Source organism: Euprymna scolopes, chromosome 46 (assembly GCF_053919585.1).
Source record: "Euprymna scolopes isolate OS-2025 chromosome 46, ASM5391958v1, whole genome shotgun sequence".
Lineage (NCBI taxonomy): Eukaryota > Metazoa > Mollusca > Cephalopoda > Sepiida > Sepiolidae > Euprymna > Euprymna scolopes.
The window spans coordinates 81383798-81455886 of NC_136527.1; the positions used below are offsets into that span (position 1 = coordinate 81383798).

The 72089-nt window shown below is 34.2% G+C and overlaps 1 long non-coding RNA gene across 1 annotated transcript; it reads right to left on the reverse strand.

The window, feature by feature from the left end:
- Nucleotides 1-39001: 39001 nt before the first annotated feature.
- On the reverse strand, nt 39002-56350 carry LOC145271438 (uncharacterized). The gene is made up of 2 exons (XR_013865875.1): nt 56039-56350; nt 39002-43947 (listed from the first exon to the last, which is right to left on the reverse strand). It is a non-coding gene; the product is annotated as an uncharacterized LOC145271438 (long non-coding RNA).
- Between the last annotated feature and the right edge of the window lie 15739 nt (nt 56351-72089).

Sequence of the window (72089 nt, forward strand, 5' to 3'; positions counted from 1 at the left end):
GGAAAACGACATTCTTTTGAAGTTTGTTGATATTTTTCTTCTAACAAATCAAGTTTAGTGAAACACATGAGAACTCACACTGGGAATTTGACTTCCTACTTGACGCGATCTTCAAGTGTCTACAGTGAAACACATGAGAACTCACACTTGGAATTTGAATTCCTACTTGACGCGATCTTCAAGTGTCTACAGTGAAACACATGAGAACTCACACTTGGAATTTGAATTCCTACTTGACGCGATCTTCAAGTGTCTACAGTGAAACACATGAGAACTCACACTTGGAATTTGAATTCCTACTTGACGCGATCTTCAAGTGTCTACAGTGAAACACATGAGAACTCACACTGGGAATTTGAATTCCTACTTGACGCGATCTTCAAGTGTCTACAGTGAAACACATGAGAACTCACACTGGGAATTTGAATTCCTACTTGACGCGATCTTCAAGTGTCTACAGTGAAACACATGAGAACTCACACTGGGAATTTGAATTCCTACTTGACGCGATCTTCAAGTGTCTACAGTGAAACACATGAGAACTCACACTGGGAATTTGAATTCCTACTTGACGCGATCTTCCAGTGTCTACAGTCTCTCTGAAGAGCATGAGGATGCTTTTCCCTAGAAGTAAACCGTGACGATTAAAAATCACATTTCGTATTCGCTGCCCAAATAAGATCTCACCAATTCCTCTTTTGAAATCCAGTAAGTAATATGTACTAAACCATACAAAATGGCTAATTGGAACTTTAATGGAATATCTATGTATCTCATATAAAGTCCAAGTGTTAGCCCCAAGTTGTGGGCCCCTTCATTTCTGAGAACTTCGACTAAAGTAAAATAAAACAAAAAGGGACACGCCACATTCTTGTTCTAATAAATCATCATTAATGGATCATAGAAGAACTCACACTGGGAAAAAGCCACATGTTTGTGAAGTTTGTGGATATTCTTCTTCTAAAAAATCAAATTTTGTGAGCCATATGAGAACGCACACTGGGGAAAAGCCATATTCTTGTCAAGTGTGTGAATATACTTGTTCTGAAAAAGCAACATTAGTGAAGCATATAAGAACTCACACTGGGGAAAAACCACATTCTTGTCAAGTTTGTGGACATTCTTTTTCTGAAAAATCAACATTAGTACATCATATACGAACTCACACTGGGGAAAAGCCACATGTTTGTGAAGTTTGTGGATATTCTTCTTCTAAAAAATCAAATTTTGTGAACCATATGAGAACACACACCGGGGAAAAGCCATATTCTTGTGATGTGTGTGGATATTCTTGTTCTGATAAATCAACGTTAGTGAAACATATAAGAAGTCACACTGGGGAAAAACCGCATTCTTGTCAAGTGTGTGGATATTCTTTTTCTGAAAAATCAACATTAGTAAAACATATGAGAACTCACACTGGGGAAAAACCACACTCTTGTGACGTGTGTGTATATTCTTGTTCTCGAAAGCCAGACTTAGTCAAGCATATGAGAACTCATACTGGGGAAAAGCCATATTCTTGTCAAGTTTGTGATTATGCTTGCGCTACAAAATCACAATTAGCGAAACATATGAAAACTCACACTGAGGAAAAGCCATATACTTGTCAATTGTGTGGATATGTTTGTTTTGTAAAATCAACGTTACTGAAACATGTGAGAACTCATACTGGGGAAAAGCCACATTCTTGTGATGTGTGTGGATATTCTTGTTCTGCAAAATCAACGTTAGTGATCCATATGAGAACTCACACTGGGGAAAAGCCATATTCTTGTGAAGTTTGCGGGTATTCTTGTTCTCAAAAATCAAATTTAGTTAGCCATATGAGAACTCACATCCTGGCATGAGCACACTTTTCCCTAGAAGTAATCCCTGACCATATATTTCAAATCACATAATATTCGCAGCCTAAATAAGATATCCTTCTTACAGCTAACCCATATTAGCTTTTACGAGGAATGGTGCACCTTCTCCAAGTGATATTACCTCAAGTAATAGCATGAAGCTGTATACTCCACCAGACTAGATAAATTCTTGTCCTGGAATTCAGTAAAACCAAAAGACTAAAACAAAAGATATACTACAACATATGAAAATGGTTTATGTAGGAGAGGAAGATTATGTTGTCAATTTCTTTACTAACTCAGTGTTTGAGAGATAAAGAACTTTAATGGAACATTCGAATATCTATGTATCTCATATAAGTGTTAGCCCAGGTAGTGGGATCTTTATTTCTGAGAACTTCGACTGAAGTAAAATAATAAAAAAAGGGAAAACCCCATTAAAACAGAGGGAAACTGAGTGCAAAAGAGAAATATGAAAACGATTTCTCAGTTGAAATGTATAAAATCGCAGGTGAATGTTCGGTGTCTGGTAGGATTCCTCACCCTGACTTAAACAAAATGATACGAAAAATAAAGAGAAGAAAAGCCCACATTTTTGTCAATGTCTTTGGCCTTAAAAGAGCTAAACAGGAAAAGATAACAAAATATCAGGAGCTAAAAATGACTTAAAAAGAAATGAATATACTGGCTTAAAAGAGCCATGATAATATAAATAAAAATCATAATGAACTCAAGTGTTTGGCCTTAAAAGAGCTAAACAGGAAAAGATAACAAATTACCAGGAGCTAAAAATGACTTAAAAAGAAATGAATATAGTGGATTAAAAGAGCCATCAAATATAAATAAAAATCATAATGAACTTAATGTTTGGCCTTAAAAGAGCTAAACAGAAAAGATAACAAAATATCAGGAGCTAAAAATGACTATACTGGCTTAAAAAGGTCATCAAATATAAAAAAAAATCATAATGAACTCAAGTTTTTGGCCTTAAAAGAGCTAAACAGGAAAAGATAACAAAATATCAGGAGCTAAAAATGACTTAAGAAATGAATATACTGGCTTAAAAGAGCCATCAAATATAAATAAAAATCATAATGAACTCAAGTGTTTGGCCTTAAAAGAGCTGAACAGAAAAGAACAAAATATCAGGAACTAAAAACGACTTAAAAAAAATGAATATACTGGCTTAAAAGAGTCATCAAATATAAATTAAAATCATAATGAACTCAAGTGTTTGGCCTTAAAAGAGCTGAACAGAAAAGATAACAAAATATCAGGAGCTAAAAATGACTTAAAAAGAAATGAATATACTGGCTTAAAAGAGCCAACAAATATAAATAAAAATCATAATGAACTCAAGTGTTTGGCCTTAAAAGAGCTAAACAGGAAAATATAACAAATTATCAGGAGCTAAAAATGACTTAAAAAGAAATGAATATACTGGCTTTAAAGAGCCATCAAATATAAATAAAAATCATAATGAACTTAATGTTTGGCCTTAAAAGAGCTAAACAGAAAAGATAACAAAATATCAGGAGCTAAAATGACTTAAGAAATGAATATAGTGGATTAAAAGAGCCAACAAATATAAATAAAAATCATAATGAACTCAAGTGTTTGGCCTTAAAAGAGCTAAACAGGAAAATATAACAAATTATCAGGAGCTAAAAATGACTTAAAAAGAAATGAATATACTGGCTTAAAAGAGCCATCAAATATAAATTAAAATCATAATGAACTCAAGTGTTTGGCCTTAAAAGAGCTGAACAGAAAAGATAACAAAATATCAGGAGCTAAAAATGACTTAAAAAGAAATGAATATACTGGCTTAAAAGAGTCATCAATTATAAATAAAAATCATAATGAACTCAAGTGTTTGGCCTTAAAAGAGCTGAACAGAAAAGATAACAAAATATCAGGAGCTAAAAATGACTTAAAAAGAAATGAATATACTGGCTTAAAAGAGTCATCAATTATAAATAAAAATCATAATGAACTCAAGTGTTTGGCCTTAAAAGAGCTAAACAGAAAAGATAACAAAATATCAGGAGCTAAAATGACTTAAGAAATGAATATAGTGGATTAAAAGAGCCAACAAATATAAATAAAAATCATAATGAACTCAAGTGTTTGGCCTTAAAAGAGCTGAACAGAAAAGAACAAAATATCAGGAGCTAAAAATGACTTAAAAAGAAATGAATATACTGGCTTAAAAAAGACATCAAATATAAATTAAAATCATAATGAACTCAAGTGTTTGGCCTTAAAAGAGCTGAACAGAAAAGATAACAAAATATCAGGAGCTAAAAATGACTTAAAAAGAAATAAATATACTGGCTTAAAAGAGCCATCAAATATAAATAAAAATCATAATGAACTTAAGTGTTTGGCCTTAAAAGAGCTGAACAGAAAAGAACAAAATATCAGGAGCTAAAAATGACTTTAAAAGAAATGAATATACTGGCTTAAGAGAGCCAACAAATATAAATAAAAATCATAATGAACTCAAGTGTTTGGCCTTAAAAGAGTTGAACAGAAAAGAACAAAATATCAGGAGCTAAAAATGACTTAAAAAGAAATGAATATACTGGCTTAAAAGAGTCATCAAATATAAATTAAAATCTTAATGAACTCAAGTGTTTGGCCTTAAAAGAGCTGAATAGAAAAGATAACAAAATATCAGGAACTAAAAATGACTTAAAAAGAAATTAATATACTGGCTTAAAAGAGCCATCAAATATAAATAAAAATCATAATGAAATCAAGTGTTTGGCCTTAAAAGAGCTGAACAGAAAAGATAACAAAATATCAGGAGCTAAAAATGACTTAAAAAGAAATGAATATACTGGCTTAAAAGAGTCATCAAATATAAATTAAAATCATAATGAACTCAAGTGTTTGGCCTTAAAAGAGCTGAACAGAAAAGATAACAAAATATCAGGAACTAAAAATGACTTAAAAAGAAATGAATATACTGGCTTAAAAGAGCCAACCAATTTAAATAAAAATCATAATGAACTCAAGTGTTTGGCCTTAAAAGAGCTAAACAGAAAAGATAACAAAATATCAGGAACTAAAAATGACTTAAAAAGAAATTAATATACTGGCTTAAAAGAGCCAACCAATTTAAATAAAAATCATAATGAACTCAAGTGTTTGGCCTTAAAAGAGCTAAACAGAAAAGATAACAAAATATCAGGAACTAAAAATGACTTAAAAAGAAATTAATATACTGGCTTAAAAGAGCCAACCAATTTAAATAAAAATCATAATGAACTCAAGTGTTTGGCCTTAAAAGAGCTAAACAGAAAAGATAACAAAATATCAGGAACTAAAAATGACTTAAAAAGAAATTAATATACTGGCTTAAAAGAGCCATCAAATATAAATAAAAATCATAATGAAATCAAGTGTTTGGCCTTAAAAGAGCTGAACAGAAAAGAACAAAATATCAGGAGCTAAAAATGACTTAAAAAGAAATGAATATACTGGCTTAAAAGAGTCATCAAATATAAATTAAAATCATAATGAACTCAAGTGTTTGGCCTTAAAAGAGCTGAACAGAAAAGATAACAAAATATCAGGAACTAAAAATGACTTAAAAAGAAATGAATATACTGGCTTAAAAGAGCCAACCAATTTAAATAAAAATCATAATGAACTCAAGTGTTTGGCCTTAAAAGAGCTAAACAGAAAAGATAACAAAATATCAGGAACTAAAAATGACTTAAAAAGAAATTAATATACTGGCTTAAAAGAGCCATCAAATATAAATAAAAATCATAATGAACTCAAGTGTTTGGCCTTAAAAGAGCTGAACAGAAAAGATAACAAAATATCAGGAACTAAAAATGACTTAAGAAATGAATATAGTGGATTAAAAGAGCCATCAAATATAAAAAAAATCATAATGAACTCAAGTGTTTGGCCTTAAAAGAGTTAAACAGGAAAAGATAACAAAATACCAGGAGCTAAAAATGACTTAAGAAATGAATATAGTGGATTAAAAGAGCCAACAAATATAAATAAAAATCATAATGAACTTAATGTTTGGCCTTAAAAGAGCTGAACAGAAAAGATAACAAAATATCAGGAGCTAAAAATGACTTAAAAAGAAATGAATATACTGGCTTAAAAAAGCCATCAAATATAAATTAAAATCATAATGAACTCAAGTGTTTGGCCTTAAAAGAGCTAAACAGAAAAGATAACAAAATATCAGGAGCTAAAAATGACTTAAAAAGAAATGAATATAGTGGATTAAAAGAGCCAACAAATATAAAAAAAAATCATAATGAACTCAAGTGTTTGGCCTTAAAAGAGCTGAACAGGAAAAGATAACAAAATACCAGGAGCTAAAAATGACTTAAAAAGAAATAAATATACTGGCTTAAGAGAGCCATCAAATATAAATAAAAATCATAATGAACTTAATGTTTGGCCTTAAAAGAGCTGAACAGAAAAGATAACAAAATATCAGGAGCTAAAAATGACTTAAAAAGAAATGAATATACTGGCTTAAAAGAGTCATCAAATATAAATTAAAATCATAATTAACTCAAGTGTTTGGCCTTAAAAGAGCTAAACAGAAAAGATAACAAAATATCAGGAACTAAAAATGACTTAAAAAGAAATTAATATACTGGCTTAAAAGAGCCATCAAATATAAATAAAAATCATAATGAAATCAAGTGTTTGGCCTTAAAAGAGCTGAACAGAAAAGATAACAAAATATCAGGAGCTAAAAATGACTTAAAAAGAAATGAATATACTTGCTTAAAAGAGTCATCAAATATAAATTAAAATCATAATGAACTCAAGTGTTTGGCCTTAAAAGAGCTGAACAGAAAAGATAACAAAATATCAGGAGCTAAAAATGACTTAAAAAGAAATAAATAAACTGGCTTAAAAGAGTCATCAAATATAAATTAAAATCATAATAAACTCAAGTGTTTGGCCTTAAAAGAGCTGAACAGAAAAGATAACAAAATATCAGGAGCTAAAAATGACTTAAAAAGAAATGAATATACTGGCTTAAAAGAGTCATCAATTATAAATAAAAATCATAATGAACTCAAGTGTTTGGCCTTAAAAGAGCTGAACAGAAAAGATAACAAAATATCAGGAACTAAAAATGACTTAAAAAGAAATGAATATATTGGCTTAAAAGAGCCAACCAATTTAAATAAAAATCATAATGAACTCAAGTGTTTGGCCTTAAAAGAGCTAAACAGAAAAGATAACAAAATATCAGGAACTAAAAATGACTTAAAAAGAAATTAATATACTGGCTTAAAAGAGCCATCAAATATAAATAAAAATCATAATGAAATCAAGTGTTTGGCCTTAAAAGAGCTGAACAGAAAAGATAACAAAATATCAGGAGCTAAAAATGACTTAAAAAGAAATGAATATACTGGCTTAAAAGAGCCATAAAATATAAATTAAAATCATAATGAACTCAAGTGTTTGGCCTTAAAAGAGCTGAACAGAAAAGATAACAAAATATCAGGAACTAAAAATGACTTAAGAAATGAATATAGTGGATTAAAAGAGCCATGAAATATAAAAAAAATCATAATGAACTCAAGTGTTTGGCCTTAAAAGAGTTAAACAGGAAAAGATAACAAAATACCAGGAGCTAAAAATGACTTAAGAAATGAATATAGTGGATTAAAAGAGCCAACAAATATAAATAAAAATCATAATGAACTCAAGTGTTTGGCCTTAAAAGAGCTGAACAGAAAAGAACAAAATATCAGGAGCTAAAAATGACTTAAAAAGAAATGAATATACTGGCTTTAAAAAGCAATCAAATATAAATTAAAATCATAATTAACTCAAGTGTTTGGCCTTAAAAGAGCTGAACAGAAAAGATAACAAAATATCAGGAACTAAAAATGACTTAAGAAATGAATATAGTGGATTAAAAGAGCCATCAAATATAAAAAAAATCATAATGAACTCAAGTGTTTGGCCTTAAAAGAGCTGAACAGGAAAAGATAACAAAATACCAGGAGCTAAAAATGACTTAAGAAATGAATATAGTGGATTAAAAGAGCCAACAAATATAAATAAAAATCATAATGAACTCAAGTGTTTGGCCTTAAAAGAGCTGAACAGAAAAGAACAAAATATCAGGAGCTAAAAATGACTTAAAAAGAAATGAATATACTGGCTTAAAAAAGCCATCAAATATAAATTAAAATCATAATGAACTCAAGTGTTTGGCCTTAAAAGAGCTGAACAGAAAAGATAACAAAATATCAGGAGCTAAAAATGACTTAAAAAGAAATGAATATAGTGGATTAAAAGAGCCATCAAATATAAATAAAAATCATAATGAACTCAAGTGTTTGGCCTTAAAAGAGCTGAACAGAAAAGATAACAAAATATCAGGAGCTAAAAATGACTTAAAAAGAAATGAATATAGTGGATTAAAAGAGCCATCAAATATAAATAAAAATCATAATGAACTCAAGTGTTTGGCCTTAAAAAAGCTGAACAGAAAAGATAACAAAATATCAGGAGCTAAAAATGACTTAAAAAGAAATTAATATACTGGCTTAAAAGAGCCATCAAATATAAATAAAAATCATAATGAACTCAAGTTTTTGGCCTTAAAAGAGCTGAACAAAAAAGATAACAAAATATCAGGAGCTAAAAATGACTTAAAAAGAAATGAATATAGTGGATTAAAAGAGCCATCAAATATAAAAAAAATCATAATGAACTCAAGTGTTTGGCCTTAAAAGAGCTAAACAGAAAAGATAACAAAATATCAGGAGCTAAAAATGACTTAAAAAGAAATGAATATACTGGCTTAAAAGAGTCATCAAATATAAATTAAAATCATAATGAACTCAAGTGTTTGGCCTTAAAAGAGCTGAACAGAAAAGATAACAAAATATCAGGAACTAAAAATGACTTAAAAAGAAATGAATATATTGGCTTAAAAGAGCCAACCAATTTAAATAAAAATCATAATGAACTCAAGTGTTTGGCCTTAAAAGAGCTAAACAGAAAAGATAACAAAATATCAGGAACTAAAAATGACTTAAAAAGAAATTAATATACTGGCTTAAAAGAGCCATCAAATATAAATAAAAATCATAATGAACTCAAGTGTTTGGCCTTAAAAGAGCTGAACAGGAAAAGATAACAAAATACCAGGAGCTAAAAATGACTTAAGAAATGAATATAGTGGATTAAAAGAGCCAACAAATATAAATAAAAATCATAATGAACTCAAGTGTTTGGCCTTAAAAGAGCTGAACAGAATAGAACAAAATATCAGGAGCTAAAAATGACTTAAAAAGAAATGAATATACTGGCTTAAAAAAGCCATCAAATATAAATTAAAATCATAATGAACTCAAGTGTTTGGCCTTAAAAGAGCTGAACAGAAAAGATAACAAAATATCAGGAGCTAAAAATGACTTAAAAAGAAATGAATATAGTGGATTAAAAGAGCCAACAAATATAAAAAAAAATCATAATGAACTCAAGTGTTTGGCCTTAAAAGAGCTGAACAGGAAAAGATAACAAAATACCAGGAGCTAAAAATGACTTAAAAAGAAATAAATATACTGGCTTAAGAGAGCCATCAAATATAAATAAAAATCATAATGAACTTAATGTTTGGCCTTAAAAGAGCTGAACAGAAAAGATAACAAAATATCAGGAGCTAAAAATGACTTAAAAAGAAATTAATATACTGGCTTAAAAGAGCCAACCAATTTAAATAAAAATCATAATGAACTCAAGTGTTTGGCCTTAAAAGAGCTAAACAGAAAAGATAACAAAATATCAGGAACTAAAAATGACTTAAAAAGAAATTAATATACTGGCTTAAAAGAGCCAACCAATTTAAATAAAAATCATAATGAACTCAAGTGTTTGGCCTTAAAAGAGCTAAACAGAAAAGATAACAAAATATCAGGAGCTAAAAATGACTTAAAAAGAAATTAATATACTGGCTTAAAAGAGCCATCAAATATAAATAAAAATCATAATGAACTCAAGTGTTTGGCCTTAAAAGAGCTGAACAGAAAAGATAACAAAATATCAGGAGCTAAAAATGACTTAAAAAGAAATTAATATACTGGCTTAAAAGAGCCATCAAATATAAATAAAAATCATAATGAACTCAAGTGTTTGGCCTTAAAAGAGCTGAACAGAAAAGATAACAAAATATCAGGAGCTAAAAATGACTTAAAAAGAAATTAATATACTGGCTTAAAAGAGCCATCAAATATAAATAAAAATCATAATGAACTCAAGTGTTTGGCCTTAAAAGAGCTGAACAGAAAAGATAACAAAATATCAGGAGCTAAAATGACTTAAGAAATGAGTATAGTGGATTAAAAGAGCCAACAAATATAAATAAAAATCATAATGAACTCAAGTGTTTGGCCTTAAAGGAGCTAAACAGAAAAGATAACAAAATATCAGGAGCTAAAATTACTTAAGAAATGAATATAGTGGATTAAAAGAGCCAACAAATATAAATAAAAATCATAATGAACTCAAGTGTTTGGCCTTAAAAGAGCTAAACAGAAAAGATAACAAAATATCAGGAGCTAAAATGACTTAAGAAATGAATATAGTGGATTTAAAGAGCCAACAAATATAAATAAAAATCATAATGAACTCAAGTGTTTGGCCTTTAAAGAGCTAAACAGAAAAGATAACAAAATATCAGGAGCTAAAAATGACTTAAAAAGAAATGAATATACTGGCTTAAGAGAGCCAACAAATATAAATAAAAATCATAATGAACTCAAGTGTTTGGCCTTAAAAGAGCTGAACAGAAAAGAACAAAATATCAGGAGCTAAAAATGACTTAAAAAGAAATGAATATACTGGCTTAAAAAAGACATCAAATATAAATTAAAATCATAATGAACTCAAGTGTTTGGCCTTAAAAGAGCTGAACAGAAAAGATAACAAAATATCAGGAGCTAAAAACGACTTAAAAAGAAATTAATATACTGGCTTAAAAGAGCCATCAAATATAAATAAAAATCATAATGAAATCAAGTGTTTGGCCTTAAAAGAGCTGAACAGAAAAGATAACAAAATATCAGGAACTAAAAATGACTTAAAAAGAAATTAATATACTGGCTTAAAAGAGTCATCAAATATAAATTAAAATCATAATGAACTCAAGTGTTTGGCCTTAAAAGAGCTGAACAGAAAAGATAACAAAATATCAGGAGCTAAAAATGACTTAAAAAGAAATGAATATACTGGCTTAAAAGAGTCATCAAATATAAATTAAAATCATAATGAACTCAAGTGTTTGGCCTTAAAAGAGCTAAACAGGAAAAGATAACAAAATATCAGGAACTAAAAATGACTTAAAAAGAAATTAATATACTGGCTTAAAAGAGCCATCAAATATAAATAAAAATCATAATGAAATCAAGTGTTTGGCCTTAAAAGAGCTGAACAGAAAAGATAACAAAATATCAGGAGCTAAAAATGACTTAAAAAGAAATGAATATACTGGCTTAAAAGAGTCATCAAATATAAATTAAAATCATAATGAACTCAAGTGTTTGGCCTTAAAAGAGCTGAACAGAAAAGATAACAAAATATCAGGAGCTAAAAATGACTTAAAAAGAAATGAATATACTGGCTTAAAAGAGCCATCAAATATAAATAAAAATCATAATGAAATCAAGTGTTTGGCCTTAAAAGAGCTGAACAGAAAAGATAACAAAATATCAGGAACTAAATATGACTTAAAATGACATGAATATACTGGCTTAAAAGAGCCATCAAATATAAATAAAAATCATAATGAACTCAAGTGTTTGGCCTTAAAAGAGCTGAACAGGAAAAGATAACAAAATATCAGGAGCTAAAAATGACTTAAAAACGTCATGGTTATAAAAAGAAATAAATATACTTAAAAGAGCCATCAAATATAAATAAAAATCATAATGAAATCAAGTGTTTGCTCATGGGCGAATCCATTTGATCTTTTAAAACAAATCAAAGAAAACAATAAAAAAGGAAAAGCTACATTTTTTAAGTGTTAAATATTCCTGTGTTTTTAAGTCAAATTAACTTCATTAATAAGACAGTATTACATAGAACACCCTGCAACCTCTCTCACACAGAAGAGACGTTGCGAGCCTGTCTTTGTTTTATCATTATTTCCATGGCAAGTGCTCGCCTGAGCTCAAATCCCTGGTCCTTCCTCGCAAAACTTTCATGATAAACACCCGTTCAGCTGAAACCACTGTCAATAATTTTCCCACTCTTTATCTGTGCCTAAATCAAAACGTAGATTCCATGAACAAAGCTTCTTTCTTAGAAGGGCACGCCTGTGAAAATGTCTTCCGTTTGACTGTTTCTCACCTTACAACTTGGATGTCTACAAGTCCAACATAAACAAATTCCTGATGAACCGCTCCCTTAAATAAGACACTTTATCAAATCTCCAATACTAATGATTACTGCGATACTATCCCATTGATTACTGTACATGCAATAACCCTTATCCCCGAGTGGCTTCCGGGTCTTGATAAGTGGTGATTACTATGTAAAAAAAGAAATGGAAAGTCATAGTATTACACAATATAATATCAAGTTTACTGATAAATATGAAAAGAATACACAATTAGTAAACGACATATCCTTGCAAAATATGTGCATAATTTTATTCTAAGAATTCGCATTTATTCATAAAAGAACTTCAAGCTATACAGCATTACTGTGGTGTTTTGTCGTAGAACGGAAGACAGAGCAAAACCTCTTTACTAGGCTTTACCGAACTAATTTCACAGCCAATAATAAACGTAAGAGCAAATAGTAAACGCAAGAGCAAATAACATGTAGCAGCAGTAAACGCAAGAACTGTTAGGAACGAAATGTTGAAGAAGAAAAACTCATCCCTTTTAAAAAGGAAAAGGAACGTGTACAAAATCACGTGCCATAGAAACTTTTACTTTAACGGAAATATAACAATTACAAAGAACACACTTGACAGGAATATTATGTTACTATTTTTCTCGTACAACTCTATTAAAGGCATAATCATTTGAAATGAGGAAATCATTTGAAATGAGGAAATCATTTGAAGGAAATCAATACTGCACAGTTTTTTAAGGTTTGTACAATATTACAATGTCTAGCTTAATGACTTTGTCTATTATGTATCTGCCTGCCTGTATAAATTTGTCATAGAACACTTCAACCTTTGTATTTGTATGGTATCGGTAGTGCTTCATATTCCCAGATGAAAAGAATGATTTTAAACGACAAAAAATATCCAGAGCAACTAATAAAAAATCTTAATAAAAACAAAGTATTAAAACCTAAAGAATGATTGCAAACAATCAAATGAACATCCAGAATAACTAATAAAAAATCTTAACCCGGAAACAATCTGTGGAAGGCCACTCTGTAATGATATAATTCGTTACCAAAACGCAAAAGAACCCTTGGATATTAATGCAAATCATAATGATATCAAGTGTACTCTCCATAAATTAAAATATTATCTAGTAATATATTTGGTGAAAAAGTTGCAGATATATTCAAACAACTGTGATTAAAGGGGAATGTTAGAACCTTTTAAATGTCCCGCTTGAAACGTATAAGATAATACGGTATTGCTTGACATCCGCTAGTTTGCCTCACCATAAGTCTAAGTTATGAAAACAAGGGCGAAATGCCAGAGCCAAGAATAAACCCTGGAATGTAAAAGTTGAATCGATTCTGGTATCGCAAAATTTCGACATAGACTGCCTATCAGTCTTCTGACTGAAGAAACTCATATTCAATAGCAAAAACGAGTAAGACACTACGCTATTGAACAATACAGATGAATATACTGTCTCACTACCAAACATTGTTTCATTTTGTAAGTCCCAGACAGCAGCGATTGAGAAGAATGTTACTGAATAAATTATAACAGTTGAAGTTTAGTTCATAAAAATAAACAAAGGACGTGTGAATGCAAGTTAATCGACATAAAATTGTTACAAATATTTTTTAATGGCTGGTTGTGTTATCATATATTCACCTAATAGTCAGTGTAAATCAGTCAGAGTTAGCAAAGTTAGAGTGTGGATTGACCAGAGAGTGATCAGCAGACGTGGATAGAGATTTTGCCTTTGTGAACCTTAAAGCAGTTGGACAAACTAGAATCTGACTAAGAAATGTTTTAGAGTGGCCATCCCAGAGCCTGGATCCGAATCCCATTGAAAATTTGTGGAGGATTTTTAAATTGAGGATAATGGAGAGGAAGCCTAAGAATCTCGCTCAATTAGAGGATTATTGTCAGGAGGAATGGACTAAATTTACTGCTGAAGAATGATACAAGTTAGTGGAAAACTATAATAAACGAATACAGCAAATAATTGAGGCTAAAAGCCATACAATCAATCATTAGAATTACAGTGCCAATAAATTTGAACAATAGAATTTTAAAATATAGTTTGTAATTATTTTATTATTCATTATTTTTTAAATTCGATTGTTGAGTTGGAAAGAGCAGTTCAAAATATATATTATACGTTTGTGATTTTGAAGGATTTTAATACAAAATAAGGTTTTTATTGAACCGTGCCAATAAATATGATCATGACTGTACGTACATAGAAAACGGATCGAAAAATGCTGACATAGTGATATGAGACCAATGTCTTTTGTATGACATGAAAAGAAACTAGAATCTTTAAAAGATCTCTCGGTTTGAATCTTTAAGGTAGAAGGTGAACGTTTGGCATCTGATAGGATGCTTCGTCCTCAGCTTGAATAAACTGATAAAAAAATTTAAAGCGAAAAATCTTATTCATGTGAAATGCAATTTAAAAAGTCATTTACACATTTAACTGATAGAACTTGAATTACTACTAGATACTATTCTCTATTTTTTAATATTTCTCTTTGATTGAGTTTGTCTGAAAGAAACATGATTTAAAATAGTGTTCACTACTGACTGACTATTCACGATTACATAATAATCTCAGTCGATATAAGATTTATCCTATGTAACAACACGAAGCTGGATACTCCACCAGATTAGATAAATTCGTGCCTTGGAGTTTGTTAAGACAAAGTGAACACAAGAAGTGTGAGCTTTTTAAAACTATGGGAACCTATACTGGTTACAAACAAAGAAATTAAAACTGATTTGTTTTCTGGTATTTTTACATCAACTATAAATTTGTGGTTTTACATATTTCAGTTTTAATATCATTTTTCGTCTGCTTTTATTTTTAATTTCATGAAATAATTTTCCATTTTTCATTTTCTAATTAATAACAAACTAACCATGTTATTTTCCTTAAACCATTTTTGCGTTTATCTTTTAGAAAACAAAATAAAGATTTGTTTTTTTAAAAGTGGACCTTGTTTTCTGATATTTTTTTATATCAACAACAAATTTGTGGTTTTATATATTTCAGTTTTAATGTCATTTTAGTTTGCTCTTATAATTTGCAAAGTTTTACTTATATTTTCACTCAGACTATTTTTTAAATTATTTTATGTAGAATAAATTCTATCATAATTAAATTTATTTTTTAATTTCATAAGATAATTTTCAATTTCCTCTTTTCTACTTAAATAACAAGTGAACCACGTTACTTTCCTCAAACTAAATTATACTTTGTTTTTCCCAATTTAAAAAATTGTAAAATTATATTGTATTTTAACAGATTTAATATTTTATATTAATTTGTTTGGACATAATGATTAGACGAACGTCTTCTTTGATTGATTCAAATTGTGGGATGTCAACAAACACACAGCAACACTCTTATGATTTTGAAGACTTGTCATTTAAGGGTTTACTTTTGGGTGTATTTGGGTGTTTTGAACAAATATATTTAAAATTGCTGTCTACAATCCATTCAGTTCTTTTTAAGGTCCTGTGTCTATGTAGGCCCTTTGTACACTAGAAAACTTTAAGGAGGAAGGGGATTGATCCTCATTTTCTCCTGAGTCTACGAGGGGGGCCTAAGCTTAACCACATATTTTGTTAGGTTTCCTGATAATAATTTTCGATTTCTTTACCAGAACGATTGACAATGTTAGGCCGAGCGTTCTGAAAATTGGGATTAGTTCGCACTTTATATCAGAGAATAATTTCGCGAAGAACACCTAAAATTGCTGTTATGATATTAAAACCTACGTTGCCCAGTGTGTTCCGTATAAATTCACTGGTCGCCATTTTGAATATTGATTCTTAAGTAAATCTGGCCTCGTTTTGGAAATTTTCATTTTCATTAATTTGATAGGGGTGTACAAACCTCCATTTCTTTTTGCTATAATAGCGTGTATGAGAGCCTGGAAGATTCTGACTTTGGTATTCAGCCTATAGGGACGTGGTGTCAAGCTACTATGCAGCCACACACGGACACAATGCACAACACTTTCAGTTTGAGACACATACGATTATCGCCCCTTTTTTCCAACAGTTACATATTGCAGCCCACAGGTGGCGATAACGACATCCTTTTCCTTCTCTTTATCCTGCTTTCTAACACATTAACGGAGGTATGAGGAACGTTTCACTTGCACGGACATCTGTTATCTACAATAATGCAATTTCTGCGGGCATAAAACTAAAAACTTGTCTTTTTTCGCTGATGTAGTTGAAAGCACAAAGGTGTGGACTTTTCATCCAATCAGTATTCGAAGAAAGCGAATTTCAAAAATATTTTTCTGCCAATTATCACTGCGAGCTGATGGAACCGAATGAAGGGACACTTTATGCCAAACCCAGACAGTCGAGTCAGAGTAGACCAGCACCGCAATTGCTTGATCTGTCGTTAAACCATTGATATGATTTTTGTGCACTTTGCACTTGAAATTTGTAAATCGTCGTGAATTATCAATATATATATATATATATATATATATATATATATATATATATATATATATATATATATATTGTCTGTATTTTTGAGATGAGGTGTTTTCATTTATTGAGATTGTCGGACTGACTTCCTCATCTTGGTTGTTATAGTCACAACGTTGCGTCCGTTTTGCCATCCGGTCTTCATCGGGTGTTTTGTATCGAACTGGGGAACCGTTCGTTAGAAGTCTCGAACCCACCCCTTTATTATTATTACGGGGGTACCGTTCGGACTCCAGCTAGTAACATTCAAAACAGAGAATCAGCAACTATGTCCCAGAGCCTAGCTGGAGTCTGAACACGGTACCCCCGTAATAATAATAAAGGGTTTGGTTCGAGACGGTTCCCTAGTTCGATACAAAACACCTGATGAAGGCCGGAGGGCAAAACGGGCGAAACGTTGTGACTATAACAACCAAGATGAGGAAGTCAGTCCGACAATCTTATATATATATATATATATATATATATATATATATATATATATATATATATATATATATATATATATATGCATAGATCATCGTATAACGATTAGATCAATCTCTAACTGACGTAAATGAACATTTAAAATTAAAATGTTTAAATTCAACGTTATTTCACCCGCTTAATCGTAGTTGAATGGATTAGGCCTTCGCTAATCGAGCCAGAGATGTCTCATGTTGTCACGGGGCTTGAATCGTTCAACTGGTATTAATCGTCATACCCTGCACTGAAGATTCCTGAAAGAATGAAACACTAGTGTCTGTAGGTATTTAATTATTATAGTAAAAAATAATGACAGCCCTTTAAGAAATTCGTTTCTTATCGTTGAGTACTTTCAGTTGAATTAAAGTCGGTCAATTCAGCTCATGGGCGGCAAAAATAGTTTTCCAAGCCGATTTATAATTTTTTTTTGTAGGTTTCCGACTATTTTTGGATTGCATTTGAAAGATTAGAGACTAAAGTTAATTTCCTAAAGGAAAATATATTTGTACATGTGAAAAAAAAAGTTATGAAAAATATTTTCACGGTGAGCTACCCAATTCAGCTAAAGTTTGAAGTTAAATACATTCATTGTAAAAAATATTTAAAAGATAAATATTAGTTTTCTGAGTCTATTTCAAAGATGGTTAGTAAAGTAAAGTCCTAAGATATTGAATTAAATAAAAATTTAAAAAAAACACCTTGTTTGTGCAGGAAAAAAAAATAATTAGCAGCAGCAGTAGCAATTAACAGAAAACAGCAAAAACAGTCAATTATGTAAAATACTTAATTCTGATTGGTTAAAAGCTCGAAATTTGATTGGTTACTGTAATCCAACTTCAACCAATCAAAAAACAGTCGGCCTGGGTGGCAGCTGATCAATATTTAATGGAAGACCCAAACTTCTCCAGGAGCTTACCAAAGAGAAGAGAAGAGGGGAGACAGCATTTTGACATCACCAACTTGGCAGACGACAAATCTGCATCTAAAGTTTAGGATCAACAAATCCATGAAACGCATCTGAACAACTGCCCCGTCAAACGTGAATTGAATAATATTTCCACGTCAAATAGATGACAAGACTGTTAAATTGTCTTCTTTGAATATTTTCATTGAAAACCAAACTCTAAACTCTTATTCTTCGATATTGTTAACATCTTCACCATAAAAGAATCAAACATATTGACAGTTTAAATACGTCAAAATCTCCTTCATAAACGTTTTCTATTTTCGTTGTTTTGTGTACGTTAATTACTATGCGCTCCAAATCATACCTTGTAAAATGAAACTACAAAACAGTAAAAAAAAAAAAAAAAAAAGGAAAAAATAAATTAAACTTGAATCATAGCCAGAAATTGACGGTTTAAATACTTCAAAATCATTGAAAACCAAACCTGGGTTTTATACCTTCATTTTTTCTTTTCTTAATAAATTGTATATAAAAATGAAATTTACAAAATATATATCTTCATATTTTGTTCATTTTTTAATAAATTGTATGATAAACAAAATATTATTTTACAAAATAAATCGAAATAAAACTAAAGTATTGACAAATAAAATGTATTAAAAAATTAATTTAAAAAATAAATCATCACATTTTATTATTTTTTATAAATTTTATTTAAAAGAAAATAAATTTTACAAAATGAAGGTTTATTCAAAACCTTAAGTATTGACAAAAATAATCTCAACTTGATAGAAAAACAATTCGGCACACTTAAACGGACATTTTTACACAAGGAACAAAATAATGATTACACCGTTTTACAATGACTTAAATCCATTGTTCCTTAGCAGTTGATTTTCTTTTTAAATAATTTCACGTTTAAATCGTGTTTTCCATCTTTTAATTTTGATTGTTTTATATTTTCATATATTTTATTTCTTAATGAATTGAACACACAAAACAAAAGTTGTATCAATTTACTAAAGAAATCCTAACAAACAAAACATTTTTTTCTGTTTTGAACACAAAAGAAAAAAACGAATTTATCCCGATTTTTTTTTAATTCCTGAAATGAAAAGGTAAGTTTTTTTTGTTATTTTTTACTTTTAAACAATTTAAAAATTCAATAACTTTGAAAACAATTTTAAACATTTATTTTTATTGCAATTCAAAAAAAAAAAAAACATGAAAAAATTACGAAAACTCATTGAATTGAACAACTGCTTTTGTATTTTTAGTAAAAAAAAAAGTCTATCACTATAAAGTATGAATGTTGATTTAATCTAAACGTTGAAATCTTCATTGTCTACTGTAGGACATCTAAGAAAAATGCAATTTTATCCAACCTTTTTAAAAAAGTTACTTTTACCTATAAATAATTTTCACTTGTAAAATTTTCGTAATTTTTTAAAAATATTACTATTTTCGATATATTAGTTAAGTACGTAATAATGTTTTTGCTTAAAACGACATGATTTAAAAAATGGATCGAGTCTATCTTAAAGAAGCACCAAAAAGCTACAATAATTATATTATTTAACCTGACATTTACGTTTTTGTATATATATATATATATATATATATATATATATATATATATATATATATATATTACATTTTCACCACAAACAAGGCATATTGCCACTTTAGTGTGGGGAGCTACTATCAGGGGCAACAGCTACTGGGGTACTATGTAGGGATTTGGGCAGCAAGATGTCGGTTCACGTTGCACTTGAACTTCTGCACGTCAGTAGAGTTGGGGAAGCAGGGACCTGGAATAGAATTCCAAAGTCTAGCGGATCTGGGGAAGAAACTACTGGAGTAGAAAGGTCTTTTACATCTAGGGATCTCTACAGTGTGGGGATGGGATTTTGCAGCCTGTCAGGTCTGTCGAGGGTGCTCACGTCGTGGGGGCACAAGTGCTTGCAGATTGTTAGAGCATTCACCATTAAAATACTTGTAGAACAGGCAGAGGGATGCAACGCTTCGTCGATGGGACAGAGGCTGAAGCTTAGATGCCAGTTTAGGGCCTATCAGATTTGCGACTCTCTTTTGAACCTTGTCAAGGAGCGAGAGACTAGCAGCCGATGCACCAGCCCAAATATGACAGCAATACTCCATACATGGGGGAATGGTGGCCTTATAGAGGTACAGGATACTTTCGGGTGTTAGTAGTTTTCTTGCACGGTAGAGAGAGCCCACCTTCCTTGCAGCGGCCCTGGCAATGCCTTCAATGTAATTGTTCCAACTGATGTTTCCTGTGAATTTTAAGCCGAGGAGTTTAAAAGATGTACTCTCAGATAAAGAGTCGTTGGCCATTGATATAGGTGGTAGAGAAGGTTTCTTGTAATTATTGAATGACACTAGTTTAGTCTTGGCAGCATTGAACGTGACCATCCATTTTTGTCCCCATTCCACTACAGATTGGCGGTCATCCTCTAGTGCTTCTGCCATTTCTTTAGATATGTGTTCATTTGTTTTCCTGCCGTGCCTGTTATAGAGTGTGGTGTCATCAGCATATATACCCATCTTAGAGGCAATTTTGTCTGGGAGGTCATTTATGAATATCAGGAACAGTAGAGGTCCAAGGATAGACCCCTAGGGCACTCCTGCATTTATATCATATTGTTTAGATGTACGAATGTCGAGGACAACCTGGATTTTTCTCTTATCTAAGAAGGATTTAATTTATGTTAAGTATTCTACCAGTGATGCCGTATGATCTGATTTTCCTGAGGAGACCCTCATGCCACACCCTGTCAAAAGCCTTAGATATATCTAGAGCTACCGCTCTGCCCTCCCCCGCTTTGTCAAGTGAATGGTATATACGTTCAGAGATTACAGTAAGGATGTCTCCTGTGGAACGGGCTTGTCTAAATCGATATTGTTGGTCAGTCAGTAGTTTAGCATCTGTAAGGTGATGAACTAGAGCATGGTTAATTAAGGTCTCATATATATTGGCAAAACGTGGGAGGAGGCTAATGGGGCGATAATTTAATGGGTCAGTTCTTTCGACAGAATTCTTGAATACTGGTACCACACAAGCAGTTTTCTAACATCCTGGAAAGCAAAATTCATTAAGGCATTTGTTATAGAGTTTGGATAGAACTGGAGTTACTTTGGCTGAGCACTTTTTTAATAGCACAGCTTGGATGAGATCTGGTCCACATGCTTTTGAAGTGTCGAGGTTTTTATGATAGCATGCACCTGAGTAGGGGTGATTTTCAGATCGTCTAGCGTGGCATCTGTCCGCATAGGAAATTCAGGTAGAGGGTGGTTGGAAGGGTGTAGTGTTTAATTTGAGGCAAACCGACTGGCAAGCATGTTAGCCTTTTCGGCTGCTGAGCAAACAACCTCGTGATTGTTGGTTAGTGGGGGAATTGTTGATTGCTTATTGTTTACTACACTGTTATAGATTTTTCAGAAGTCATGAGTTCCTAGTTTTTGTGCTTCAATGCATTTTTTAGTGGTTTCTGTCAATTCTATCTTAGCTGTCGCTATTTCTTTCTTAACGTTACTTCTAGCTTCTATGTACTTCTGTCTGTTTGAACTGGACTCATGTTGGTTAAATCTGCGGTATGCATGCTGCCTTTGAGCAATGGCAGTTGCGCAAATCGAAGGAAACCATTGGGGAGAGTGGGGCTTGCTAAAAAATTTCCGCATGGGAACATGCACTTCGATTGCAGTTTTGAACCATTCAGTGGTCTCGTTTGCGCATTGTTCAGCAGGAAGAGAAAAAATATTTGCCCATGGGGCATCTCTGATAAGATCTCTGATGGCTTCCCAGTCAGCCTTTTTATAATATCTCGTTGTTTTGAGCACTGGTTAAATTAGTTCTAAGCCCACGGATATTTGTGAATGCAAGCCTCAAGGGAGGGGGCAAGTTGGATTTGTTTGACCCTAAGCCTGGTTTAAGCTTATTTTTTAGATTGTACTGTCTTCATATTTTTTTAAAGAGTTTCAGTTTAGGTAAGGGGGAGCTGAACAAGAGGTTATGCAGAGCATCAGACATGCATCACAAGTAGACCATCAGCTGACCTTTCTTCAATTAGGACTGTGGCCTCAGGAAAGCCCACCAGGGATGAGTGCAGGGTCCCTTTCCATGCGCAACATGGCACTACAAACATCCTGATATTATACAACTGTTGATGGAGCAGCCGCTCTAAGCACTACCAAAGAGTTAGGGCCCCTGTACTACTAGTCATAAACAGCAGGCAGTAACTGTCAATCCAGTACCCTCAACCCATCAGAGGAAGGTCAACCCAATCTAATTGCTCATGCATATATGGTACTCAAGCACTCTCAAGTGCCCAGCTTTAGGGGTGGGTGTGTCGGGAGTGGGGAGACGGCGTTCATTGCCCTAGACAAGAAACAAGATCTACCACTGTGTGTTTCTGTCGAATCACTGTGATAGTGTCTCTGACCCTGACTAATAGGCAAAGAAGGAGTATGGAAGCCGGGCGATAGACAGAACCTATCTACTCTTTAAGCAATTTAATAATAAAAAAATTCTCCCACTTTATCTGTGCCTAAATCAAAACGTAGATTCCATGAACAAAGCTTCTTTCTTAGAACTGCACGCCTATGGAACTCTGTTCCGTCTGCCTGCTTCCCACCTGACTACAACTTGGATGTCTTCAAGTCCAACGTTAACAAATTCCTAACGAACTGCCCCTCTAAGTAAACACTTCATCAAATCTCCACACTTACATACTGTACTTGTAATAACCCTTATCCCTGAGTGGCTTCCGGGCCTTGATAAGTAGTGACCACCGTGTAAATAAAAAAAAGGTTTGCAAACTGGTAATTTGTTTGAGTCACCAGCTCTAGGAAGGTTGTCATCCAAGACTGAAGAGGCGTCTCTCCCCTATGGTTTAGTTTCAGAGTTTTCCTTCTCCTAGATGAAGATCTACTGGGTCCGTCAGTACTGAGAGGGTTTGCTCCTCGCCTGGGAGGTGACTTGTTTGTAGTAGACAGTTCCACAGAACAAAATATTCTTACCGTGTCGAGACAGAAAGAACATGTGAAATTGCTCCAGAAAAGGTTTAATATTTATGAAGCAATTCTGGTTTCTGATTGGTTGGTAGCAGAACGTGAATTAATTTGATTCGTCAGTTCTTAGCAGCATCGTTTATAAATAGAATTGTCCGACTGTGTGAGATCATACGCCATTACAACTCTGTTTTGATGGGATGTGTCTCCTAGCGGCTTCGGCTGCAGGGAGACAGGGTAGTACAAGTCAAGGATTCGTCACTTGACACTCAGCCGAACAGGTGAGGGGCCGGGAACCGGCCCAGCACCTGTTGGACTGAGGTACACTGCCTGGATAATACCTAGGAGGTCCACCCTCCCGGGCCTTGCCACCGGGCTTTCCGGTGGGGCCAGTTGATTGCTTGCTGCCTGAGGCGCCCCGACCGGGGAATGCCGACAGGGTTACTCAGACAATTTTTAAAATTGCAGGAGTGCCTCTCCTTTAAGGGAGCCTGCGGAGTTCCCACTTTCCAGGCCTTATGCCAAATATTGCCGATGTGGGCGGCAATTAAATAACTACCCCATTACAACTCCAAAATATTGCAACAGATGATTACTATGATATTTTTCATTGACTACTGTATACTTGTTAATCATTCTCCTCGAATGGCCTCTTGGCCTTGATAAGTGATGACGCCTATGTAAAAATATTTTACAGATAGAATTCATCACTGTATTTCCTCCACAATTTTCTCTCAACTTCGGGCCTGCCTCTCACCAACAGGCTTTTTATTTAAAAAAAAATAACTGACTGCATGTCATTTTCATATGTGTGCAGTAGGCGGTGTGTTCTTGTGCGATTCCATGACACTACACCTTATAAAAGCACAGCTGCGATCTTTAATCTCTCTCTCTCTCAGATCCCACATGAAGGTGAGTTCTATAGCCACAGCGAATTTTAATTAATAATATTTTAACCTCTTCATTTTTATAGAATGTAAAACAAAAACTAAATACTTTTTTGTAAAATATCGAATATGAATTTGAATATTAACATTTAAGAAAGCCAACAACAATATGTTTACTGTACATTTCTTGGTCTTTTGGCTAGGAGCAAAGTGTAGTATCTGTTCTGATACTATACTTCACCTTTTCTGACCTCGATCAGTGGAGCAGGAATCCTTCTAGATTGAGGCAGCTTTTATTTTTGTTATTTGTGTTCTTATTTAGAGTGCTCCTCTTTGGGGAGCTAGATTTTCCCCACATTAAAAACACACCTTATGCCTAACTCTGCTCTCGTGGGGAGGAAAGTAAATAGGAAAAATATTTTTATTGTATCTTTTTTTAATAAATTAGTTGGTGAAATTTTTTTCGAACAGTTAACAACACGTGGGCTTTTATACTCCTTAAGAAACGTAAAAAGCCAAAATATATATTAGCCCCCCCCTCCTCACTAATTGCTGAAAAATTAGAAATTGCAGCTAATTACATGCCTGGTTGATCACTAACTGGCCATGAAGTCAGTGTTCATTTTATGTTTAATTTATATAGGAAAGTGATCTCCTCTAAAACCTAAAATATTTATTATTTTTTAATTACTTCAGTTCGTATATTTTAAGGATGTTGAAATATGAAAGCCTTCAAAAGGTACAAATTGAAGATTTAGGGGAAAACTATGCTCGGTTAGATAGTAAAGATTTACAAAAATATTTTTTTATTTCGATTTTTTGTATAACAGAAATGTATTTTGTTTGTGTGAAGGTAGCGTATTTTTAATAGACAATTTTTAATTGATCTATTTTTTGATGGTACAATTTTTTAGAGCAATGTACCGACAACTCTTTTTTTAATTTCTAGAATTATTAACTACTTGTACAACAGAACTTATGTAATTAGTTTGGTTACAATTGTTTAATGATAGAGAATTGCAGCGTCAGTTTAAAAATGTTTCAGCAGCCAATGGTTAATTATAAAATAAGTTTCCTGCATATTTAACATGTACAAATGTCTAGACCAATACATAATATTGTATGTGATTTCTTTCACTAAAAATTTGAATTTTATTTTAATTGCAAATATATTTATTATGAATTGAAATGTTTTACTTTTTACAAATCTTCAAAAACATTTTTAACAATGAATTCGTTTCGCAACTATGGCAGTCGATTAACACACACGTCAAACTTCTACTCACACTGATGCAGTTGATACACACGCTTCGATCTTCTGAACATACTCCTTTTATTGTCCAAGCGTTCGTCATCAGCCAATCGGCGGCCAGAAAAACAGTCACGTGAGGCCTGACGTCATTACTCAATAATCTTACAAAAACCACAGTCGCCATTTTTAATTTCTGCCCTCCCTGTGATCCTCCCAGCAGGTAAGACAACACACACAGACACGTGGTCGCTTTCTTTCTTCATTCTGTTCTACTTTACAAACAAATTCCCTCCACATGTTCGAATGCTTTTCTAAATAACTTTTTCTTTAACTAAAAGTTACGCAAATCTTTTGAATAGGGTGCTCTTGAATTGACTTCCCTTTAAAAGAGGTTCTTAAAAATGAAAACAAATATATTGTCCAACTAACAGTAATAAAACACAGTCTGAAAGATCTGAGTTTTTTAAAGTTAAGCAGTTTCGAACTGTGTCAGGAGTTATTATTATGGACTCATAAGGAGCTTTCACACGGGTTATCAAAGATATTGAATACAAGCTGTGGTGTCCCCTGGAATCTGAGTGACAACAAGTCTCCCCAGATTTTCTAGTACTCTCCGCGTTCGATAACATTTGCAAATCAATTTGCATTATCGCAACAGCTGCTTTCCATTGATTTCTCATTGGCAGTGGCCATTGGTCTTTACTGGAATTTGAGTGGCAATAAGCCTCGCCAAGGTCCCAGTTCTCTTCGCACTTACACAGTGGAGGTCTTGTAAGTGCTCACTCCTAGATCTTTCCTTCTTCCTTGGCGACTTGACTATTTAGTTTCACTTTTTTGGGGGACAGTGATGTAGTAATGGTGTATGGAGTTAGAGAATGTATATGCATGCTGCTTCAATATTCTTGGTTCCATGCAGCACTTCATGTTTTGTCTGTGTAGAAGTTTGTCTGGTCTACACTTTTGGTTCGTCTGTGTTAAGTCTCCACATTCAAGTGTTTTCCTTAATATTTCAGCTGTTTTCATTATTGTTGTTTGCTGCATTTTTTAGTTCTTCCTCTGATTCCAATTTCTCCCATTCTTTTTTTGTTTGCTGTATTTTTCTAGTTAGTTCTCTGATTCCAATTTCTCCCATTCATTTTTCAAAGTTGTTCGGGTTTGTTCCTAGTGCTCCTACTATTATAGGTATTATTTTGATTTTCTTCATCTTCCATATCCCTTTCAGCTTTCTTGTTAATTATTACGGCATCTGGTATTATTCTGTGGTCAGCTGAAATTATTATTATTATTATTATTATTATTATTATTATTATCTATATATTAATACGATATCATGTGTTTTATTTTTTGTGTCACGCTTACATCCGGGTTACTGTTGTTTAATTGTTACAGACTTCCATTTCTTGTAATAAATAATTTTACCAAGAATCTTCATAAGTTTTGGTTTCGGTTTTGAGTATAGCTGATGGCACTTCAGTAATATATTTTTATAAATAATTTTATCAAATATTCTTAATAAGTTTTGGTTTCATATTTTCACTTTCAATTTAAGCTGATGCACCCAAGTCCTATTGATATATTTTTTATTTTTGAAATCGCAACTTTATAATATATAAAATCGTTAGAACATTAACTCTATAATAATATATACGAAATCTGCAAGAATAAAAATATATTTAAGCATAAATTATGACCGGGCTAGGTCAGGCGTCCCTGCTAACTTAGATAAATACTTTTGCAGTTTTAATAAAAGAGCTACAAAAATATCAGAACGATTCCGGTTATGCTGAACATTTACAGAATGCCAACATCAATATATTACATATGAATAAGTCCCCTGTGATGTAAAGGTGTTTTATTTTGTCTTAAATTTTTTTCGACCCGCCTCAGCGTAGTATAAACACCCCTAACTTTCGGAATAAACACCCCCAACCTCAAAGTCGTTCTTAACATAAAGAAATAGGGGTGTTTATTCTACAACCTGTTCTTAGAATGAGGAGGTTGGGGATGTTTATACAATGCTAGGGCAGTTATCATGTGGCATTGTAATTGACCCAGCTTTATGTTAAGTCAGCAGCAGCAGAACCCGAGGATATGTAGTGTTTGTATTATTTTATTGGCAACGCTCGGCATTATTTGGCTGTTAATGGCATAGTCTGGGAGAAACTGAGCAAACGCTGAGTTACGTCTGGATCAATATCTGCATGAGTACAGTTTTTTTTGTTATATTTTTACAAACTTTTTATGATTTAAATACTTATTGATATTAATTATTTTACAGTTTGTTTGTGTTGTTTTTACTTAAGCAAATATATTTAATTTTTTTACTTAAGCAAATATAATTAAAAAATTTTACTTAAGAAAATATAATTAAAAAAATTTACTTTAGCAAATATAATTAATTTTTTTTACTTTAGCAAATATAATTATTTTTTTTTACTTTAGCAAATATAATTATTTTTTTTTTACTTTAGCAAATATAATTATTTTTTTACTTTAGCAAATATAATTAAATTTTTTTACTTTAGCAACTATAAATAAAACAAATTTACTTTAGAAAATATTCTTAAATTCTTTACATTAGCAAATATAATTAAAAAAATTTTCTTTAGCATATATAATTAAAAATTTTTACTTTAGCAAATTAAATGAAAAAATTTCTACTTTAGCAAATATAATTCAAAAAATTACTTTAGCAAATATAATTAAAAACTTTATTTTAGTAAATATAATTAACATTTTTTTATTTTAGCAAATATAATCATTTTTTACATTTTATTTAGCAAATATTATGAAAAAACAATTTGTTTGTTTGAGCATGAACACAAATTTTACATCATATTAATTTTCAGGGATTAATACCAGAACAAAACTATTGACATTCTTTCAAATTGTAATAGATTTACTATATGAACCAGTCAGACGCATTTTTCTGTGAAAAGATATCTCTTTAGATTCAGGAAGATTGAACTTTCTTTATGATTTACCGCCCCCCTCAAACCACAGTTCTAAAATTTGTAATGTAAGACCAATCGTTTTTCCTTTGTAGAGAAAAAGAAGCATGCTTTCAACACATGATCATGGTGACCAGGTGCAGCGACTGAAACGTTGTAATAATAATACAAATATAAGAATAATAGTTTGATTAATCAAAATAAATTATATTTTGTTTACAAACAAGTCTTACATGGAGAAATACTAATTATATTTTGTTTACAAACAAATATTACATTAAGAAGTATTATATTTTGTTTACAAACAAGTCTTACATGGAGAAGTCCTAATTATATTTTTGTTTTTACAAAATATTACATGAAGAAGTCCTAATTATATTTTGTTTTTTGAACAATAACAATTTGTTCATATTTTTTAAGATTATGTTAAGAAATTAGATAATACTGCATGAAATCTATTTTATATATTTATTTTATATTTTCAGAGTTTGCAGCAATCAACAGAAATCAGTTATCTGATAAGAATGGATCTTCAGTTTCCGTTGATGATATAGGAAAATCATAACATATTTGGAATGTCCATATATAAATTTTGTGAAAATATCAGAAAGCAAAGAAATCATAGACCTGTGAAACATGTGACATCAAATTTGATGCAAAGTAATTCAAAACATTGTTCTTGTTACGTGTATGAATTCCTTTCCATATAGCATTACCATCAATGTAAAAACTGTTGTTTAAGAAAAATACAAATTTTATCAATTAAACAAAATAAAAATCCGCTTAAACTAAAATTAGTAAAATTTACGGTTGATAAAATGAAAATATATTTTACTAACAAAAATTAAAAAATGTTTATGTTTTAGAGTTTGTTTGATTTTTTCGAAATAAACTAAAAATCGAAAAATGCATGAAAAATGATTATGCAAACAATCATAAAAGAAAACTTGAAGTCTAAGGCGAAACAAGAAAAATCTTTCTGTAAAAATCTGGTATATCAAAGACCAACAGTTAAGTGAAATAGAAACAAAGGGAAAAGAAAAACAAAAATTCTTTAATAAATGTAGGCTGTTTTTATTACAGAACAGTCATGTTTTTTGTGGAACATTCAAACACGTACTATACTCTAATAATTTTATAAAATTGTGTGCTTTCTAATTACACTTAAGCTTATTTTTCTATATATGCAAAGTATTATGGAAAAAAACTACATTCTTGTGAAGTATGTGGGGCCTGTTTTAAAAAGAAGTCACACTTATCACGACATATGCGAACACATACAGAAGACAAACAACATTCTTGTGAAGTATGTGGTTCTTCTTTTACATTTAAGTCACATTTGTTGCGACATATGTTTACACATACGGGAGAAAAACCATATTCTTGTGAAGTATGTAGTTCTTCTTTTGCTCGAAAGTCAAATTTGTTGCGACATATGTTGACACATACAGGAGACAAACCACATTCTTGTGAAATATGTGGTGCTTCTTTTGCACGAAAGTCACATTTGTGGCAACATATGTTTACACATACAGGAAACAAACCACATTCTTGTGAAGTATGTGGTTCTTCTTTTACAGAGAAGTCATCTATGTTGCGACATATGCAAACACATACAGGAGAAAAACCACATTGTAAAGTATGTGGTGCTTCTTTTACAGAGAAGTCATCTATGTTGCGACATATATTGACACATACAGGAGACAAACAACATTCTTGTGAAATATGTGGTGCTTCTTTTACACGAAAGTCACATTTGTGGCAACATATGTTTACACATACAGTAGACAAACAATGTTTACACATACAAGAGACAGACAAGGGTCTATAAGCTGGCTAAAGGATGGATCGCTCTACTATGACCAGGAGAAGTTTATAATAGCTGCTCAAAATCAAGGCTTGATGACCAATGCGTTTAAAAAAATGAGTGGTCTCAGCAAAGACAACAAATGCAGGTTCTGCCACACAGAAGTAGAGAGTGTGAGCCACCTGATTTCTAGCTGTAAGGTTCTGCTAGGGGACGGCTACTATATAATGCGACACAATGAAGTATGCAAATATCTCCACTGGACGATCTGCAATAAGTTAAATATCGAATGCAGTAAGAAGTCATGGGAACATATACCCGAAAGAACAGTCGGAAACAAGTCATATACCATCCACTATGACTATGCAATCCCTACAGCCACATACCTAGAAAACGGAGCTATAAAACCCGACATTGTAATATGGGACAAGAAGGAGAAGGAAGCAACCTTGGTGGAAGTTAGTGTCCCGAATGATGCTGGGTTAAACAGAGCTGAGAGGGAAAAGATTACTAAATACCAGGGTCTTATGTATGACATGAAAAGAAACTGGAACCTTAAGAAGATCTCTATCATTCCAGTAATTATAGGAGCAACCGGACTTATGAAAAAGAATTTTACAAACTATCTTACAAATATACCAGGTAAACCAAGTGCAAAGGAGATTCAAACAATTGCACTTAAAGGGACGGTTAGAATCTTAAAAAGATCTCTCGGTTTGAGTGTCTAAAATAGCAGGTGTATGTTTGGCATCTGGTAGGATGCCCCATCCCTGGCTTAAACAAAATGATAAGAAAAATGAAAAAATAGAGAGACAAACCACATTCTTGTGAAGTATGTGGTTCTTCTTTTCCAGTGAAGTCACATTTGTTGGAACATATGCGAACACATACAGGAGAAAAACCCGCCCAAAATGCAAGAGCTGGAGGATTATTGGAGGCCTCTCTTTGAGAACGAGATCACCCATAACAAAGAGGCTCAATGGATCCATACCATTGAGAGGAGCCTAGAAAATAAGCCAGAGATGCCGGAGCCAAAAATAACAGCTGGCACTATAAAAACGAAGCCAAATGGCGTCTCAAATTATAAAAAGCCTGGCATAGACAATCTCCCCAATTTCTGGCTGAAACAACTAACATCATTACATGGGCATTATAGCAGTTGTTTTACCAGAATATTGAGCGGTGAAGAAACCACACCAGAATGGCTATTAAGAGGAGATACAACCCTCATAGCAAAGACAAAAGAAACGCAACGCCCTAATAAATACAGGCCCATTTGCTGTCTCACTACCACCTACAAACCCTTCACTGGCCTTGTTGCGGACAGTATATACCAACACCTCTCCTGCGCCACATATCTTGAAAAAGAACAAGCAGGCTGTAGGAGGGACTGTCTAGGTACCAAAGACCAGCTCTTAACAAATAAAACTATCTTGGAAGACTGTAGGAAGAGACAGCGAAATTTAAGTATGGCTTGGATTGATTATCAGAAGGCTTATGACAGTGTACCACACACGTGGCTTCTACGCTGTCTAGAGCTATATAAGATACACCCGATAATCAAACAGGCCATAGCTTCACAAATGAAAATGTGGCAAACAAACATGACATTAAGCCACACAAAAGGAAATATAAGGGTCACGGACGTAAACATCAAGCGAGGAATCTTCCAAGGAGATAGTTTATCCCCTTTACTCTTCTGCTTGGCAATAGATCCGTTAAGCAAACTTTTAAACAAAAACAAATGTGCTTACAATCTAAGCCAGGACCGCCGACAAGACCCAAACAAACGAATTAACCACCTGCTCTTCATGGATGACCTCAAGCTGTATGCCAGTTCTGATGCCGATTTAAATGAACTCTTGCAAGTCGTACATAACTTCTCCAGAGATATTGGCATGAAATTTGGACTGGACAAATGTGCCAAGTGCTCCATCAAATCTGGGAAGAAGATCGAAACTGAAAATATACAGCTTGATGAATATACCACCATCAAGGACCTAGAAGGGCAGGAAGGATACAAATACCTTGGCATAGAAGAGAATGATACCATCCAGCATGCCAAGATGAGAAACAAAATTGGATGTGAGTACATACGCCGAGTCAAGAAGATATGCAAAACAGAACTCACAACCAGAAACAAAATAACTGCCATTAACCAACTAGCCATGCCAGTGGTAACATACAGTTTTGGTATTGTCGACTGGCCACAAAAAGACATAAATAGACTAGACACTAAGACACGTAAAATGCTGACAATGTATAAAGTAATATACAGAAACCAGTGTCTGTCTAGAATGTATCTGCCCAGATGGAAAGGAGGTATGGGGCTCTCGGAGATTGACCATCAACATCGTGCAACTATTGTGAGCACCGGACAATATCTGATGAGCTCTAAAAACCCAACTCTCAAGATGGTACACCAACATCAGGAATCAAGAGCCAGTAGAACAACATCCATCACAAAATTGGCCAAACATTTTGGGGAAGACTGTCTTACAAGTGAGACAGAAACAGAAAAGATACCTGCGACTGAAATAGCCAGAAAAAGTCGCCAGAAATACACTAAAGCTTTCCATGACAAGAAAGTTGAAGAATGGGCCAACCAACAACGGGCCAAGTATTTTCTGGACGAATATAACCAAGACTATATTGATAAGGAAGGGTCTATAAGCTGGCTAAAGGATGGATCGCTCCACTATGACCAGGAGAAGTTTATAATAGCTGCTCAAAATCAAGGCTTGATGACCAATGCGTTTAAAAAATGAGTGGTCTCAGCAAAGACAACAAATGCAGGTTCTGCCACACAGAAGTAGAGAGTGTGAGCCACCTGATTTCTAGCTGTAAGGTTCTGCTAGGGGACGGCTACTATATAATGCGACACAATGAAGTATGCAAATATCTCCACTGGACGATCTGCAATAAGTTAAATATCGAATGCAGTAAAAAGTCATGGGAACATATACCCGAAAGAACAGTCGGAAACAAGTCATATACCATCCACTATTACTATGCAATCCCTACAGCCACATACCTAGAAAACGGAGCTATAAAACCCGACATTGTAATATGGGACAAGAAGGAGAAGGAAGCAACCTTGGTGGAAGTTAGTGTCCCGAATGATGCTGGGTTAAACAGAGCTGAGAGGGAAAAGATTACTAAATACCAGGGTCTTATGTATGACATGAAAAGAAACTGGAACCTTAAGAAGATCTCTATCATTCCAGTAATTATAGGAGCAACCGGACTTATGAAAAAGAATTTTACAAACTATCTTACAAATATACCAGGTAAACCAAGTGCAAAGGAGATTCAAACAATTGCACTTAAAGGGACGGTTAGAATCTTAAAAAGATCTCTCGGTTTGAGTGTCTAAAATAGCAGGTGTATGTTTGGCATCTGGTAGGATGCCCCATCCCTGGCTTAAACAAAATGATAAGAAACATGAAAAAATAGAGAGAAAGACAAATCACATTTATACAAAAGTTAACTTTAATTAATCATATTTGTATACATTAAAGACAAATGACATTTATACAAAAGTTAACTTTAATTAATCATATTTGTATACATATGGAAGACAAACGTGTATGAAGTGCAGAAGACAAATATGTTGGACTTATAACGATTTTGTTGCTATTAATTTTTAATCTTGTCTATATAAAATAACAGAAATGATATATTTATAATTTCTTTGAAAAATTTATTTGGCTCGATTGATAAGAGTTTTTTATAATTGTATAATATTTAAACTTTTCTTTGTAAAATTTATACGCTCGATTAATAAGATTTTTAAATATTTTTTATAATTATAGTTTTGTATCAGAAGGGATATTTACTTTTAAAGTTTAAGATGCAGGAATTGGTTGCAATAGTCTTTTTATATGGAGAAGTAATTCATTTTAACTCGAGTCTTTGAGAACGTAAACATTTATTTATTGCTTGAATTTACTTTATAAGTGAAAGCTGGCACGAGGTTTGTTTGAAAATGACCCTTTAGTTTCTCTGTTTCGTTGTTATTGTCAGCAATAATAAAAATATTGTAGCCGTCACTTATGTAAATAGACGTTTTTTTAATAGTATTAAATATTTTATTCTTCAGGTTGGACAGATAAAAGTTGTTAAAAGTGGATCCCAATAAGGATCCCATTGCTACCCCATCGATTTGTGTGTAAATGTTGCCTTTATGATACTAAGAGGACCTCGGTTATACACATTAGTAATAATTTTGACACACACACTCACACACACATATATATAAACAAAAAACGACTGATTAAACAGAAGAAAGTGCTTGTAAAAACAACCAAAAAGACGACTGATGAAACATAGTAGAAAGTGCTTGCAAAAAACAACCAAACAGACGACTCTTGCACAGATTCAATCGAGAAATAAGGAAACAAGAAAGACAATTTGAAAATTTTAAAAATTACAAAAAAACTAATTAAGCAAGAACACTCTGTGCTATTCAACACTACTTGTCTGAATATAAATATATATATATATATATATATATATATATATATATAGTCATCCACATACAGTACTGTTTCGCTGTTTCACAGCTCATCAGTGCGGCTAGACAGGCAACCACCTCAAGCCAGGATTGAAACCCGACTGTCTGTATGGCAGTCAAGGCTCCTAACCATTACGCTATTGGCGGCCGCTGAACAAGTAGTGAATTTAACGATGTTTTGACATATATATATATATATGTTAGGATGATAAATTTGAAATGGCAAAACTTGTAACTTTTGGAAGTAACGATTTTTCCGCCTAGATCAGACTCACAATAGATTTTATATTTTCTTGAATACAATACTTTTAATAACTTTCTTAATCCAGAGATATAAATATTTAATTACTGTAACGTATCATTTACTGGTTAAACGATGATGTTTAATAAATTATATGTCTTTGCAACCAATGTACTACTGATTCAATATATTTGCACTACAAGCTAATCAACGAATATAAAGTAATCAAGTAATTAATCAGTATGTATGTGTTGACCATTTTTAAAAACGAGCAATACTTTTTATGGTTTTCTTGGGTTATTAGTTGCTTTATCAGGTTTCCAGTGTTTTGTGCTCATACAATGCCCCAGGGTGACATCCAGAACATATCTCTAGTTGTTTAAGATGCATATAAATGTATCGACCAAATTTTTTTAACATTACATTTGTTAAATAAATATGTGACCAATCAATCCCAATATGCTTTTCTACTGTTTTATTTCAAGTCATGTCTGTTCATCAATAAACCGCTATTATGATTTTGAAGATATGCTCAATTACAAAATATGCCCCAGATCGGTTCAAGCATTTAATGTTGATTTCACTGAGTATGGAAAGGATTACAAAAATTTGTCGTTGTTAATAATGTTTCAATTCTTTAAAAATAGTTTTATTTTTTTAATAAATGTATTTTAAGTAGGCTATAATTTTTTTGTGAGAGAACTATCGCAACACATCAAGTTGGTTGAAAATTTCCAAGGTGGTATATCTGTATAAAGTTCAAAAGTTCCATTGAGTTTGTCCTTTCCTGAAGCTTTCATGAAATACTTTAATCTCTTCCTTTCGAGAATGAATTTATATTTTTCTTTCATCAAGCTTACAATCACAATTATCATCAAGCAGATGTGACGGTGTTAGAAAAACATATTTACTTGCAAGATTGTGAACTTGTTGAAATCTGCAAGATATTTCTTCAGTCAACCTGTCTATGACAGTATGCTTACTCCCATTTCAGAGCAGAGTATTTTTTTACTCATCTATTGCAGTGTCGACCATATTTTCTCCATTCTGAAGAAGGTAATCTCTCAACACCGTGAGCCTGAGAGAACTTTGTTGCAGATCCAGCACCTTTTCATGAAGATACTTCAGGGCATCATTGATTTCTGACAGAATAGTTTTCCAAAGGCTCAAAAATGAAAGAAACAGAAACGACGATCCCGAGTTGAGAATTAAAGATGCATCTGATCTTGTTGTTGCATTTTCTCCTTCTCTGACCTGTTCCAGGGCAACGGCGACTTCCAATAATTTTTTACCACAACATTTATAGCATCTGCTCGACTACTCCATCTAGTTTCCACAGTCAACTTGATACGTAGACCGGTCAACTGAATCAAGACGTGCCAGCGATGTGTAGATGCAGAAAAGAATGAGGATAACAGGTCCAGTATGCCAAACAGGTCAAGTATGCCAAAATTATAACAAAGTGAACCGCTACAGAAGCGGCATGTACACAAGCTAGATTTAATGCATGTCACAAAGAGTTTTTGGGTTTATTTCGGAGATTCGTTTCTGCACAGTCGATCGGTGGCCTGCCCTAATAGCAGCATTGTCAAATGCCTGGCCTATACAGTCACCAATCTGAATCCCATCGTTCTCTCAAAATCAGTTTAGACATGTCCTCCCTGCTTTTACCTTTTGTCTCAATGAAATTGAGAAATGGTTTATTTTCGTCAATTTTTACATAGCGCAACACCTCACTCATCTGGTTCTTGTAAGATACATCAGCAAAAGTGCTATAAAAAATTATGCAAAATTGTTTGCTTTCCTTGATCTGATCGATGATTTTCTTTCTCACCTGCTTTGCCAAAATGCTCACAAATTCATTTGGAATTTCTGCCAGTCAATAAATTTATGAATTCTAAAAAAAAAATTATATTTGTTGTCTTGATCTCTGTCATCATTATGGATGTCATCCCGGCAAGAAACCTGAGGATGTCCAGCAATCTAGCTAGAATTTCCCGCCACATCTTAGTTTCCTTCTCAATAAAATGTTGTTCTCCTTTGTCAACTACCTTTCCTTCACAAGTCGGATCTCTTGATCCTTCCAGTCGAGAAACGCTTGAGCATGAGATGTGCTAGCTTCATGTTCATATACTTTTGGGTTTAATTTCCACCAATTTGTAAAACCCACATAAGCAGAAAAAATCTCGAGAGTCCAGTTGAAAACAGTCTGCAGCAGAAGCAAAGTAAGGCTTCTCTGGAAGGAGAATACACTATCTGTGTTCTCAAAATTTTCTCATCGTTGCACAATTCCCGATAGAATCCATTTTTAGTTAGCTTTCTAACGTAGCCTTTTGTTTTTGTTCCTGGTGATCGGACTACTTCCTTGAATTCATTATCAAGGTTCTGCACAGCAGAAGATCCCTACCGAACAAGCATAGTGCGAATTTTGCGATTAATCTCAACTATAAACCAACATCTGTAAAATAGGGACACATTTTTTCCGATACTGATACCTCCAAAAGTTCCTTTTTTTCCAACCTTTTCTGTATGAAATTTCAATTAGTTTGTTTTTATTTATTTTTAATCATTTTTTTTCTTTCAATTTTTACCCTCTCAAAATGTCGCCCTCTGACATGATGGGCCACTCGTAAAATAGAGACATATTTTTCAAATTCCGATACCTTCAAAAATTCCGTTTTTTTTACATTTTTGATAAAAATTCCAAATTTTGTAAGCTTTTATTTATTTCTATTTATTTTTCCTATTCTCTATTTTTAACCTCTTAAAATGCCGCCTCCTGGTATGTTCTGCTCATAAAATAGCAACACATTATTCCGATTCCAATATTTTCAAAAGTTCCCCTTTTTAAAAAACATTTCGGTATAAAACTGAAGATATTTTGTTAGCGTTATTTATTTTTTCCACTTTCTATTTTTACCCTCTCAAAATGCCGCCTTTTGACTTGGGCTGCTTGTAAAACTGAAGATATTTTGTTAGCGTTATTTATTTTTTCCACTTTCTATTTTTACCCTCTCAAAATGCCGCCTTTTGACTTGGGCTGCTTGTAAAACTGAAGATATTTTGTTAGCGTTATTTATTTTTTCCACTTTCTATTTTTACCCTCTCAAAATGCCGCCTTTTGACTTGGGCTGCTTGTAAAATTGAAGATATTTTGTTAGCGTTATTTATTTTTTCCACTTTCTATTTTTACCCTCTCAAAATGCCGCCTTTTGACTTGGGCTGCTTGTAAAATTGAAGATATTTTGTTAGCGTTATTTATTTTTTCCACTTTCTATTTTTACCCTCTCAAAATGCCGCCTTTTGACTTGGGCTGCTTGTAAAATAGGGACACACTTTTCTTATTTCGATACCTCCAAAAGTTCCGACATTTTTTTACATTTTCGATAAAAAAATCCGATTTTTAATTAGCTTTTATATATTTTTCTATTTTCTATTTTTAACCTAAAGTTAAAGTCGCCCCTGACGTGTATCGCCAGGGAACCATTTTTTCTTATTTTACATTTTGGCATTAAATTTCAGATTTGTTAGCTTAAATTTATTTTATTTACTTTTTTACACTCTCTAAATGCTGTACCCTGGCACGTGCCGCTCGGGGCGGACTGTCCCCCCCTCCCCCGTGCTTCGCAACTGCTTTCCAGTATACGACAGACTGGCGAGGCGACGACATATCAACCCTGATGTGGCAAACACCGATGAACATCCAGCCGCGAATTGAGGACAATGAATACGATTAACAGATTCTACCACAGGAAGAAGTTAGATTTAGTCACGTTGCTGACCTGCGACCAGGATAGGTAAAAAATAAAATTAAAATAAATAAATTCACATAAAATTATAGCATTACTTTATATAAACACTTAATTAACTAACATAAAAATAATTAGTTATTAATAACTATTAAATGAAAATAAATAAATTAACATAAAATTATTGCATTGCTTTATATAAACACTTAAACTAATATAAAATAATTAATTATTAATAACTATTAAATTAAAATAAATAAACTAACTATTAAATTTAAATGAATAAATGAATAAAAAATTATATCATTACTTCATATAAACACTTAATAAACTAACATAAAATTATTTTTTTATTAATAACTATTAAATTTAAATGAATGAACAAAAAATTATAGCTTTATATAAACACTTAATAAACTAACATAAAAATAATTATTAAATTAAATGAATAAATGAACACAAAAAGATAAAATAATTTTATTACCCATCTGTTAACTTCATTTAACTGAAAACTTAATTGAAAAAATTAAGAAAACAAAGATTTCACAAAACAATTGAAACTTTTAATAGAACTGACAATGGTTTATTATAGCAGTCAGAGAAAGATCATGTGTTGTAATATATTGGTCTATATACATATATGCAACGTGCCTACATGTGTGTCATGTTGTATAGCATCTATGTAACCGTGTTTATGTAAATGTGTTTCTTGATGTATATATAATGTTTTTTTTTGTTTTGTTAATACATATCGTCAGTTGCTTTCTGTATGCGGGTATAAATACACATTAATACTGTTTATAACTGCAACAAATAACGCATGTAAGACCTTTCTTTTAACATGAGGAATTGACATTTTTGTGGCACATTAAACAAAAGAGAAACATACATTTCTCTTTGCTCCTCACTTTATAAATGCTTGCCTGCTGCAAGGGATACATTCTCCTTAAAATATATATATATATATGTGTTTGTGTGTGCGCGCGTGTGTAACGTGCATATATATATATATGTGTCATGTTGCATAGCGTCTATGTAACCATGTTCATGTAAATGTGTTTCTTGATGTATAATGTTTTCTTGTTTTGTTAGTACTCATCGTCGATTGTTTTCTGTATGCAGGTGTAAACACATATTCACAACCGCAACAAATAACGTGTGCAAGACAGTTCTTTAACATGATGAATTGACATTTTTGTGGCACATTAAACAAAAGAGAAACATACCTTTCTCTTTGCTCCTCACTTTATAAGTGCTGCAACGGATACATCTTTCTAAAAAAGAAAACACTCTCACACCAAGTTTTATTTTCATAAAGTTTTATTTTTAGTTGTAGTAAAGAAGTTTTATATTGTAGTAAGAGAGAATATTTGTCTGTATTTCTAAGGGAATATTCTCTCACTGTTCTGGTGATGAGTTTGTGTCGCCTGTAATTAGCCATGCTTGTGTAACCTACTTATCAATCAATTGATGATGAAAACTATATATATATGGAATCTATAGTTACTATGGAATGATAATAGATTCTTTAACCAGAAATATCGTATGCATTCTGTTGCTTGCATTTAGATTTGCTTTTGTTATATTGAGATATATTCAATATTTACTCCGTTGTGATTTAATGATATTGTGGTGTATCTAATTATTGGGTGGATCAAAGTAACCATGAGTGGGGCACGCTGTCAAATGACATCTGGTAATCGATCTATGCCATGCTCAGTTATTTCCCTCTTCCTGCAGTCTCCTAAGATGGTCTTGTCTTTGGTACCGAGGCACTTTCCTCTTCACCCTGTCTGATCTGTTTCAAGATAGGCCGCAAAAGATGGTCCAAGATAACGTCGGCTAACAAACCAGTGAAACGCTTGTAGGTAATTGTTAGACAGCATATTGGTCTGTACTTATTTTGGCGATGTGTCTCTTTTGTCTTAGGTATTATGGTGGTGTCCCACTCTGTCAGCTAGGGTAGTGCTGCTTCTTCACCTCTTAGCATCCTGCTGAAGCAATCACTGTAGTGGCGATGAAGTGCACTCAATTGTTTCAGCCAAAAGTTTTGAACATTGTCGATGCCATGTGCTTTGTAGTTGGATAATTGTGTCAGTTTTCTTGTTACTGTCCCAGGATTTATATGTTTAATTAATGTTGATTTTAGAACAACAATATCCGCACACACAACACAAGAATATAGCTTCTCTCCTTTTGTTTTATTTCAAATCAGTCAAATTTCTCAGAAATCAAGGGGCCCACACCCTTGGGTTAACACCTGACGTCTATCTGAATTGCATAAATATTCGAACGTTCCATTTCAGTTCTTTATCTCTAAAACACTGAGTTAGTAAAGAAATTGAGAACATAAGTTTCCTCTCCCCAATTAACCATTTTTATACGTTGTAGTATATCTTTCGTGTTGGTCTCTTGGTCTTACTGGATTCCAGAACAAGAATTGCACAAAGCTGATCAAGTAATAGTACGAAGCTGGATACTCCACCAGACTAGTATTCGTACTATTACTTGATCAGCTTTGTGCAATTCTTGTTCTGGAATCCAGTAAGTAATAGCACAAAGCTGGATAGTTCGTGCTATTACTTGAGGTAATATCACTTGGAGAAGGTGCCCCATTCCTCTTAAATGCTAATGTGGGTTAGCGATAGTAAGGAGATCTTATTTGGGCAGCAAATACAAAATGTGATTTTGTATATATAGAAAAAGTATCCTGACAAACCCCTGTTCAGAGAAACTTTAGACACGAAAATGTTACACAACAAACTATAGTGAAAACGAAAAAAAATATTGACATAAAAGAAAAAAGGATATTTGCAAATACAAATTACGCTATCATTACATTTTAATAATTAATCCCTTTTTTTTAATTTTTCTTAAACTTTTTCTTCTAGGGGATGAGACATCCAACAAGATGTCTGATATTTACCCCTACTTTAGTGAGTCCAACCAAGAGATCTTTTCAGGATTCTAGCCATCCCTTTCAGTGCAATCGTTTGCATTTCACTTGCACTTGGTTCACCGGGTATGCTTGCTATGTACTGTTTAAAGTTCTTTTTCATAAGCCCAGTTGCTCCTATGATGACTGGTATAATTGAAACGTCTTTTAATTTCCAATTTCGTTGATATTAATTTGCAAATAAAAATTACGCTATCATTACATTTTAATAATTAATCCCTTGTATGAGTTTTCATATGTCTCACTAAATTAGATTTTACAGAGCAAGAATAATCACACACTTGACAAGAATATGGCTTTTCTCCAGTGTGAGTTCTCATATGTTTCACTAACACTGATTTTTTAGAACAAGAATATCCACACACGTCACAAGGATATGGATTTTCTCCAGTGTGAGTTCTCATATGTTTCAGTAACGTTGATTTTTCAGAACAAGAATATCCACACACTTCACAAGAATGCCCACTATGAGTTCTCATATGTCTCACTAAGTTTGAGCTTTGAGAAAAAGAATATCCACACACTTCACAAGAATATGGCCTTTTCCCAGTGTGAGTTCTCATATGGTTCATTAACGTTGATTTTGTAGAAAAAGAATATCTACACACATGACAAGTATGTGGCTTTTCCCCAGAATGATTTCTCATATGGTTCACTAAACTCGATTTTTGAGAAGAAGAATATTCACACACTTGACAAAAATATGGCTTTTCCCCAGTGTGAGTTCTCATATGGTTCACTAACGTTGATTTATGAGAATAAGAACATCCACAAACTTCACAAGAATTTGGCTTTTCTCCAGAATGAGTTTTCATATGTTTCACTAAATTCGATTTTACAGAGCAAGAATATTCACACACTTTACAAGAATATGGCTTTTCTCCAGTATGAGTTCTCACATGATTCTCTAACGTTGATTTTTCAGAACAAGAATATCCACACACATCACAAGAATATGGCTTTTCCCCGGTGTGAGTTCTCACATGTCTCACTAACATTGATTTTGCAGAACAAGAATATCCACACACGTCACAAGAATGTAGTTTTTCCCCAGAATGAAATTTCATATGGCTCACTAAAGTCGATTTTTGGGAGCAAGAATACCCACACGCTTGACAAGAATATGGCTTTTCCCCAGTGTGAGTTCTAATATGGATCACGAAGGTTGATTTTGCAGAACAAGAATATCCACACACATCACAAGAATGTGGCTTTTCCCCAGTGTGAGTTCTCATATTGGTTACTAATGTTCATGATACATAAGAATGTCCAAACACTTTACAAAACTGTGGCTTTTTCCAGTGTGAGTTTCTATATGTTTTACTCAGTTGTATCTGGCAAAACGATTATATCCACACACACTCTTTTTTATTTCAATTATCTTATTATTTGTTCAAGCTGAGGATGCGAAACTATACAGACGACAAACATCTATTCATATATTTTAACTGAGATATTTTTTAAATGTTATTTTAAAAATTAAGCGTTTATAAGGTGTTACTTTTCTAAAAGATATTTTTAGAGTTATAGTTTCCGATATTAAAAAAATATGGATTTGTTAAAAGTCACATACTTTTCTGATTCCTAATATTTGAACATTACACACATTTTCACAAATATTTATATTATCTTCAAGTCGTGTTATGTTTTCACCAATGTTTAGCAAAATTCATTAAATAGTATTGTCCAGAATAATAAATTTTCTCACAGATGTTGCTGTAGTGTTCCAAATAAAGTCTGTTTAAAGATCATGATCCTCCATTAAAATTAAAATAGGGTTCAATCAGAAACATCTGTAAAAAAATAATGAAGTTCAATATTTTTAATATTTGCATTCATATATTAGTATTCCATTTGTTTATTGTGGTCAATATTATTAGACTGAATCCACAACATCATGATTTATTTCATCTTAATTCATATAAAATACATTTGACACATTCAAAAAAGTTATTATCTAGTTTAAATATTATTTAATTTGTTATGATTTTCATCATAGTGAGAAGCGATATATTTATATATATACAATACTACAATATATCTATACATGTATCTAATGTAACAATGAAAGTAAATTACCATATGGGCATCAAAAAAGTATTGCATACACGTTTTTGCTTTCTTCAAGCATGTACATATAATTTATCTATAAAGTTATCAAAAATATTTCATTTACCTTTTTACAGACGATGCAAATGCTGGCCAGCAAGGGAGGTGAGAAAGCGGCCAAAGAAGGCACTCCACAGGTCATGACACCAGAACAGCAGCCCAAGATTCGTTCCAGAGATTCTGCTCCCTATTAGGACGACTTCCTAAATAAGGGAGCCAATCCCAAAAGGGATATGGATCCAGTGAACATTAAATGTGAACCACTTTCGATAGCACCTCAGGATCCTATACCCCAGCAAGATATTATAACCAATGCTCCTGCTCCCCAGAAGGGCGACTCCCCTATTGAGGAAAAAAGAGAAGGGAAAGGTGGAGGATGCAACATTTTCTTAACTGAAAATTGTCAAATACATAAGCAAACAATAAAAACGAATGAAGATGATGCAATGTAACGAGATAACAGTGAATACAAGATCAACGATAACACTGCGAAGAAGTGAGGACCCAGAATATGATACTGACTTATCACAAATTAACTGAACAGCTAAATACTGATGAGCACTAGATACACAAGTTATATGAATCGCACTTATGTTTGGCACACTTTCATCATAGTTTGCCTACAGGGGACACATCTCTCAACCGGTATATATATATATATATATATATATATATATATGTGTGTGTGTGTGTGTGTGTGTGTGTGTGCGTGTGTGTGTGTGTATTAAATTGTGATTCAATGAATTTCAAAAAACTCTCATTGAAATGAAATGAAGTGGTTGAGTTTCATATCAAAGAATTTTTATTATTCTAAGCAAAACAAAGAATGCTTTAGAAAATTAATCTCCTTAACCTATAGGGTTTCGATGTCTACCATCTTATCAGAGGAGAGAAAATATTATCAAATACTTATAAAGGTATGAACCCTATTTGCTAAAGTCAGTGAGACATGGAAAGTCAAAGTCAAAATAATAAATTTATCAGAAGTCCTGTAGCAGGAGGATTTGCAGAAAAAAGATATGAAAGTTTTTTTAGATCCAGCTTGCTTGCTAAAATCCATGTTATGCGTTCTTTACATCCGTTTGGTAATAAGGTTATATTATAAGGGTATATATAAGCTTGATAGAGTTCAAAATAGACTTCGTAGCCTCGTAGGAGACGTCCTTTTCTCTTCCTTGCAACCTCTATCTCACAGAAGAGATGTTGCGAGTTTGTCTCTGATGTATCGTTATTTTCATGGAAAGTGTTCGACTGAGCTTCAATCTATGGTCCCCCCTCGCCAAACTTTCACAAGAAACATTCGTCTAGCTGTAAACACTATCAATAATTCCACCCACTCTTTATCTGTGCCTAAACCTAAACATAGATTCCATGAACAAAGCTTCTTTCTTAGAACTGCACGCCTGTGGAATTGTCTTCCGTTTTCCTGCTTTCCGGCTGACTACAATATGGTTGTCTTCAAGTCTAACGTAAATAAGTTCTTGATGAGTCGTTCCATATAAGTTATCAAATTTACCAAATTTTCATTACTAATGATTACTATATTGTCCAATTTCTACTGTACACTCTTAACCCTTATCCTTGAGTTGCCTCTTGGCTTTGATAATGTGGTGATGCCTATGTAAAAAAAGGTTTAAGTTACATATTGGGAAATCCGCATAGCTGTGTAGATATCCGAATCGCCCCCTTCTACTAACCAGAAAAGGAGTAAAGTTTGTTTTACGGGTCTAAGGGAGGTAATTGGTCTAACTTAATTTATTAAAAAAAAATATAATAATAATTGTAATCTATTTTTACTAATAAGTAATTTTTAATGATTTAAGGTGGTTTATATTTATTAGATTTAAACCAACGTTTATGACTACATGTCAGAAGCTCCTGTCTTGAATTTAATAGTTTGGTTGTACTTTTTATATCTTCGTATTTTAAAATTTTTAGGGTCTCTTTTGTACATAGTGCACAAAATTTATCTCCTGGTTTATATGATTTGCAAGTCTCAATTATTTGCTATTTTAAGTTGAAAGAAATATTGCTGTTTTTTAGTTGCCAAATATAGTTGGATAGAGTAGTTTGGTTTGATAGAGAGTTATTTTTAAAAGAATGTTTGTGCGTTGAAATTCTATGTTTTATTAGGCCAGATGTGGAACCAATATATATTACCTCTTGATTGTTGTGATTATTTTCCGTTAGGTCTATTGTTGGATTATTATGTGGTGGGTTGATTAGTAATTGATCGGTAGATTGATTTAAGTTGGTGTTATTATTTAATCTGGTAGTTGAGTTATGGCTGTTAATAGGTTCTTGTAGATTTGGAGTTTTTGATACTGTGCAGCTTAGTGACACACAATATGGTTTCCGCTCTGCAAGATCTACCGCAGATGTGCTGACGGTTATATCCCACAGGATTAGTGAATCTCTTGACAAAGGGTTCCTTTCTAGGGGAATTGCTCTCGACATATCAAAGGCCTTCGACAAGGTATGGCATAAGGGTCTACTTCACAAGATTTCCAGCTACGGTATAACTGGAAATGTTTTCTCAATCATTAAATCATTTCTCTCCGATAGGCTCATAAGAGTAGTGGTAGATGGACAAAAATCGGAGGCCTGCAATATAAATGCTGAAGTCCCTCAGGCGTAAATCCTGGGCCCAACTCTCTTCCTGATCTACATCAATGACCTCCCTAAACACATACTTAAATCATTCGTTGACATCTATGCTGATGACACGACCATCTACGGCAACACATCAAAGGCTGTAAATGACAAAGTTCTCTCTGATTCTCTCTCCTCTGATCTCGAGCGCGTGGTTCAGTGGGGGAAGATGTGGCTGGTTACCTTTAATGCATCCAAAACGAAACTGCTATCCTTACATCATCAACGCTCTGATCCCCAGCTGGCATCAATTGTGATGGATGGCTCTCGTCTGGGTGAGGCCCCGTGTTTTGACAAGCTTCTGGGTTTGACCTTTACTCCTGATTTGAAATGGAACACGTACATCAAGTCTGTTGCCAAGGTCGCTGGAAAGATGGTGGGATCCTTCTACCGCTCCAGAAGATATCTCACTACTGATGCAATTCTCTATCTATATAAAAGCCAAGTACGTCCGAGGATGGAATACTGTTGCTATATCTGGGCAGGAGCTGCTAAAAACAGCCTATCCTGCCTTGACAGAGTACAAAATAGACTTCGTGGCTTAGTGGGGGATGCCCTTTTCTCTACCCTGCAACCTCTCTCCCACAGAAGAGACGTTGCGAGCCTGTCCTTGTTTAATCGTTATTTCCATGGCAGATGCTCATCTGAATTCCAATCTCTGGTCCCCCCTCGCCAATCTTTCACGAAAAACACCCGTCTAGCTGAATCCACTGTGAGAAATTTCCCCTACTCTATATCTGTGCCTAAATCAAAACGCAGATTCCATGAACAAAGCTTCTTTCTTAGAACTGCACGCCTGTGGAACTCTGTTCCGTCTGCCTGCTTCCCTCCGGACTACAACTTGGATGTCTTCAAGTCCAATGTTAACAAATTCCTAATGAACCGCCCCCTTAAGTAAACATTTCAGCAAATCTCCTCACTAACGTAATGTACTTGCAATAACCCTTATCCCTGAGTGGCTTCCGGGCCTTGATAAGTGGTGATCACTGTGTAAAAAAAAAAAAAAAAGCTATAGATAACATTTTTAATTGTTCTAATCTCCTTTAAATATATATATATATATATATATATATATATATATAACATATAGGTAAAAGATAAATAACAACGAAAAATGGTGGATTACATAATTCACTTTTTTCCAGTGACCCCTTTTTAGACAAAGTTTTTTTTTCTCATGACGAAAGGGTTAGGATTAAGACGATTATGCACATCAGTTGTCAGTGTTGTTACATTGAGACACTTCTGATATGTTGCTAACAATTTTACATATCGTTTATTACATGCAGACTATGATGATATGACGTCATCATATTATTACCTCCAGACTATGATGATATGACGTCATCATATTATCAGTGGAATATTAATTGTTCAGAGAAAAGCTATGTATCATGGATGATTTATTTAATGTGCAAACAATTTGTAACACGTCATCTGCAAAATCGACTGGCCCTTAAAATAAGGTGAGTTGTAATGATGGAAAGATAGCTGGCGATTGGTATTTTGTGGAGTTAATCTGTCTGATCCATCAACCCTAATCTGACAAAAAACAGTTTCGACAACTCGGTCTTTTGTGCCTCATTAGCAGTATCAGAATTTTCAGCCGCGTCGCCATTTTGAATAGACACCTATCTGTCTATCAGATTATAACAATATGAAAACGTAATTTAAACCCGTAAATTTTATTTCAATAAAACGAGCAAAGACCAAATTTTAATATCATAAAAGCTTTAATAGAGAAATAAACAATTTTATTTATTTTTCCTGGGATTTCTTCACTTAACATTACACGGAATGTCGAACAATAACATTACTTGAATCTTACAATAAATATTTAACTGGCAAAATATATAACTTACCTGGTTAATGAGTAAGATATGCTTTCTTTTAATCTTCCTGTATGAGAATTTATTCATATTTATGTATTATAATCCATGTATTTTTTGAAATGGAAGGATTTTTCCAACACATATCGCGACAACGCGTGTCTTTCAAGAAAGTGTAAAGACACCGGATGTTAAGATTATCACTTTGTTATCTACGGAAGCCTATAAGTGTAAAAAAACACTAATTCAGAAACATTAGTAATCTCTATATGGGATTATATTCCTTCAAATTTTCCACTTTTAAAGGTTTTCGGGGGCGCTGAAAACGGAAATAACCATTTATATATACGGCAAACGAAACTAGTAGTTTCCAAGATAAAAAATTTTACAAATGGTCACAAAGTGGGGGGGGGTAACTTTTCTATAGTGATGTGACGTCAAATGGGCACCCACTTTATGGCCACATTGCAATGAACAGATTTGGCCGTAATTTTAAAGGAATTTTCGAGGGTGGCTTCATATTGACCCTATATGAATAAAGGGAGAAAACATCGTCGTTTTGTCTTTTTTTTTATATCGAAAAAAAGGAAACCAGGAATTAAATATAAAAATATACACTGACCGAAAAATATTGACTGGAAAATTCTAAACAAAAATTAAGCTTCCACGTAAAAAAAAACAAAAAAAAACACGTGGTTATCGAAAAAAGAAGGATTTACATTTTGGACTTTACCGGCAAATTTACAGATAAGTGATATTTTTTTTGTTGTTTTAAATTTGAGTATTTTATTTATTGATGTTTTATCTTCAATTTGTGATATATAAAACGTGTCAACCAAAATTAATTATTAAAATTCTCATAGACATTTAAAAATGTGGGGGGGGGAATTTATAAAACAACGTTTGTCTAAAATATTATATTCAGTTTATCGGAAAGAGCATAAAATTTTACATTCACCATGAAAAAAACGTAACAATTGAACGAATAGGAAAATTTTGATAGATTTTTAAAGTTTAAAAATTGAAAAATATTCATCTCATAAAAATCAATTGATTTCACTACGTAACAAAATGGCTCCCTGAGCGCACGCACGCACGCACTTTGTAAACACTGTTTTTTAAACAATGAAAAATAATATTTCTATTATTTTTTAAACAACTTAAATAGTTTATTTTGGAAGCATATTCTATAAAGAAAATAAATAACCCACTTTAGAAAGAGAAATTACGAGTTTTCTATATTTTATTCGCAGTTTTCTGTTAGGGGTGTCAAAAATTCCCCCCAAATTCTGATATGTGGAAAAAAAACTATTTAGAGGGTAAAGTAGATTACCCGGTGATAGCGTAAGCTCCGAGGGGTTGCAAAGGATGCCCTATGCGACCCCCCCCTACTGGGTCGAGTAACAAGTTTTGTAGTACGGCGAGCAGCGAGTAACTAATTTGTGCCAACCGTTCACCAGTAAGTCGTTAACAGGACTGGTACTAGTCAGAGACACAATTCTTTTATAACAGAAGAATAGTGCCTCCCCCTACTCCTCCAAGTCTATAAGAGACTCGTTCTCTCAACCACTCAGATTAGAATTCCGCCCTCGAGGCCGGCGCCACCAAGTAAGCAATCTCCTTTTTTATTTTTATTTTTATTTTTATTTTCTCACACACTCCCGACAAAAACGAGAAAAAAAAACAAAAGGTAGAAGAGAGAAAAGAAAAAGAAAAAGTTACATAAAAATGACAGACCACCAAAATACTTAATCAAAAAACAACTGTTAGTACAATATAGCAGTAGTCGATCAGTCCAGATATCAATCAAGCAGGCAGCAGGCTAGGTCTACCCCGTCGTTTTTTAAGGGGCGTACATTCTGGGCAATACCACTTTTGCCTGTTGGGAGGTTCTGAGTCGATACCGACACATCGGAAATGGTACCAATCGTTGCACGAGTCACACCCGATCATATTCTGATTCTGCTGCGGAGAGCTGCACAGGGGACACAACCAGACCTGCTCTTCAACACTAGGGGGTGAATCCAACGTCTCCCCTCCCTCTGCAACAGGAGGTCCTTCAGGAGTCCTAGAAAGCTCTAAGGGGTACAGATGTTTCAGGGAATGTACTTCCTCCAAGCCCTCCCCTTTTTGTACACGTGCTGCTCTAACGACACCATCATGGCCTGGAATCAGTTCAGTAATAGTTCCTAAGACCCAAAACGGTCTGGGTTTCAAAGGACTCTTAATCAGCACAACATCATCCTTCTGGAGGCGGGTTCTTGTACTGAGTCGGGATCGACCAGGAATCTTCCTTCCCAGCTCTAGCAGGTACTCCTCATACCATAGTTTGTGGAAATCTGTCAGACATTGGTCCCTAAGTTCCAAGGTTTGAATTAGCCTTTCCCTGCTGGGAGGCAACAAGGTTGTTCTATCCTCTCTATCCAGTCGTATCAATAGCCCGGGGCTCTGATTGGGCTTAAGGAACATATTAGGGGTAATTGGAGTAGCATTTTTGTCGGCTGACACCTGGTAAGTAAGAGGCCGGTTATTAACAGACCTCTGAATATCCGATAACACTGTCAGAAGGGTAAAGTAATCCAATCTACCCCTGCCAAGAATCTTAAATAGGCAATTCTTCATGGTCTTGATACATCGCTCCCATGTTCCTCCATACCAAGGAGAGAACAAGGGAATGGTTTTAAGTTTTAACTTACAAGGACCGTATTTTCTTTGATAGTCCGTAAAAAGAGAGAGACGATCGAAAATCTTTCCACTTCCTATAAACGTTTTCGCGTTGTCACTATAAAGGGTTTCGGGAACGCCATATCGGTTAGTAAATCGAACCAGTGCCTGGAAGAAAGAGGGTACGCTCATGTTGGGAACTACTTCAATGTGTATTGCTCTGATATTCAAACAAGTGAACAGGAGCAAGTACATTTTCATATCTCGTTTCCCGTCACTCACCCAAAGATGGCCAGTAAAATCAATCCCAGTGGGTTGATAGGGGACTCTGAAATCGGTACGGTGCGACGGCAGGGCAGCAGCAGCATTCGGCGTCACTGGCGTTGAATTATAACGTTTACATCTGGCACAAACAGCCAGTACCTTATTCACAGCTTGTCGACCCTGCGGGACCCAATAACCGCTTCGCCTCAACTCTGCTAGAGTTGACCCAGTTCCAAGGTGGCAACACCTTTCATGACAATCTAAAATGATGAGTCTGGTAACAGGATGATGTTTCCCTATCAGAATTGGGTTTTTAACTTCATAACCAAAGTGGGAAGATTGGTTGATTCTTCCCCGAGATCGAATCAAACCGTGAGGGTCCAGAAAAAGATCCAGAGCATGAACCCTAACTGGCATGGGTTTACCACTCGGCTCCTTTAGGTACTCCACTTCCACGGGAAATTCTTGCCGTTGCACTGTCTTCATAAGGTAGATCGCTGCCTTAGAGTTGTAGTCCCATTGTCGATTAAATCGGATGGCTAGGAACTTAAACACCAAGGCAGTAACAGTCAGTAAACCAGAGAATGAGGAAAACCTCTGAAAAGGTATGGCCGAAGTGTACTCTTGATCATGGATCAAAGAACAATTTGCTGAACTGCGGGTCATTCGCTGGCATATCTCACTCAAACAGGGCATATCCTGTCCTGGCCATTGAGATATTCCTTCGCATAGCCAGGAAGGGCCTGAACACCAAAATTCCATCTTGGATTGGAACTTTCTCAATGTTAATCCTCTTGTTAACAAATCCGCCGGGTTGAGTGTACTATCAACATATCTGAAGAGAGTCTTCAAGCCATAGCGAGACTCCAACTCCACTTTCATCTGCAGAATGTCTTTAAGTCTATTTTTTGCAAAAACATTTTTGCTAGCCATGTTTTGAGATAAAATCCAGGACAAGACCACCTGTGCATCCGTGGCTATACACAAATTCTCGGGAACAAATCCTTCACAATTGTCCAGGATTGTGGGGAGACACTTGAAGGCGAGGAAAACGGCCATTAGTTCCAACACAGGCAAAGTCTTGTCCTTCATAGGTGCCACCTTAGCTTTCACAAATAATAAGGATGACCGACCATTTTGTACGATATACACGGCAAACCCATATGCTTCCTTGGACGTGTCACAAAACAGGTACATATCTCCAGGCAGCCCTGCCATAAGCGCCTTGCGCAAAAAACGGAAATCACTCAACCCTGAAAGGTCCCTGGCTAGCTCTCTCCAATCGCTCAAGATCGCTGGCTGAAGTGGATCATCCCAACCTGCACCATTCTTCCACATGGACCTGATTAGCACTCTACTGCAGATAGTAACCGGGAGACATAAGGACAACGGATCGAAGACCTTAGCTGACTCTGAAAGAACACCTCTCTTAGTTGTCACGTCAGGATTGCACTTTACCGGAGCGACATACAACTCCTCCGAATGTGGGGAGTATCGGTAGCCCAGTACTCTCTCCCACTCCTCTTCATGGATACTTAGAGTACCATCCTCCTTCATCCTATTGCGGAGCGCCTGACTGTTTGAGTTGCATGACTGGATAATAAAGCCCCCTTCTAGCAAACGCTCTCTAACAAGGGAATACAATGTAGTAAGCTCACTCGCGTCTGCCACGGATGCCACAAGGTTATCCACATAAAACCGGTCCTCCATCATTCTGCGGCAAGCATCTTGAGGGTATTTTGCCGCATGCAATTTTAAGATGCACCCCAACACAAATGGGCTGGAAGTAAACCCGAATATCAAGGTGGTATAGCGGAAGCAGCGCAAACAATTTCCTTGTTTAAGAAAAAAGCAAAACCGGTTCCTATCCGCCTCCAGCTTAAGCCGAATCATTAGGAAGGCTCGGCGAATGTCTGCTAGTAGCACATAATTGTTGGCTCTAAAGGCCAGCAACAACTTTAAGATGTCCCCTGTTAAGTTAACGCCAGAATATGCTGCTTCGTTCAGCGATAATCCATCTCCTGTCTTCAAACTACAGTTGAACACTGGTCTTATCCTGGTAGTTGCCGTAGGGTCCGACTTGAAAACTGGTCTATGTGGTATCCACACATATTTGTCGAACTCCTGAGGGGAGACAAAAATCTCTTCAATTATACCGTCCTCCTGTTGCTGACGAAACACCTCCAAATATTCATCATATATTTTTCTTTTAGTCAAGTTTGCTGCTACCCGGTCTAAAACATGCAAGGAAGTTGCATGATTAGAGGGGACTCTGGCTAATCTATCATGATGCCAGGGGAGCTCCACATAATAGCTTCCATCCCGAAGCTCTACCGTTTCCTCAAATCGCTTCATCTGAACTTTATCGTAATCAGAAAAGTCCTCCTGACTGGGAAGCCCCAGAGATTCCAACGTAAACATTTTTTCTAGTCCTCTTTGTACCATACTGTCAGGAAAGCACTCCGCCATGGGATCCAGGTATGTTGATTGTGTTTCAAGGACAAAACATAAATGTGATGAATCGACCTGGGGGGTATGTTCCATTACCGAATCAAACGAGAGGTGAGTAACCTCAGAGAGGGGCTTATCTTCCAAGAAAAAAGAGTCCACTGCTCCAAACGGGACCAATCCAGGCGGGGTTGCAAAGGCCCATCCATTCAAACACGGGATCAGCTTTAATGAGTCCAGGTGTTCAATCAGGTCTAACCCAATTATTCCCTTGATCGGTATTAAATCCTTTCCGGTCTCAAACTGGCCGGCCAAAGCATATTTTGCATCCTGAAAGACACGCAATAGAGATTCCAGGTTGGCCACTCGAACCGACAAGTCCATACCATCGGCTACCAAGACAGGAGATGTCACAGTCCTTCCAGAACCCAAGTCAACTCCCAGGACTACCTCTGTGAACCCACGCTGACACTCACCTAGAAAGGTAGACAATCTCAGCTGACAATTGACACCAAGGGTTTCGATTGGGCACAAAGTTCTCAGTACATCTGCCGCCAGATATGTCCGCCCGCTACCCGTGTCCAGTAGGCAATTCACTGACACTGTCTTTGGTCCACAAGAGAATGTAACTGAGAGAATGGGTGGCAACGTGCGGGAATACCCGGTTGAAGTTGCATTGTTCACATCCACATGAAAAGAAGGAGTAATAGCGTTCCCCCTACCAAACTTTTGAGACGTATTCTGTCTTACTGTTGATGTAAATGCAGTGGAGACACCGCCCTTAATCTGCAATCTCTTTATTGCTTCTCCAGTTAGCCTCAATATGGAGGACAAAGGTGGCACCCGTCTATTTGTTAGCGCTATTATATCGCCTTTCAGTTCGAGAGGAAATTTCCTAAACAGAATCTTAGCCATCAGTCTGGCTCCGCCAGAATCGTCCACAGAAAAGTCACACGAAAAGGAATTCCCCAGCTCTTCCAACAGCGATGCCGTCCTGGAAACGAAGTCCCCCAGCTCAAAAAGGGCTCCACCTTTCTTTGGTACATAGTTCAGAATATCCTGGAATATTTGGTCAATGATTTCATCCAGGTCCAGATACTCCCTCTTCAGTATAGCCATGGCTTGCTGGTAATTGGTGTCAGTGCAACTCAGGTGATTTACCAGCCTCAAGGCTCTGTCTGAGAGTGAACACTTCAAGAAGTTCAACCTCTCGGCATCATTGGCCATGCCGATCACGCAGTTCTCAAACCTAGTCAAGAAGTTTCTGAAACTCATGCGGTCGGACTCCATTTCCTGTCCGCTAAATGTAGGCCCTGTGATCTGTATACGTGGGGGTTTAACAATGAAGGAAGAACCTCTCCCGGTAGTTGCAGAAGCCCTTGAGAACTCAAAGGCAGATTCCGAGTAAGGGCTGGGCTCTGGCTGTCGGTATGCTTGATCCAAATCGCCCAAGTCTTCATAATAATCCTTTAGTTGAGGCAGCCAAGCACCCTCAATCTCGGCAGGTGTACTCTCATCAAAGGAGCCTAACTCCAGCTGTGTGATACAAGTCTCTAACTCGACAATGAATTGTCGAATCTCCGTCCTTAAGAATGAGTATGCCGATGGCCTAACTCCATCACGACACATCTTCAGTCGTCCCTGAATCTTCTGAGTCAATGACTCCCTTCTGCGTAGGAGCTGCTCTTTCGTGACGTTCATGACAGTAGTTAACTGACGAAAGAGTAAGCAGCAAAACCTTTGCAAGATGTGGAAAAAAAACTATTTAGAGGGTAAAGTAGATTACCCGGTGATAGCGTAAGCTCCGAGGGGTTGCAAAGGATGCCCTATGCGACCCCCCCCTACTGGGTCGAGTAACAAGTTTTGTAGTACGGCGAGCAGCGAGTAACTAATTTGTGCCAACCGTTCACCAGTAAGTCGTTAACAGGACTGGTGCTAGTCAGAGACACAATTCTTTTATAACAGAAGAATAGTGCCTCCCCCTACTCCTCCAAGTCTATAAGAGACTCGTTCTCTCAACCACTCAGATTAGAATTCCGCCCTCGAGGCCGGCGCCACCAAGTAAGCAATCTCCTTTTTTTATTTTTATTTTTATTTTCTCACAGATACTGCTAGACTGCCTCATCAACATTTGTTTAGGCGTTGTATCAAGACTGGTTTTGTATTTTTTAAAGATAGAGTCGATAGATCGATTTTTAAAAATATGTTGTTTTAAGCAAAAACATTATTACACACTTAACTGTAATCTCGAAAATATTTGAAAAAAATTACGAAATTCATCAAGAAGTAAGTTTTTTTTATAGGTAGAAGTAATTTTTTCCGAAAATTGGGTAAAATTGCATTTTTATTAGACGTTAAAGAGTAGACAATGAAGATTTAACACACTCGGAAAGCAAATTAAACCAATCTTTGTAGTGATGGACTTTTTTTTTTTTTTTTTTTTTTTTTACTAAAAATACAAAAGCAGTTGTTCAACTCAATGAGTTTGCAACAAAAATAAATGTTTAATGTTTAAAATCATTTTAAAAGTTATTGAATTTTTAAATTGTTAAAAAGTAAAAGAAAATAAAACTTACCTTTCTTTCCAGGAATTCAATAAATAATAAAATATCGGGATGAGTTCGTTTTTTTTTTTTTGTTTTTTTTTTGTGTTCAAAACAGAAAATTTGTTTTGTTTGTTAAGATTTCTTTAGTAAATTGATTCAACTTTTGTTTTGTGTGTTTAATTCATTAAGAAATAAAATATATGAAAATATAAAAGAATCAAAATTAAAAGATGAAAAACACGATTTAAACGTGAAATTATTTAAAGAGAAAATCCTCTCCTTAAATGAACAATGAATTGAAAGAACAAAGGATTTAGGTCATCATGAGACGGTGTAATCATTATTTTGTTCCTCATGTAAAAATGTCCGTTTATTAGTTAAGTGTGTCGAATTGTTTTTCTATCAAGTTGAGATTATTTTGTCAATACTTAAGGTTTATTTCGATTTATTTTGTAAAATTCAGTTTCTATTAGAAAAAAAAGTCTTCTTACTCATGTAGCAAGAAACTGAATTTAATAGTAAGAACAAAACAATTTAAATGAAAATATTTTGAACAGTAAGAACAAAATAATTTAAATGAAAATATAACATATTAACTTATAATAAAATTACATCGTGTTAAATGGGGGGGGGTAAGTCTGTGGTGAATTTCGGAGGTGCCTAGAAATCATAAGGGAAGTTGAACTGAATGTTGTTTGATAACAATAAGTTGCAATTTTCATAATGTAATCATGTGATTATACTTTAATTTCGGCAGTCTTGCAGTTAAGCCCGGCAAAGTTGAAAGTTCGACAACTCTAGAAGTGTCCAGTAGTTACACCGTCAAATCATTTATTTATTAAATAAAATATTTAAAACAAAAATATTTGAAAAATATTTGAAAACATTAATAATTCGTAATATCGTGATAAAACTTTAATAATTCGTAATATCGTGATTCATTCAACGGTTTTTACCCTCAAATTAAATTTTTAAAAATATTAAATATCTTTTTAAAAAACCGTGAAACTTGGTTGTGTGTAATAAAAGAAAATAAAATTTTTAATGATTGTTAAAATATTTTTTTAAAATATTAAGTAAATATTAATTAAATATTTTTATGTTTTATGTTTGAAAAATTTTAATAATTCGTAATATCGTGATTTAACGCTTTAAACACTGATGTGACCCCTTGTAGAGTTGTCGAACTTTACTGGGCTTAACTGCAAGACTGTCTTAATATCTTGTTTCAAATCTAATTTAGTTGATTTCATGATTTTGCTGTTTGTGTAATTCCTTCCTTTTATTTGAGTTGTTTATATGAAATGCTCAATTTTGTAATATTTTATGTGACGATTGTTTGGATTATTCGGAATTTGTGCTTCAGGGTTGCACTTGCTAACACCACTGCGTTTATATTTGCCCTCTCTCGGCCCCACAGCAGCGGAGTTACTATCTTTAAGAGCATATCTGAGAAAATAGACCACATACTGTCTGCACATCCCTCGGTTAACATCCACATCTGTGGTGACTTCAACGTCCATAACATGGAATGGCTGACCCATTCAAATAAGACAGATGATGAGGGGAGGTTTTGTCATGATTTTGCCATTGCTTGTGACCTCACTCAGATTGTTCGTGAACCCACCCATGTGTCCGATACACCCGGTCAATATGCAAGCCTCTTAGACCTTTTTCTCTCAACTTCCCCTGAGCTATGTTCATGTTCCGTTCATTCTCCTCTAGGATCCTCCAACCATTCCGTCGTATCAGTTAAGATACAAACGAAATGTAAGAAGTCCCCAGACGTACCCCTCCACCGTACTGTATAGCGACACTATATGGCTGACTGGGATAGCTTCCGTACATTCATATCTGATTTACCTCTGCACTCCATGTTTATAAAGGAAGTGTCCTCTATAGTATCAGATCTGACCGAATGGTTAATTGTAGGCATAGACCAATTCATACCATCTAAAAAATTCCAACAAAAACCTAACAGCCAGCCATGGCTCTCCCCAGAATGTGCTCCTGCTATCGCGCACAGAAATCACTTTTTCCATAGCTACCAACGTAATAGATGCACTGAGACTAAAGCTGCTTTCAGGTCTGCCAGCAACCACTGTAAAAGAGTAATAAAAAATGCAAGAGAGCTATATGCCCAGTTGTTAAATCCAAGGTAGCTGATCAGCGGCTTGGATCCCACCAGTTTTGGCAAATAACAAATAGGATCCTGAACAGAAGTGTGCGTTCTATCCCAACCATTAACAATGGACCAGAGGTCATCTCGTCGACAAGGCCAAACTATTTGCAAAGAACTTTGCAGCTAATTCTACCCTATGCGACGAAGGCCATCAACTCCCCATATTTCCTCCTATAACACAGAACAAGCTAGGTAACATACAAATATCCGTGCATGAGGTAACCAAGCTAATCAAGAACCTAGATTCCAGTAAAGCAACTGGCCCTGATGGCATCCCAATTATAGTGTTAAAAAAGCTTCAACCAGAACTTGCTCCCATACTTACGAAACTATTTAAGCGCTGCCTTAAGGAGAAGTGATTTCCGACTCCCTGGAAGACCTCATCAGTTTGCCCTGTATTTAAGAATTCAGGTGATAAGTCATCTCCCTCTCAGTACAGACGTATAAGTCTCCTGTGTGTTATGAGTAAGTTGCTGGAATCCATATTAAATAGAGAAATAGTCAACCACCTCAGCAGGAATAACCTTCTTAGTGACACACAATATGGTTTCCGCTCTGCAAGATCTACCGCAGATGTGCTGACGGTTATATTCCACAGGATTAGTTAATCTCTTGACAAAGGCTTCCTTTCTAGGGCAATTGCTCTTGACATATCAAAGGCCTTCGACAAGGTATGGCATAAGGGTCTACTTCACAAGATTTCCAGCTAGGTATAACTGGAAATGTTTTCTCAATCATTAAATCATTTCTCTCCGATAGGCTCATAAGAGTAGTGGTAGATGGACAAAAATCAGAGGCCTGCAATATAAATGCTGGCGTCCCTCAGGGGTCAATCCTGGGCCCAACTCTCTTCCTGATCTACATCAATGACCTCCCTAAACACATACTTAAATCATTCGTTGACATCTATGCTGATGACACGACCATCTACATCAAAGGCTGTAAAGGACAAAGTTCTCTCTGATTCTCTCTCTCCTCTGATCTCGAGCGCGTGGTTCAGTGGGGGAAGATGTGGCTGGTTACCTTTAATGCATCCAAAACCAAACTGCTATCCTTACATCATCAACGCTCTGATCCCCAGCTGGCATCAATTGTGATGGATGGCTCTCGTCTGGGTAAGGCCCCGTGTTTTGACAAGCTTCTGGGTTTGACCTTTACTCCTGATCTGAAATGGAACATGTACATCAAGTCTGTTGCCAAGGTTGCTGGAAAGATGGTGAGAGCCTTCTACCGCTCCAGAAGAGATCTCACTACAGATGCAATTCTCTATCTATATAAAAGCCAAGTACGTCCAAGGATGGCATACTGTTGCCATATCTGGGCAGGAGCTGCTAAAAACAGCTTATCCTGTCTTGACAGAGTACAAAATAGACTTCATGGCTTGGTGGGGGATGCCCATTTCTCTACCCTGCCACCTCTCTCCCACAGAAGAGACGTTGCGAGCCTATCCTTGTTTTATCGTTATTTCCGTGGCAGGTGCTCGTCTGAACTCCAATCTCTGGTCCTCCCCTCGCCAATCTTTCACGAAAAACACCCGTCTAGCTGAATCCCCTGTGAGAAATTTCCCCCACTCTATATCTATATCTATATTCCATGAACAAAGCTTCTTTCTTAGAACTGCACGCCGGTTGAACTGTGTTTCGTCTGCCTGCTTCCCTCCGGACTACAACTTGGATGTCTTCAAGTCCAATGTTAACAAATTCCTAATGAACCGCCCCTTAATTAAACACTTCATCAAATCTCCACACTAACGTAATGTACTTGCTATAACCCTTATCCCTGAGTGGCTTCCGGGCCTTGATAAGTAGTGATCACTGTGTAAAAAAAAAAATTGCGATGATAACATTAGTTCGACCATTTAAAATAATAATGAAATGTTCATTGTTCAATTTAAAAAAAACTGATTTTTATATCTTCATAAATAAACATATTTTTATATCTTCATAAATAAAAATGATTTTTATATCTTCATAAATAAACATAATTTTATGTCTTCATTAATAAATCTAATTTTTATATCTTCATGAATAAAAATGATTTTTATATCTTCATAAATAAACATATTTTTATATCTTCATAAATAAACATAATTTTTATATCTTCATAAATAAAAATGATTTTTATATCTTCATAAATAAACATAATTGGTGTGGCGAGATGAGCAATTCACCGCCGGAACTTTTTATCGAAAGAACGTTATCACCGGTCACCGGTTGAGAGAGCCTTCCCTGGGCGGTAACACTTAAAAACGTAATATGCTGTCTCTGTAAATATTCTCAATAAACTTCTAAGTTTTTTTTTATTAACGTCAAAACCTTTTTATCCATTTATTTTCCTTGTGGAATACCTTTCCTGAATATCCTTTTATTACGGCCACCCACCGCAGGATATATCAACTGGCGACGAAGATGAGATACAAACTGTAAATTCATCTAAAAAAAAAACAAAAAAAAACACGTGGTAACGTAGAACATTCTGAAAATTGTTGTTCACAAAGTTCACTTTTAATTGAAGAAAAAGCTTCTTAGAAAGCGAAAGACTGGTGTCTGCCACAAATTTACGCAAGTAAAAAATAATTTTTATATTATTGACGAGTTAAACTCCGTTTTTCTCTTTTTAAGAGTTGACGTTATATAACGTGTGTGTGTGTGTGTGTGTGTGTGTGTGTGTGCGCGCGTGTGTGTGTGTGTAAATTGTGACTTTCTTCATGAGATATTTTTCATCTCGTTATTACTAAAAATAAAAAAAATTAAAAAAAAAAATAATAATTAAAAAAAACGATTAACGGACGTGTTTTTTTGTATTTGGTTAATACGATAAAAAACGAACAAATGAACAATACTGGGGAATCTGTGTTTATTTAATAAAGAAAATTTTTAAAAGAAGTTTACGTGTGTCTTCTGAAGTAGACGAAAAAAGAGCCTCTTGAAATTTTGTCAAGTGTTATTTTAACGGTGATTTATTTTTCGGAATTTCCTATGTGTTGACAATTTTCTGTGAAAATAAGCATCTTGTTTTTGAACAATATTTTCTTTTTCTCTGTGGTATCCGTTAACTTGCTATTGATACATTTAAAAAGAAAATGACATCGGAACAAATAGAGACGTTGACGAAAACGTTAACTGAGAGTTTAATCGCTCAACAAAAATCCCAAATGGATTTTCAAAAACAAATGCTAATTCAACAAGAACGTTTCGAAACTCTTGTAATACAACAAACGACGGACAATCGCTTATTTTGTGAAACGATTTTGTCAGAAAAATCTAAGGAGGGTGCATCCAGGTTTTTTTCGGCTGAGGGTATAGCGAACTCGCTTTCAGAGTTTAAATATGAGCCAGAAAAAAGTGACACTTTTCGAGCCTAATATCGTAGGTTTGAAACGATATTTACAAAACGATGGGAGAAGTGGTCGGATGAGGAAAAAATAACACTATTACTCCAAAAAATGGGAACAGAAGAAAATACTAAATTCACGAATTTGATATTGCCTAAAAAACCGGAAGAGATCTCTTTTTCTGAAACGGTGAAAATTTTGTGTGTTATATTCGGTGAAAGAGATAGTCTTTTTCATACACGGTATAAGTGTTTAGATATGTCGAAAGACGAAACTGATGACATTGTCACATATGCAGGCAAAGTCAACGCCCAGTGTGAACTGTTTAAATTAAAGGATTTATCAGCGGACATGTTTAAGTGCTACATATTTGTCCAGGGACTGACAGCACCGAAGGACAAGGATTTAAGGTCAAGGATATTATCAATCATGGAGCAAGATCCGGAAATGAACTTGCAAAAAGTGACAGAAGAATGTCAAAAATTGATAAATGTAAAAAGGGACACTACGAGGATAGAGGGAAAAGTTACATCCCAAGTCTAGGTAGTAAAACAGAAGACATTTCCAAAAGACAAAGGGAAAAGTTTTGAATGTTGGAGTTGTGCGGGTCCGCACTTAAGAAAAACTGCCCTTATAAAGACCAAAGTTGTACCAAATGTGGGCTAGTGGGACACCGGGCATCCAACTGCCGAACTAAGCAAGACAAAAGACGGAAATGGAAGCCAAAGTAAATGTGGTCTTGTCCAAAGAAGAAATAAAACAAGGAGGGAAACGGAAATTCGTTCACACACAAATAAATGGTCACTCAGTGAAGCTACTTTTAGACACAGGTAGCGATATATCAATTATCGACGAAGTGACCTGGAAGAGAATTGGTGGTCCAAAACTGAGAAAAACACAAAAATAAATTGCAAAAGGTGTTTCCGGAGAGCGATTAAAGTTCATAGGAGAATTTAATTGCAGTGTTTCTCTTGGATCGATAACTTTTTCCTCAAACCTTTCAGTTGTTCCAGGAATAAATTCTTGCCTTTTTGGAATTGATTGGATTGTTTTGTTTGATTTATAGGAGCTACCCATAAATTCATTTTGTAATAATGTAAGAGCGTCGGAAAAGAAAAATTCTAAACAATACGACTATTTTTTGGCAGTGTTAAAAAGTTAATTCCCCAAAGTTTTTTCAGAGGGATTAGGAGTGTGCACCAAAACGGAAGTAAATTTTGAATTAAAACAGAATGTGGAACCTGTTTTTAGACCAAAAAGAAATGTTCCTCTTTCTCCAAAAGAAGATATTGAAATTGAACTAAAAAGACTACAGAAGAATGGTGTAGTCGAAAAAGTTGACTATTCTGAGTGGGCGAGCCCCACTGTGTATGTTAAAAAGAAAAATAAGAATATTCGGGTATGTGTCGATTTTTCTACAGGCCTTACTGACTGTCTGATGGATCATAGTTATCCACTTCCATCTCCTGAAGACATTTTTACAAAGCTAAATGTAGGTAGAATTTTCTACAAAATCGACTTATCGGAAGCTTACCTTCAGGTAAAAGTCAGTGAAGAATGTTCTACGTATTTGTGTATCAATACACATCTAGGACTTTTCCGACTAAAAAGACTTCCTTTTTGATTAAAAGTGGTCCCAGCACTATTTTAGCAAATAATGGATACGATGCTTGCTGATTTAGATGTTGCAATCGCATATTTGGATGACATCCTTGTCAAAAGTAAAAATGTACAGGAACATAAGGAACACATCAGAGCAGTTTTCCAAAGAATTGAGGAATTTGGTTTCAAGTTAAGTGCCAAAAAATGTGAGTTCTTTTTAAAACAGATAAAATATCTTGGTCAAATTATCGACAGCCAAGGCAGAAGATCGGATCCTCAGAGAACAGAAGCAATCGAGAGAATGCCAGCACCCAATAATGTTGCCCAGTTACAATCTTTTTGGGGTTTGGCTCAATATTATGCTATTTATATTCCAAACATGCATAAGTTGAGACCAATATTGAATAATTTGTTAAAAAAAAAGGAGAAAAGTGGATTTGGTCAAAACAATGCCAAAATGCGTTTTAAGATATTAAGAAATGCCTGCTATCAGATTTAGCTCTAGCACATTTTGATCCACAGAAAGAATTGATTGTTGCATCTGATGCAAGTGACTACGGAGTAGGAGCAGTTCTTCTCCATAAACTTGAAGATGGATTAACAAAGCCAATAGCCCATGCATCCAGATCACTTTTGCCAGCTGAAAGAAACTATTCTCAAATTGAAAAAGAAAGCTTGGCGATTATTTATGCCATTAAAAAATTCCATAGATTTATTCATGGAAGGATGTTTACTTTGCAAACCGACCACAAACCCTTATTGACTATTTTTGGCTCTAAAAAAGGCATACTGCAAACAGACTCCAACGATGGAGCATAATTCTACTAAATTATAACTTTAAAATGGAGTATATTTCATCCAAAAAATATCGGACATGCAGATAGACTGTCCAGGCTCATCCAAAAGTGTGCTGAACCTTTGGAAGACACAGTAATGGCTGCATTGACAGAGGAAAAAGAACTCTCCGGATTACTGTGCAACACAATCAGAGAGTTACCAATGACTCTAGACGAAATAAATAAGGCAACAGAAAAGGATGATTACATTGTGAAAATGAAAAAGTTGGTGCAACTAAATGGAAAATCAAAGAAAGACCCTAAAATTTTACCATTTTCCATTTGTGCTCAAACCTTAATGTACGCAGACAGAGTCGTCATACCGACTACGCTTCAGAGAAGAATTTTAAAAGAATTTCATAGTGGTCATCCAGGCATGTCGAGAATGAAAGCTTTAATGTGTGGATATACGTATTGGCCTAGGATGGACCAGGACATTGAAAAACTTGTAAGAGAATGTCAAAGGTGTCAGCTAGCAGCAAAGGCACCACCTGTGCAGATACAACCGTGGCCAAAGACTGGTACACTGTGGACTCGGTTACATATCGATTATGCAGGTTCTTTAAATGGACAATGTTTCCTAGTGGTCGTCGACAGTTTCACAAAATGGCCAGAAGTGTTTAAATACAAACAGTCTACTTCGATGAGTACAATAGATGCACTAAGAGTTCTCTTCAGTCGTTTTGGAGTGCCTAAAACTATTGCCAGCGACAACGGCACCCAATTTACCAGCAAAGAATTTGAAGAATTCTGCAAGTCTCTAGCCATTGAACATTTAACAACGGCAATCTACCACCCAAGGTCAAATGGCCTAGCAGAGAGGTTCGTCGATACATTCAAAAGAGCCTTGAAGAAAAACCAAGGCATGGACACTGACGAGAAGAGTCTTTAACAATTTTTATCGGTGTACAGGATAACTCCGAACCCAAACACTGATACCGGTTCATCACTAGCCGAACTGATGTTTGCACGGAAAATCAGATCTGTATTTGACAGAATTTTACCAAGTGCAACCAGAGTAACGACAACAAAAGAAAATTTTCCAACAAGGTTTTACAAACCTGGTGACAGAATACTCTTCCTGAATTACAGGAGTGGAAAAAATTTTGGGAGGAGAGGATTATCATGAAAAGAATCGGACATATGCTACATTCTGAAAGAAGTAATAAATTCGACTGTCACAAGCATATAAATCAACAAAGCCCTCGACATACTGATGACTATAAACAGGCAGAAGAAAATGACCTGCCCCTAGAGGTTTTGTATGATTCTTTTAATATTCCCTAACCCTTAACAGAACTTACTCCAGATTTGAGAGTTCCAGCTTCTCCACCAACTCCACCCACTCAAACGATATTGAGGAGAAAAAGTACAAGGGTGAAAAGAAAAGTTAACCGGCTGAGCCCCAAGCAAACGATATTAAGCCAAATTCTCCATTCTTCTTAATGTTAATTAAATTTTAATCAGAGGATTAAATTTCCAATAATCACATAAATATAAAAAACTTCTGTTTACATTAAACAAATATATATATATATATATATATATATATATATATATATATATATATATATAAAACAGCCTTGACAAACGTGTTTTAAATATTCTCTCCAGTGCTTTTTCTTTTAATGATTTGGAATTCATTCCATTTACGATTTTTTCCAAGGAACTCTGCCTTTTGGATCATTTTGGACCATTTGGAATTTACTCATTGGATTGGAAATTTTGAATTCGACCGTTTTGGATTTTACCATTCTTGGATTTTTTACCCTTCACCGGACTATCCATTCATGTGAAATCTTTTTATCATTTTTCTTTTACCTCCTATTCCCCTTACCTCACCCTTTTGTTAACCAAGTAAGATCTGTGACTTACTTGTAGTTTCATTAAATACTTTTAAATGCAAAATCCGATCCCGCATTTTGCTAATTCCTGCCCTCCGATGAGAAGGAGAGTATTTCTTCGAAACTCAGCAGATTAAGGACTATCCACTTATCATGTGCTTCCTTTTTTAAAATTAAATATGTTTTTAACTCTTTTTCAAGATGTCTTTTAACACGTTTTATTAATCATTTGTTCATATATATATATATATATATATATATATATATATATATATATATAGTGTCCCTTCTTATATAACATGGTTCGAGGCTATTTGTACAACTAAACAGCAAATGTACCCATTTCACTATATTGTCTCCAGTAAAAACATACCGTGATAATTGTAAAACTATTAAAACAAACATTTGACAGAAAATATTTTTTATTAATTTATGATTCTGCAAATATCACTTATCAAGGCCCAGGGGCTACTCGAGGATAAGGGTTAAAGAGTGTACAGTAATCAATTGGACAATATAGTAATTGTCAGTAATGGAAATTCAGTGAATTTGTTAACTTAAGAGGAACGGTTTATCAATAAATTGTTTACATTGGACTTGAAGACAACCATATTGTAGTTAGCTGGAAAGCAGGAGAAGGGGAGACAGTTCCACAGGCGTGCAGTTCTAAGAAAGAAGATTTCTTCATGGAATCTACGTTTAGGTTTAGGCACAGATTAAGAGTGGGGGAAATTATTGATAGCGTTTTCAGTTAGACGTGTTTCTTGTGAAAGTTTGGTGAGGTGGGGGACCATAGATTGAAGCTCAGTCGAACAATTGCCATGAAAATAACGATAAAGCAAAGACAAACTCGCTATATCTCTTCTGTTAGAAAGAGGTTGCAGGGAAGAAACAAGGACACATCCCATTAGGCTCCGAAGTCTATTTTGAACTCTATGAAGGCAGGATAAGTCCTTTCTTGCTGATGTGGCAGCAGTACTCCATTCTCCCCTAATATATTTTTAGTAAGAAAGTATTGTATTATCCTAAACAAGAAAAGGGAGATAACCTCCAGTGTCACAGAGGTTATGGTAGTATTTTATCTAATCTTCTCTCTGTCCTTAACTATTCCCATCCTGCTACCCTATGTAATGTTATCATTTGATGGTATTTAATAGATTAGTAATAAACATGACACAAATCAGGATACGATATGAACACATCCATGTACGCTATATCTGGTTTATTATTATCTTTTCTGGAAGTCGCGGTAGCTGAAGTACATATACTTTTTTATTTAGTGCTAATGCATCTCGGGGGAATAACACATTATTCAACCTTAGCGTTAACTATTAGCAATCAGCAACCTCCTTATCAAAGTAGCAATTTTGCATGGAATGATGATGCAACTCATTAAACTGAATCGAACTATAGATCATTTAATTCAGCAAAGACTGCTGTAATTTGCCGGAATAATAAGATGAAACATTGTTGGTATGAGTACATAAAACAAGAACAGATACTACACATTCATTTATCTATATTTTCCCCGGATAAAACATAGAGTGAAAAAGTAAAACAAAAAAAAAGAAGTAAAAACAGAATTTGAGCAGAAATTATTTTTATTAATTTAGGATTCTGCAAAGATTAACACAAAATCAGTAAACAGAAAACGCCAACTTATTCGAGCTGAGAAAAAGAATGACCGACATGTTCACTTTGAAGACTACTGAGTAGTAGCACCTCAGCTAATGACAATTATCTACTTTTCCATCAAATGAGGATGTAATGCCTGGGAGAGTGCAACTCATGACAAGCCGATCTTTAACCTGCACAAATGATATTGTAGCAGCCGAACTCGCTACAATCACAGGAAGGAGCTACTTCTCATGACTCGCTTCAGAAAAAAATAACAAAGGAATCTCGGTATACATATAATAGTATAGTATATTATTATTATGAAAATTGTGTCGAGTTAAGCAATAAATTGACTTTATTATTAAAACAAACATATTTAACTTCAATTTAATTAATAAAATATATCAAGCAATAAATCTAGCATTAGCTTTAAATTCTAATGTTTTTTTTATCTTGGTGGATATATTTTGTTGGCACTCCGTAATGGTCAAGTTTCCAAAAAAAAACATTACCCCCCCCCCCAGTTGACTAGAATACATATTCTAAAATTCATAGTTTAGGGTTTTACAAGTTTGAACAAGATATCTCATTGGATTTATGTATTCATGATTTTTTTGTAAACTTTTGAGTTTTTTTTATTTATTACACAAGTTTTAATAATTTTTGTAGTTGGGAAAATAACGATAATAAAAGAACTTTTGTTTAAACTGAAAGAAAATCTAATTTCTTTTTTTGTTTGTGGATACGTGTGGATGAGAGAGTTCAAATGTAACGACATGTTACACCTTTTTTGTAATATTATTGGTATGTGTAATATTGGTATGAATGTGTAATATTATTGGTATGAATGTGTAATATTATTGGTATGAATGTATAATATTATTGGTATGAATGTATAATATTATTGGTATGAATGTGTAATATTATTGGTATGAATGTGTAATATTATTGGTATGAATGTGCAATATTATTGGTATGAATGTGCAATATTATTGGTATGAATGTGTAATATTATTGATATCAATGTATATTATTATTGGTATGAATGTATAATATTATTGGTATGAATGTGCAATATTATTGGTATGAATGTGCAATATTATTGTTCTGAATGTATAATATTATTGTTCTGAATGTGTAATATTATTGGTATGAATGTGTAATATTATTGGTATGAATGTGCAATATTATTGGTATGAATGTGTAATATTATTGGTATTAATGTGTAATATTATTGGTATGAATGTATATTATTATTGGTATGAATGTATAATATTATTGGTATGAATGTGTAATATTATTGGTATGAATGTGCAATATTATTGGTATGAATGTGCAATATTATTGGTATGAATGTGTAATATTATTGGTATGAATGTGTAATATTATTGGTATGAATGTATAATATTATTGGTATGAATGTGTAATATTATTGGTATGAATGTGCAATATTATTGGTATGAATGTGCAATATTATTGGTCTGAATGTGTAATATTATTGGTATGAATGTGCAATATTATTGGTATGAATGTGTAATATTATTGGTATGAATGTGTAATATTATTGGTATGAATGTGTAATATTATTGGTATGAATGTGTAATATTATTGGTATGAATGTGTAATATTATTGGTATGAATGTGTAATATTATTGGTATGAATGTGTAATATTATTGGTATGAATGTATAATATTATTGGTATGAATGTATAATATTATTGGTATGAATGTATAATATTATTGGTATGAATGTAAAATATTATTGGTATGAATGTGTAATATTATTGGTATGAATGTGTAATATTATTGGTATGAATGTGCAATATTATTGGTATGAATGTGTAATATTATTGGTATGAATGTGTAATATTATTGGTATGAATGTATAATATTATTGGTATGAATGTGTAATATTATTGGTATGAATGTATAATATTATTGGTATGAATGTATAATATTATTGGTATGAATGTATAATATTATTGGTATGAATGTGCAATATTATTGGTATGAATGTATAATATTATTGGTATGAATGTATAATATTATTGGTATGAATGTGTAATATTATTGGTATGAATGTGTAATATTATTGGTATGAATGTGTAATATTATTGGTATGAATGTGTAATATTATTGGTATGAATGTATAATATTATTGGTATGAATGTATAATATTATTGGTATGAATGTATAATATTATTGGTATGAATGTATAATATTATTGGTATGAATGTGTAATATTATTGGTATGAATGTGTAATATTATTGGTATGAATGTGCAATATTATTGGTCTGAATGTGTAATATTATTTGTATGAATGTGCAATATTATTGGTATGAATGTGTAATATTATTGGTATGAATGTGTAATATTATTGGTATGAATGTGTAATATTATTGGTATGAATGTGTAATATTATTGGTATGAATGTATAATATTATTGGTATGAATGTATAATATTATTGGTATGAATGTATAATATTATTGGTATGAATGTGTAATATTATTGGTATGAATGTGTAATATTATTGGTATGAATGTGCAATATTATTGGTATGAATGTGTAATATTATTGGTATGAATGTGTAATATTGTTGGTCTGAATGTGTAATATTATTGGTATGATGTGTAATATTATTGGTATGAATGTGCAATATTATTGGTATGAATGTGTAATATTAAGGAGACGAAACGAAGTGTGTTAGTTCATGGAAGACATCTTTATTTTCTGCTTCTTTTGCTTGTTGCCTTGAAAACAGCACGTGTTATTCAGTCTTCTTTGCCATTCATACCAGACACATGTGAGGAGTTTCAACAGCAACTGCAGCATCAAAGACTTCAAGGCTTTCTTTTTTAGCCCAACCCAGCCAAACGCCACAGGAGACGAACCACGTTAAAAGAACGAATCATAGATAAGTTTCACAAAAGCGACTTTTTTTTCAAAGAAACATTCTTTCTTCCTCCTCTTTCTTTATAACAGCTCAATTTGTGTTGTGTTCCTTTCTCCTTGTTGACGTCACATTATTTTATGCTTTTGTTGGGGATGGGGCATTCTGCTGGATGTAAAACATTCTCCTACTAGTTTAGTTACTCCAACTGAGAGATCTTTTACAGATTCTAAGCGTCCCGTTAAGTTCAATTGTAATATTTCCCTTGCACTTGGGTCAGTGAGTATATTTCCCAGTGTGAGTTTTCATATGCTGTACTAAATTTGATTTTTGAGAAAAAGAATATCCACACAGTACACAATGATATGGCTTTTCCCCAGTGTGAGTTCTCATATGTTCTACTAAAGTTGATTTTACAGAAAATGAATATCCACACACTTGACAAGAATGTGGCTTTTCCCCAGTGTGCGTTCTCATATGTTGTACTAAATTTGATTTTTGAGAAAAAGAATATCCACACAGTACACAAGAATATGGCTTTTCCCTAGTATGGGTACGCATATGTCTCACTAACTTTGCTTTTTGAGAAAAAGAATAGCCACATATTTCACAAGAATGTGGCTTTTCCCCAGTGTGACTTCTCATATGTGTCATTAAATTCGATTTAACAGAAAAAGAATACCCACACACTTCACAAGCATATGGCTTTTCCCCAGTGTGAGTTCTCATATGTCTAATCAAACTGTATTTTACAGAACAGGAATATCCACACACTTCACACGAATGTGGCTTTTCACCAGTGTGAGTTCTCATATGTTTCACTAAACTTGATTTAACAGAACAAGAATATCCACACACTTCACATGAATGTGGCTTCTTCCCAGTGTGTGTTTTAATATGCTCTATTAAACTAGATTTCACAGAACAAGAATATCCACACACTTCACAAGAATATGGCTTTTCCCTAGTATGGGTACGCATATGTCTCACTAACTTTGCTTTTTGAGAAAAAGAATAGCCACATATTTCACAAGAATATGGCTTTTCCCCAGTGTGACTTCTCATATGTGTCATTAAATTTGATTTAACAGAAAAAGGATACCCACATACTTCACAAGTATATGGCTTTTCCCCAGTGTGACTTCTCATATGTCTAATCAAACTGTATTTTACAGAACAAGAATATCTACACACTTCACACGAATGTGGCTTTTCACCAGTGTGAGTTCTCATATGTGTCACTAAACTTGATTTCAAAGAACAAGAATATCCACACACTTCACAAGAATGTGGTTTCTCTCGAGTGTGGATTCTAATATGTTTGACTAAACTTGATTTGTCAGAACAAGAATATCCACACATATCACAAGAATGTGGCTTTTCTCCAGTGTGAGTTCTCATATGTGTCACTAAACTTGATTTCAAAGAACAAGAATATCCACACACTTCACAAGAATGTGGTTTCTCTCCAGTGTGGATTCTAATATGTTTGACTAAACTTGATTTGTCAGAACAAGAATATCCACACATATCACAAGAATGTGGCTTTTCCCCAGTGTGAGTTCTCATATGTGTCACTAAACTTGATTTGTAAGAACTAGAATATCCACACATTTCACAAGAATGTCGCTTTTCGTCACTGTGTACTTGCATTTTTAAATAAAATTTAATCTGGAACAAGATTATAAATGTATTGAAAATGACATTTTAATTTGGCATTTTAGTTCATTTATGTTGATGCGAATTTAACACAGTATCTGCTTTACAAGAATTA